We start from the raw sequence: 71,859 nt of genomic DNA on the forward strand, positions 1-71,859 counted from the left end.
AAAAAAGTGTGGGCACCCCTGCTCTAAACAGTTGTCCAAGGATTTCAGAATCAAGATAGTTCACTTCCACTATCAAGGAGAAGGCTACAAGAAACTCTCGTAACTTTTAAAACTACACATTTCCACTGTCAGAAACATAATCAGAAAATGGAGAATAAATGGAACAAGGCAAGATCTGGAAGACCAAGAAATATTTCAGATAGAATGGCCCGAGATCCGGTGAGAAATGCTCAGAAGAACCCACACATCACTGCAAAAGAGCCGCAAAAAAGAGTAGCAGACACCAGTCTAGTTGTTCACAGGACAGCAATACAGAATACCTTAAACAGCAAAGACCTACATGGCAGAGTTGCCAGAAAGAAGCCTTTCCTACAACCTCAACACAAGATTAAGCGTCTAAAGCAGGGGTCGGCAACAGGCGGCCCGTGGGCCATTGCTGGCCCATCACCAATAATATTTGGCCCAGCAGATTATTTTGAGAATCCACTTTTTTTTCTTTTTTCTTTTTTCTAATATCGGACCGACAGTCCCACATATAGCGCCTATAATGTCCGAATAGAGAATCGACTTCCACCTGAATAATGCTTATTGTACTTTTATCCATGTTGAGAGTGAATGACACAGGGACAGACAATCAGGCAGCGAAGCGCACTAAGTAGGTGGACAACGCGTGGTGCTGAAATAGCCGACATGCGGTGTGTGGTTTGAAAGAAATAACACGAGCTCAGTAAACCATTCAAACGTAATGTTTACGTATATGTGACTGCAACACACATATGAACAGTAACAAAGCAAATTCTGTTTAATTTTCTGAAAAACATTGACAACAAAATCGGCGCAAACAAAAAGCAGAATCTGCTTGATCTTCGATCTACGCTCCTGAAACGACAGAGCAAACACGCTATTAGGGATACTAATTACAATGAGCCATTCATTCAAAATATACAAAATACAATTAGGTTCTTAAATACAATAACGACAGGCTTGGTACTCACTTAATGTGAAAAGTGGCATCTCCCATCGGTCACTATTTGCTTGATATCTGGTGATATGGACGTCACTTTAATCCGCAGGCAGTTCTCAAGGTTTTTATGCATCAATCGATTCCTCTCGTGCGTCTTTATCGCATTCATTGACGAAAAGGACGACTCGCATGTATAGAAAGGGAACATTGTGAGCACGTAAAATGTGAGTCTCACAACGGCTTTGCATTGATGAAACCAGGTAGGATGAACATATAGCTCGCTGTCCATTCCTCTTTAAATGCCTTGTTTTCACCGTCAACTTTCCTCTTTAGACCTTTGGAGAGTGACATTATGTTTCTCTTGCTAGCTAGCAGGTTAAATGTTTAGCTAACTTCACCCGACACGCAAACAACCAATCCAATAATAATGTGACCTTGTCTGGGAGGAGGGGGGAATAATTATCAGAACAAAAGTATGTTAAATAATTATTAGAATAAGTTAGGCTGCGCTACATCGTCAGTCCACACATTTATTATTCAAAAATATGGAAAAGGGTGAAACTACGTTTCAACGTTGTTGAGAATCACAACACAAACTCGCTAGTCAAGCCAAAATACTGCAACGTAATGGATTGGACTGCTACCTAGTTAACTAGAACACTACTTTACATTGTTAGCAGGCTCACAAAACAAGCTGTGTTAGTTGACTTGCGATGTGTACATTTTTAGAAAGAAAAGTCAAAGCATTAGAACGTGTCACATTTTTTAACAATCAATTACTTAAATTAGCCTTTGATTATGTTCGGGCCCGCCATAGTGGCTCAATTTTCTTTTGGCCCGAGGCCAAACTTAGTTGCCGACCCCTGGTCTAAAGTATGCAAAAGAAAACCTTGAGAAACCTGAAGCCTATTGGAACAATGTGCTTTCGACTGATGAAACCAAAATGTAACCTTTTGGCCACAACCAAAGAAGGTATGTTTGGAGAAAAAAGGGTGAAGCATTTGTAGAGAAGAACACCTTGCCAACTGTTAAGCACGGAGGTGGAACCATTATGCTTTGGGGTTGTGTAGCAGCTGGGGGCACAGGCAATATTGTGCGGGTGGAAGGAAGAATGGATTCCACCAAATACCAAGACATTCTAGAGGCTAATTTTCCAGAAATTGAAGTTGAAGAGACAATGACAGCAATGACAATGACAATGACCCAAAGCATACTTCAAAATCAACCATGAAGTACGTCCAGGAAAGACGGATGAAGGTTTTGGAATGGCCATCACAGTCCCCAGACTTTAATATTATTGAAAATCTGGACAGATCTCAAATATGCTGTGCATGCAATAAGGCCGAAGAATATTTCTGAGCTAGAGGTGTTCTGCCAGGGAGAATTGGGAAAAATGTAAAGACTCTTAGCTGGCTACAGGAAGCGTTTGCAAGTTGTTATAGTTGCCCGAAGAGGAGTTACAAAGTACTAGCTGACAGGGTTCACAAACTTTTGCACAAGGCCCTTTTCCTTGTTTCATTATTTTAAAGGTGTAAAAAGTAAAAAATGATTTAAAAAATAAATAAATCTTGCTTTAAAATGGGATGAAATGAGTCATGTTTAACTTTGTACCATTTAAGTTAGGTTTGCTTCTTTTCACTTAGATATTAATTGTAAAAGGCATTTTGACTAGGGGTGCCCACATTTTTGCACCCCACTGTATCATGATTGAAGCCTATGTGTAAAACTGCAACTTGTAAGATAGCAACCTGCGCTCTGGTAGTCTAGATATCACACTGGTTAGACTACTCATAAAGCCTACAGTATATGCAATCACTTTTAGTGGTGCACGTTGGCATAGGTTGTTGCTAGATTGTAATGCAGGTTTGGATGAGTTGGGATTGATATACTGACAAATATATGCAACATTGTCATGATCAGAGCTGTTTATCGGGTCTGGATGGGTGCACTCGGGTGAATTAGCTGTAGACCTTCATTAATATTCTAAGATTCTGGGCCCTGCAACACATCACTGCGACCTGTATTCCCAATTCCGATTAAACTGGCCATCACTCCACATCAGGCGCCAGATCCACTGGTATCAGTTCATTTATAAATCCAATACAATATATATGAATGAATGAATGAATGAATGAATGAATGGTCTTTATTGTCATTAATACAGTACAGGTACCATACAACGACATTTAGGAGGGGGGGCTCCCCTGGTGCTTGGAAAAAAGACTAAAAGACAAGAGGTCCAAGGGTAAAATAAAAAAGGGAAAAGAGCTGGTTTACATAAATAAAGGCTATGTACACTATCCACTATACTATACAATAAAACACTGTGCTGTACTCTATGCTATGCTATAAATATACATATAAACATGTGAAATATACAGTATGCTCAACGGTAGTAATTTATAATTTTACACTGGTTGCATCAACTTTTATGATTCAGCTTCATTGTACATCATCATAACGTCAGTCCCCATTACTACTGCAAATAAACCCTTGCAAATGCAGGCAGGTATACCCCTGCCAGGTCATACCTTGTGTGTTAGATTCAAATTGTCTTTGAGAAAGATTAGGGTCTTGAAAAGAGAATTCTACCTGAGCCTTCTTGAATGAATGAATGAATGAATGAATGAATGAATGAATGAATGAATGAATGAATGAATGAATGGACTTTATTGTCATTGCTACAGTACAGGTACCAAACAACGAAATTTAGGAGGGGTGGCTCCCCTGGTGTTAGGAAAGGGGGAAAAAAAAAAACTTTAAAAAAAAATCACAAGAAGGGAAGGAGCTGGTTTACATAAATAAAGGCTATGGACACTATCCACTGTACTATACTGTACAGATAGACGACTAGGGTTGTCATATTGCACAATAGAATTATTTCACATTTGTTTAAAGTGTCACAGTTTGCAGGCTTGAAATGTACATGTTTGTGCCTCAGCACTACACCTGATTTTTTCAGGCCAGCAGCTGCCATCAATCCGTCCAGACTGTCCAGGGCCCAGAACTTAGGTCTTTGCTGTGTTCAGGGCCTGGACGGCCCTGTGGTAGAAGCTGTTCTTCAGTCTGTTTGTCCTTGCGGCCAGGGTCCTGAACCGCCTTTTCGAGGGCAGCCTGGTAAAGTGTACGTACCCAGGGTGGGTCGGGTCCCTGGAGATCTTGGAGGCCTTCCTGAGACAGCGTGTGTTGTACAGCTCTTCCAGAGAGGGGAGGGGGGCGCCGGTGATCTTCTGTGCTGTTCTCACGACTGTTCTTGACTTTCCATTTAGTTAATGTGAATGTTAGTTTCTCTCAACTTTAGCATAATAACCCTTCAAAAATGGTCATGCAAACAATGTTTGTTTGAGGCATATCTGTTATGTAACTTGGATTGCAGAGATGGGTGTTCGGCCTACCAGAACTCAGTCACGGTAAACAGTTTTCGAAGTAATTCTGCAGGTGTTAAGGTCAGGGCTGCCGCTACTTACACATGCATCATTCAGGGTATCCGCGGTGTCTTGAAAAGTATTAAAAGTTGATTAATCAATTTTGGGAAAATCAAGACCCTTAATAAGTATTAAAAAGTCTTATCACGATTTTATGAGGTCTTGAATTTTGTAGGTATTTTTCTGAATTAGACTCTGTCCAATGAGTTTGAGTCCTAAAAACTTTTTGTAAAAGTTCGTGAATGTATTAGTTTTATTAAAAAACAAAGATGAACCGGAAATTCTGTTGTATGATAGTGGTCTAGTCTATTGCAAACTAAACCTGTTAAGTTAAAGGTGTCACTGATGTCAACGGTTACAGCTCGAAGTGGCGGTGAGGTCTGGAAAAATATTGACAAGGTCTTTAAAAAGTCTTAGAAAGGTATTGAAATTAACCTCAAGATTCCTGTATATACCCTGTCATTGTTAGACCACCATTAGTGCTAGCGGTATCTATTTAACACCATTAGTGCTAGCGCTATCCCCCCACTAAGGTTAGCCGCAAAAAAAACATGTGTCACCTTTTTGGGCCATCACCAGTTTGCACCCCTGTTACCCCCTGGGGGGGGGGGGGGGGGGGTCCATGCCACGGTCCATGCCACCCCCCCAAGGCAGCAAACCTAGGAGAAACACTGGTGCCATTTGGACTTCATAACATGTGAAAAATAAATTGTTGACTTACCTATATTTTAATGTTTTATTATATAAAGGACATATCTAACTTGCTGAAAAACATAGTGGTCAAGCTCTGGCCTAAATTGACCTAAATTGTATTTTATTTAGAATACACTCTGTTAGTTGAATAGGGCTAACAGAGTGGACACTAACAGGGTGGACATTTTGAGTTAAAGTTAGCCTTTAGCCTGCCTGTGTTAGCATAATGCCTAGCATGACCATGAATACTTGATGAGGAATCTAATTTGCACTAAACACTTTTTTGAAATTATTCAATTTGATTGATCTCCTCAATATTTAGGCCTAACAGGGTGGACACGTTATGGTCAACCACATTCTTCTTCGGCGTATGGGTTGTTGTTTCCTCTCCACTCCACCAGGCTCGGGGCCGAGGGGCTACCCTTTTACCACCCCGAGACCTGGTTGAGGGGCTCACCCGGGCTATATTTCTGGACACCCCTCCAGAAGCCACGTCATCGTCTCGTCATCTAATACCGACAGACCATGCATCCTGTTGGGTGGGTGGTACACCGGGCAATCCAGGATAACATGGTCTGCGGTTTGGTCCTCTGCGCCACACTCGCACCACGCATTTGGGGCGTTTAATGTGTCAACCACATTAAACTCACTTGACAAAAACATCAAAATCAGATGGTAAAAGAGGTAGAAAATCACACAGCTTACCACATTTGATTTCCCTCCACTGATGTGATGTGATTGGGAAATATGTATTTTTAAAAAATGGGACATTAACACAGCTCAACAGGGTGGACACTGACCGCAGGGACAAACATACAACCTTAATGTGTTGTACAAAATAAAAGAAAAAATTATAGAAATGATATTTGATTCAATATATATTGCTCAGGAACATTTTATAATAATAACATTTTTGGAAATGTATATGTTTTTATTAGTTATTGTTTAGATTGAAGTTGAATGAACAACACTGGGGACATGGCAAAAACCCATTTACATCTTTAACCAAAGCTTTTAAAATGTAAAAAACAACAACTTAGAAGCCCATATCATTGTATTCATAATAAATAACAATTGACTATACATGAAAAAACTAATGGAATTAGTATTTGTCCAAATTTAGACAAAATACAATATGATTTGTACTGGGGGCGGAAAAGGCACCCTATAAAAATGTTTACCCAGAATGTACTTTGGATCAAATGTTATCTTACCCGTGTCGTAGCTATAAGCAGCACTCGAGCCCCCTGAAATAAAAACAGTCAAAATCATCCCCCTTCTAAAATTGTCATCCTCCCTTTCCATACCTTATGTCATTTTATCAATGAACGTGGTATTACTGCTATTTCAAGGTGCGAGGGGGCACGCACACATGCAATGACATTTTTACCAAGTCACTGACACTGAAGTCACTGACACTGAGGGGATGCTAAAATTGTCCTCATATGATAAAATCCACCACCTCTTCTGATTTTCTTTTACAACTTGAGTACTGAGTATAAGCATTTGCCTGGTTAGTTGCAACTTACCGAGAAGCCACCCTTCTCTGCCCTCTCCCGCTTCCAGACGAACGCCTTCCCTATATTATAGCACTTGGCTTAATTCAGCCGCTATAATTGAGCCGCTATCACAGGGCGTTAATACAAACCTCATTCACCTGCGTTCATTTTACCTGCGTTGGTATTTATAGAAGGAAGCACTTTAAACAAGCGCAGCCCGTTTTATAAATAATGCTTACGTCCGTTTAGAAAAATGTGCTTGTACGTGAAAGTCAAAGATGACGTTCAAGTACTTTTTTTTATAAATGAGGCCCCTGATAAGGTAAGCTGATGATAAGACCAGAACATCCTTCACAGCTCTCGTGACCACCTCGGCAGGGGCATAGAGGCATACCTCGCTGTGATGTCGGTGTGGGATTGTGGGTTAAACACCACATCACTGTCATCATGCAGACATGCATCATGTTGCCTAGCTACAGACAGGAGGAGATCACATAGTGTGTGATGAAGGCTGGGCTCAGGCTTTGGAGGCTGGGTGTGCGCTGGCTGCTATTCACATGGAACAGTGCATTGGTCATGCAAATAACTGTTATCGCCTTTCTATGTTTGTTTTGTTTTTATTTTTACAATTGACATGGGTAAGCCATTCAAAACTGTAAGGTCAATTTTGAATCACCATGATGAGGGTAAAGCTACAGCCAGGTTAGCAGACCTGTGTAATCGTGCCTCTGGATGTGACATTGGAGATGTTGGTATGGAAAGGTTTGGTAGTCATGAAAATGCTTCCAGATGTTTTTCTAGGTAATTCTGAAATTGTAACAAGGCTTTTATTTTAAATCCAAACATTTAGGAAAAGTGAGGGAAGGAGTGTGGTTGTTTTATTATTAAATCAAGTTTTATTTGATTATAGATTGTATTAAATGTTATTGTATTATAGATGTATTGAGGTATACAGCCAGGTTAGCAGACCTGTATTTTAGTGCCATCAGAAATTGAATTGTATTTGACAGATTGAATTGTATTCAATTCAGTTTTCATTATTTTCATTCAGTTTACAAATTCAGTTTCTCTAAATACAATTCTTTTTTTCTCAAAATACAATTCAGTTCTCTAAATACAATTCAGTTTTACTCAAAATACAATTCAGTTCTCTAAATACAATTCAGTTTTACGGTACTCAAAATACAATTCAGTTCTCTAAATACAATTCAGTTTTACTCAAAATACAATTCAGTTCTCTAAATACAATTCCGTTTTACTCAAAATACAATTCAGTTCTCAAAATACAATTCAGTTTTTCTCAAAATACGAGTTCAGTTTTAGAGGCACTCATCCGGGGACTCATTCTGGAAATGCAAAGAAGGCATGGCAGGGGTTAAACATCATGATGGGGAGAGCCCCCAAACCTGCAGCGATTGACTGCCCGGACCCCACCTCCTTTGCAGAGCAGCTCAACAGCTTTTTCAGCCGTTTTGACACCAGCAGCACATCAACCACCTGGACCCCCTCCACCTCCAACCCACCTCATGCTCTCACCATAGATGAGCAGCTGGTGACCTCCATCCTGAACAAAGTGAACCCACACAAAGCCTCGGGCCCAGACAGGCTCAGAGGCAGGGTGCTGAAAGAGTGCTCCACTCAGCTAAGTGGGGTTTGCACCAAGCTTTTTCAGTGCCTCCTAGACTCGGGATGTGTCCCAAGACAGTGGAAAGAATCCACAATAATCCCAATCCCCAAGAAAAACCAAGCCAAAGACCCAAAGGACTTCAGGCCAGTTGCACTGACGTCTGTGCTCTGCAAATGCATGGAGAGAGCAGTGTGCGACCTCCTCTCCACCATGTTGGCAGAGAAACTGGACCCTCTACAGTTTGCCTATAGGACAAAGCGGGGCGTGGAGGACGCCAGTCTGACTCTCCTGGACACTGTGGCCAGACAACTGGACTCGGCGCACCCCCACAGCAGGATTTTATTGATGGACTTTTCCTCTGCCTTCAACACTGTAAAAACTGACATTCTGCTACACCACCTAGCAGAGCTTGACGTCAGCCCCACACTGATTTCATGGTTTAAGAACTTTTTAACAGACAGACCACAGCAGGTGGAGGTAAACAGCTTCACATCCAGCAAGATGATTTTAAACACAGGCCTCCCCCAAGGCTGCGTCTCATCCCCCCAACTCTTCGCTGTCTACACCAACCACATCACCTGCAGCACAGAAGGGATGGTGCTGCTGAAATATGCAGACGACATGGCCTTGGTGGCCCACCTGACTGGGGCCGACGCCCTGGCCAAGTACCACCAGGCAGCAGAAGACCTAGCCCTGGTGTTCCAGCAAAGCTCCCTGGAGCTCAACACCAGCAAGACTAAGGAGCTGTGCTTTGGGAACAGGGAGAAGGCAGACTGTCACCACCTCTTCCAACCCCTCAGCATCAACGGCCAGCTGGTTGAACAGGTACAGTCCTTCAAGTACCTGGGGACAGAGATTGACATCTCTCTGTCCTTCTCCCAGCACACTGACTCAATCTACAAAAAGGCCCAGCAGCGCCTCCACCTGCTGAGGAAGCTCAGGGCTTTTAACGTCAGCAAGGACATTTTAACCCTAGTATACAAATCACTCATTGAATCCATTCTCACCTTCAATAACACATCCTGGTACAACTCCCTCACTGTCAAACACAAAACCAAACTCTCCCGTATAGTCAATCAGGCAAGTAAAATCATCGGCTCACCTCAAACTCCCCTGTCTGAAATCTACAACCGGTCACTAATCAGGAAAGCCACACAAATCACACAGGACCCCTCTCACCCCCTCCACCAATCACACAGGACCCCTCTCACCCCCTCCACCAATCACACAGGACCCCTCTCACCCCCTCCACCAATCACACAGGACCCCTCTCACCCCCTCCACCAATCAGCCACTTCCATCAGGCCGCCGTTACAGAACTCCACTGGCCCGGAAAAACACATATAAAAAATCATTCATTCCCACTGCAACCACCGCCCTGAACATTTTAAAATAGGAAGCACACTGTTTTTCTTTTAAACCACAACATTTTAGCATTTTAGCTTTTTAAATCATAATACTGTTTTTCTTACTATTATTTTTAAATGACTAGACTTTTTAAATAGGCACTACATTTTATAAACACTGTTATATCTGTCTGTTTTTATTGTATGTATGTGACCTATGTGTGTTTTTAATGTGGATAACGTATTCATGAACTGCACAAAGCCTGTCAAAGGAGAATTTCTGTCACTCTGTGACAGACAATAAAGCAATCTTGAATCTTGAATCTTGAATCAACTGATCTGTCTTCACAAAATGTAATCCACCATTTAGACCCAGCCACAAATGGAACTTCCCCCTGGAGTAATGCATCTTCTCTCAGCCCTTATTAGTAAGCCCAGTCCCAGAGGTAGTACAGCCAGTCAATTGCATTAATGAATTGAGTCATTATGAATGAAACCTCTGGTTGATGACATTTTAGAATCTTAAAGGCAATGAGGCAATTAGTCCCTACTCTACTGATGGGAATTGGGCCCTATGGAAGCCTGTGTAACAGTTGTCTATGCTCAACAACAGCCTTTTATTGTACCTCAAGGGCCACATTGTTCAGTAAGCAAGGGAGTAGTGGAGGTCACATTGATCAAATGCACAGGCATATTCAGGGGGCAGCCATTGAAAGGACCCATCAGCGTTATGAATTGGAATATCACACACAAAGAAATAAGTAACAAGTTAGTAACAAGAAACACATTGGCACTCTACATTTTCACAACTTAAAAAATATGGAAATATCACAGGAGTTGTGGTTGTTGTACAAGTTCTTTATTTTCATGTTTGGACATAAAATCATACTACAATATATATTTTAATTGAAATAATTTGCTAGAAGAGAATATAAAACAGGTAAAGTACTGTTCTGTAGTTGACTATTGAAAATGTATCAAATGCTACATTTCCTTAAACAAATCCAGGAACATATGTCAGCATGTCCATGTAAATCTGTTAAAATCAAGTTAGAGTTTGTGACCAATAAAAGTCCATCTTCACTGATGCTTCATACCCAAAACAACTTAAAGTAACTTAGAAGAGGATCATGGAGCTCTATCACTTGTTTTAAGTTACTTTGAGATGATGTAAGAGTAAGTAAAAAAAAGAAAAAAGCATCTATCCGTTTTTGTCACAAATGCTAGCAATTAGTGGTTTGTGACAGTGGCTAGATAAATGAATGAATGAATGAATGAATGAATGAATGAATGAATGAATGAATGAATGAATGAATGAATGAATGAATGAATGAATGAATGGTCTTTATTGTCATTGATATAGTACAGGTACCAAACAACGAAATTTGGGAGGGGGGTTCCCCTGGTGCTAGGAAAGAAAACTAAAAACAAGAAGGGAAAAGAGCTGGTTTACATAAATAAAGGCTATGTACACTGTCCAATATACTATACTATACAAATAAACACTGTGCTGTACTCTATGCTATGCTATACCTATTCTAAACTATACCTATTCTAAACTTTGACCATGGACTACTATCAGGGTACGGAACCAAATATGTAATTATGGTAAACAATCTCTTTAAGATAACGAATCATCGTACCCTCACTGTGCATGTGCTTCTGTTAGCTATTTTAAACCATGTTTGTTCTTTTCTCTGTCTTACATAGGTGACATTCAAATTACATTCACACAAATGTACGTCAAGTGCTTTGAGATTTGATTAAAGATATTATAAAAGTCACTACTTGGTACTAAGTGATTCAATATGTGACTCGAATATGACTCAAGTCATGGACAATATCTAAGGACATCATTTTAATATTATGATATTAGTTTTTGACAGTATCTGAATCAGTCTCTTCCTGATTTCTTTGGTCTTCAGGCAGTAGACTATGGGGTTGATCAGAGAGGGCAACTGTGTGGCAATAATCTGTAATGAATTACGCTCTGTCAGATTCAGTCTCAGGCCTACCCTTGTTAACAACACACCAACAACCTTGGGAGCGTAGTAAGACATTACCACAATGATGTGAGATATAACGGTGTCGAACACCCGTGCCCTGCTCTCATTGTTCGGCAGTCTCAGTACTGTGTAGATGATCTTCACATAGGACAGAAGTATCAAGGGAAACTGCCCTACAAGCAGCCACAGACCAAAAACAGTGGGGAGAAACCAATAGGGTTCAGAGTTGGTGCAGGCAGCCCTTATTAATGCAGCATAGTCACAGAATGTATATCTAATGATGGGCTGGCAGTACGGGAGGTTATCAGCTGCTTTTGCCATTGTACTTACGCACCCAATACCTAAGAGCCAGGAGGCTATGATCAATACCAAGATGCGTGGGTTTGTTAGAATGATGGTGTATCTCAGTGGACTGCTGATGGCTATGGTTCGGTCTAAAGCCATCAGAGACAGGGCAAGACACTCTGTGACGTCCCCTAGGTGGTAGATGAACATGCGTGACATGCAGGAGTAGTAGGAGATGGTTTTGTGCTCCACCAGCAGCACAGAGACCATAGTGGTGCTGGCACTAGTGGTGTACATGATATCCACCACTGCCAGGTTACAGATGAGCAGGTACATGGGTGTGTGCAGGCGTCTGTCCGTCACAATGATGCAGATGTTAGTGCCACTGCCCAGCAGAACCAGGAAGTAGGTAATGAGAATGAGGAAGCCCAGGAGCTTCTGGTGGGGAAGGTGGTCAAAGCCTGTGATGGTAAACTCTTCCACATTCTGCCCAGTGAAATTCACCCAAGACATTCTCAAGCTTTGACCCACATCAAGACAGCCTCAATATTTATGTAGATTCTAATATACTAGTAAAATAGCAAAAAGTACGAACATCAAAAGTACACATACAATATGTGCATATGTCATCTGATAAAACCATCATGGTTTACTACTCCCTCCATGTCAACGATGAAAATCCTCTACCACTTGCTAATGCTGTGGATCAACCCAATACCTTAGGAAGAGCTGAATGCAGTGGGAGCACAATCACCTGTACTTATAGAGGCTCAGCCTATCCTGAGTGTGCGTGAAGTCAGGGAAGGACACAAGGGAAATGCGCTACAGAGAGTCGTGAGAACAGCCCAGAAGATCACCGGTGCCCCCCTCCCCTCTCTGGAAGAGCTGTACAACACACGCTGTCTCAGGAAGGCCTCCAAGATCTCCAGAGACCCAACCCACCCTGGGTACGAACACTTTGCCCGGCTGCCCTCGAAAAGGCGGTACAGGACCATGGCCGCAAGGACAAACAGACTGAAGCTCAGCTTCTACCCCAGGGCCATCCAGGCCCTGAACACAGCAAAGACCTAGGTTCTGGGCCCTGGACAGTCTGGACGGATTGATGGCAGCTGCTGGATTGAAAAAATCTGGTGTAGTGCTGAGGCACAAATGTGTACATTTCAAGCCTGCAAACTGCGACACTTTAAATGAATGTGCAATAACACTATGTGCAATATGACAACCCTAGTCGTCTTATCTGTACAGTATAGTATAGTGGATAGTGTACATAGCCTTTATTTATGTAAACCAGCTCCTTTCCCTTCTTGTTTTTTTAGTTTTTTTTTTCTTTCCTAGCACCAGGGGAGCCACCCCTCCCAAATGTCGTTGTTTGGTACCTGTACTATAGCAATGACAATAAAGACCATTCATTCATTCATTCATTCATTCAAGGGGATGATTTGGGCGTACACGTAACTATTTGTTGATAATGTTGCATTTGAATTGAAAGCTTGTGGGGTCTTCATCGTTCCCAACTCTGCACCTCATGCTGCACTTACAGTGCAACAATATCTTGATAATGCTTTATTTTACAGTCTGATATTAACCATGGAATTACTTTGAAACTACTGTGAAATGGTAATTATTAGACAATTACATGGTAATAAAACCTCCTTGAGATTTGTTGACATAAGCACAGCTACCTTTGGTTCTGCAAAGTGTACACTTTGGAATACAGATATACAAATAAAAAATAAAAAGAAAGTGAACACTCTTTGAAATACCTACCAGAAAGTATCCATTGGTATGACACAATCTAAGTTTTAGCTGAAATTGGGACATAAAATAAAGCGATACCAAATGAATTTGCAAAGAGAGGGCCAGAATGGTTTGTTTCTAAACCCATCAGTACAATGTAACAAAACAAAAAAAAGCTATAATATGATTACGTTTTGAATCAATAACCATTTATTTGTTTATTTAACCTTTATCTAACCAGGTAGGTCAATTGAGAATCAATTCTCATTTACAACGACCTGGCCAAGAGGTAAAGCAGAAGGTAAGTCTGTATAACACAACACAACACAGTATATACAATATAAAACATAAGTCAATTTTAAAAACATCCTAACATATACAACATCACAATATATACAGAATATAAAACAGCAGAGATGTAAGTAGCCTACTATGGACCAGGGGGAAGTTATTTCAAAAGCAGGTGCAGTGATCAGAGACTACTGTATATCTTTGTTTTTAAAAGAGGGTAACAAAATGAAGGTGTTGCGTTTTACTGTAATTTGAAACTCATTACAGTCAGTAGGGGCAGCAAGCTGTAAAGAGTGACGGCCAAAGGATGTGCGGACTTTGGGGATGACCATAGTAATGAGCGTAGATTGCGTTTGCTGGTGGAAATGTTCAGTAGTGAGCGGATGTATGAGGGGTTTTGTCGATAATGGATTTATAAATGAACTGATACCAGCGGATCTGGCGCCTGGTGTGGAGTGATGGCCAGTTGAATGGGAATTGGGAATACAGGCCGCAGTGATGTGTTGCAGGGCCCAGAATCTTAGAATATCAATGAAGGCCTACAGCTAATTCAACCGAGTGCACCCGTCCAGACCCGATAAACAGCTCTGATCATGACAATGTTGCATACAATCCCAACTCATCCAAACCTGCATTACAATCTAGCAACAACCTATGCCAACGTGCACCACTAAAGTGATTGCATATACTGTAGGCTTTATGAGTAGTCTAACCAGTGTGATATCTAGACTACCAGAGCGCAAGTTGCTATCTTACAAGTTGCTATTTTACACATAGGCTTCAATCATGATACAGTGGGGTGCAAAAATATGGGCACCCCTAGTCAAAATGCCTTTTACAATTAATATCTAAGTGAAAAGAAGCAAACCTAACCTAAATGGTACAAAGTTAAACATGACACATTTCATTTTAAAGCAAGATTAAAAAAAAAAAAAAAAAAAATTGGGAACCCTGTCAGCTAGTACTTTGTAACTCCTCCTCGGGCAACTATAACAACTTGCAAACGCTTCCTGTAGCCAGCTAGGAGTCTTTAAAAATGTCCCCATTCTCCCTGGCAGAACACCTCTAGCTCAGAAATATTCTTCGGCCTTATTGCATGCACATGTTTGAGATCTCTCCACAGATTTTCAATAATATTCAAGTCTGGGGACTGTGATGGCCATTCCAAAACCTTCATCCGTCTTTCCTGGACGTACTTCATGGTTGATTTTGAAGTATGCTTTGGGTCATTGTCATTGTCATTGATGGAATACCCAGCCTCTCTTCAACTTCAATTTCTGGACTGACCTTCGAAAATTTGCCTCTAGAATGTCTTGGTATTTGGTGGAATCCATTCTTCCTTCCACCCGCACAATATTGCCTGTGCCCCCAGCTGCTACACAACCCCAAAGCATAATGGTTCCACCTCCATGCTTAACAGTTGGCAACGTGTTCTTCTCTACAAATGCTTCACCCTTTTTTCTCCAAACATTCCTTCTTTGGTTGTGACCAAAAGGTTACATTTTGGTTTCGTCAGTCGAAAGCACATTGTTCCAATAAGCTTCAGGTTTCTCAAGGTTTTCTTTTGCATACTTTAGACGCTTAATCTTGTGTTGAGGTTGTAGGAAAGGCTTCTTTCTGGTATGCTGTATTGTTGTCCTGTGAACAATTGCCCTATCGTACTAGGTCACCCCTGGCTAGCTTCTATCAACCCCCGTATAGACTGGTCTACAGGTCGGCTCTCTTTGAAAGCAAGCTCAGTCACCGTGCACGGTGATACCCCGCCCATTCTCTCCCATCCCCGTTGCTGTCCCTATCCCAACCTATCTCACACACTCCCATTCTCCCTAGTTCCTCTGGTCCTTCTCCCCTCCCCAGTTCTGACAGGCGTGCCCCGTATATATTGGGATCAGGGGGAGGTTTTTAATAAATCTAGGGCCAAGGAGTTACCCCCTCATAGACCCTATGACTGCACTATTGATCTTCTGCCAGATACGTTGCCGCGGACGCTTGTTTTCCCTTTCTCGCCCGGAGACCCTCTCCATGAATGACTATATCACTGAGGCACTGGCCGCGGGTCATATCCGTCCCTCCACCTCGCCCGCTGGCGCAGGCTTCTTCTTTGTGGCGAAGAAGGACGGGGGACAGAGTTCCTGCATTGATTACCGCGGGCTGAATGACATTACGATTAAGAATCGTTACCCCCTTCCTCTGATGGATACCGCCTTGGAGTCGCTGCAGGGGGCTCGAGTGTTTACCAAACTGGACCTACGCAATGCTTACAACCTGGTGAGGATGAGGGAGGGGGATGAATGGAATACTGCTTTTAACACGCCCAATGGACATTACGAGTACCTGGTGATGCCGTTTGGTCTCACCAATGCCCCCGCAGTTTTTCAAGTTCTGGTGAACGACGTACTGCGGGATTTAATCGGTCACTCGGTTTTTGTGTACCTGGATGACATGACATTTTTTATCTGAGGACATTGCTCAACACCAACAACATGTCCGTCAAGTCCTTCAGCGTCTCCTCCACCACCATTTATTTGAAAAGTGTGTCTTTCATGCCGACACAGTTTCGTTTTTAGGGTTTATTGTAACAAGGGGGGATTTGCGCATGGACCCTGCTAAAGTTAGCGCTGTATTGGACTGGCCCCGTCCCTCCTCCCTCAAACAGCTACAGCAGTTTTTAGGCTTTGCAAACTTTTATAGACGGTTTATCCGTAACTTTAGCGCCCTAGCTGCCCCTCTGACTGCTCTCACCAGGTCCACCCTGCAGGCCTTCGTCTGGTCCACGGAGGCGGAGAGCGCCTTTGTGGACCTCAAACACCTCTGCCCCTGTCCTAGTTCACCCAGACACTGACATACCATTTCTGGTGGAGGTGGACGCCTCCGATGTCACGGTGGGGGCAGTGCTCTCCCAGAGGTGTGTGAAAGGATGGAAAGGTGCATCCTTGCGCTTTTTTTTCACGTCGGCTGTCATCGGCGGAACGTAACTACGGTGTGGGGAATCGGGAGTTGTTGGCTATTAAATTGGCGCTGGAGGAGTGGAGACAGTGGCTGGAGGGGGCCGTGCAGATTTTTGTAGTATGGACCGACCACAAACACCTGGCCTACATTCAGGGGGCGAAGCGGCTCAATTCACGCCAAGCCAGATGGGCGTTGTTTTTTACTCGCTTCCGCTTCTCCATCTCCTTTCGGCCGGGGTCTAAGAACACTAAGCCAGACGCCCTCTCCCGACAGTTTGACCCGGTGGACCTAGTAGAGAGAAGCCATCCCATTGTTGCCCCCGTGTCATGGGGGATCGATAGGGTAGTGAAGACGGCGCTTAGACGGGAGCCCGATCCTGGGGGAGGTCCCCCGGGGAAGCTATATGTCCCCAAGGCTGCGCGCTCACGGCTGCTTCAATGGGCGCACGCGTTGTCCCTCACCGGTCATCCCGGGGCTGCCAGGACCCTGGACTTTATTCGTAGGAGGTTCCGGTGGCCCACAGCAGAGGGGGATACGTGCGCCTTTGTGGCAGCCTGTCCGGTGTGCGCGCGCAGCAAGACGTCCCGTCAGCCTTCAGCAGGGCTTTTCCGACCCCTCCCCATCCCCAAATGTCCTTGGTCCCACATCTCCTTGGACTTCATCTCGGGTCTCCCTCCCTCCGACGGGTTCACTACCATCTTGGTGGTGGTGGACCGGTTCTCCAAGGCGGCCCATTTCATTTCTCTCCCCAAGCTCCCCTCAGCCCGAGAGACGGCTGACCTGGTGGTGCAGCACGTCTTTCGAGTGCACGGTCTCCCGCAGGACATGGTCTGATCGGGGCCCTCAGTTCGCCTCCAGGTTGTGGAAGACGTTCGCTACCAGCCTCGGCACCTCCGTCAGCCTGTCCATTGGCTTTCATCCACAATCAAATGGGCAGACGGAGCGCGTCAACCAGGACCTGGAGGGCGTGCTGAGGTGCTACGTCTCCGGCAATCCGGCGACGTGTAGTCGGCGGCTGGCGTGGGCGGAATATGCCCACAACACCCTCCTCTGCTCATCCACTGGACTGTCCCCCTTTCAATGTCAGTATGTTTATCAACCCCCCCTATTCCCTGAGCAGGAGGAGGAGGCGGAGGTGCCCTCAGTCCAGGCCCACGTCGGTTGCTGTCGTCGGAGGCGGGTTAGGGCGGCGCTTCAGCGGGCTTCGGTCCGCGTCCTAACGATTCCCACCGTGGTTGGGCGCTCCGCCACGCCCCCAGCGGGCTCGACGCACGCGCAGCGGGCTCGACTCCGTCGCCACGCCCCCAGCGGGCTCGATTGCGAAATGGCATACATTTTGCCGGACTGCATACATTTTCGCGCACTGCGTGGCTATTTTAAACATTACCGTTAGCTGTAAAAAAATATTCCCTGACCTCTCTTAACGAGACGAGCGATAAGTTACATTAAATTACAATATCAGAGCATAAAAACATCACATCACAGGAGAGACATGGCAAATGTGCGTCCATGAGTGTGAGTCCATCCCACCAGCTAAGCAGTTTTTGAGTCGATTATATCGCGATGAGAGGAGCTCCAGCAGAGGAAGTGGTCATCCTGTCACACACACTCCACACTTGGTGTTGTACTCCACCACCTGTCGTTCCAGAGCTTCCAGCATAGAAGGGCCTTGCTGTGCACCATACTCTCCCCTGCACACCTTTTGGAAGAGTCTGAACAAAAAAATGTTAGCCAATAAAGTTATAATATGCATGCTGTATACCGTTTCAAACTATACATCCCACTCCACTGCTCATATGTGTTCAAATGTGTGACACATACACAACCATCATCAACATAGTATTATACAGTCTCAACCCCAATCATGTGAGGGGTCTTTTGACAATACATACATAATAACTACAATATGATCTTAAAAAAAAGGTGCACCTTTGGACAAACTGGAGGTCTGGGCAGATCTCTCTGTTCGCTGAGGCATGGACATATCTCACGCCATACTGCATTTGCAGGTCGTGCTTCAACACACAAAGTGCTGATGTGGGAGAGTGGCCGATTTCAAAAAGCCTCGTCAGGCTCTCAATTGATGCCTTCCCCACATCTCTGTGCCCAAGGGCCTCGGCCACAAACAGGTTGTGGTTGTGGGTGTTCTTTACCCTGACTTCCAATGGGAAGTCAGGCATGTGTCTGTCCTTGCAGCTGTTGACAGAATCATATCAACATTATGTTAAGTTTGAGCCAGTGAATGAGGAAATCAGTGGATTGGTGAGGTAACCAATGTTGAAATACTTGGCGTCAACAATCCAAAGTAATGGAGAGCGTAAAATAGAGGTGAAGAAGATAGTGCAAGCTGGGTGGAGTGGGTGGAGAAGTGTCTTAAGAATGATTTGTGACAGAATGCTACCAGAATTCTACCACCAATAGTGAAAAGGAAAGTTTACACGTGGTGGCATTGTCTGACAAATAACTAAACAAGAGGCAGAGCTTGGTTTTGGACATGGCAGATAGGAGACAAGCTGGTAGGGGTAATCGACTCAAAAACTGCTTAGCTGGTGGGATGGACTCACACTCATAGACCCACATTTGCCATGTCTCTCCTGTGATGTTTTTATGCTCTGATATTGTAATTTAATGTAACTTATCGCTCGTCTCGTTAAGAGAGGTCAGGGAATATTTTTTTACAGCTCACTTTTCGGCCCCCTCTGTTGTCCTCTACCTCTGTTTTACTAGTTCTGGTGAATAAATATCTGACAGTGACATATTACGTGGTTGATTGAAACGGTAATGTTTAAAATAGCCACGCAGTGCGCGAAAATGTATGCAGTCCGGCAGAATGTATGCCATTTCGCAATCGAGCCCGCTGGGGGCGTGGCGACGGCAAAATGTATGCCGTTTCGGAGTCGAGCCCGCTGGGGGCGTGGCGAGCCCGCTGGGGGCGTGGCGGAGCGCCCAACCACGGTGGGAATCGTTAGGACGCCTTCGGTCCGGTCCCAGCTTCAGGCCAACCGCAGGCGCCGCCGCCCGGCCCCGATCTTTCGTCCGGGGCAGAAGGTGTGGCTCTCAACCCGGGACCTTCCTCTCCAGGTTGAGTCGAGGAAACTGGCGCCTCGTTTTGTGGGACCCTTCAAGGTGGTGCGGCGGGTTAACCCGGTGGCTTATAGACTGCTGCTTCCAACGTCCATGCGGGTTCATCCCACCTTTCATGTTTCCCTCCTGAAACCCTTCATCACATGCCCCCTGGTCCCGCCACCCCCCCCTGTCCCCCAGGCGCGTATCATTGATGGACAGACGGTGTACACGGTGAGGAGGATTTTGGATTGCCGTCGGAGGGGTAGGGGGTTTCAGTTTTTGGTGGACTGGGAGGGGTATGGGCCGGAGGAACGGTCCTGGGTGCCTCGGAGGGATATACTGGAGCCTACTCTGATTGAGGACTATCGACGGTTACATCCTGAGGCACCCAGGTGAACGGCAGGTGCCGTTTGTCGGGGGGGGGGGATACTGTCAGGTTGGGGATCGCTCTACTGTTGAGCGACCCTTTGGCGCCCCCTTTGATGTGTATTTGTTTCTCTGTCTGTCCTAATGTCTGTGATTGTTAACAGCTGTGAGTGATTGTCTTGGTCTATTTATATCTTCCTGTGTTTTCCCTCTGTGTCGGTTGTTCACTTGATCTACGTGAGTACTATGTGTCAGAGCCTTAGCGTTCCTCGCCATATAGGAAGCTATGTATTGATTGACTGTTGCTGAGTTTATGTAAATGCCTTGCCTACATAGGCTATTAGGATTTTTCGGAGACTAAACCTACCTCCAGCTTTTGTTTGTTCCGTTTATTGTTCAGTTGAATTATTGCCCGACGACTCAATAAAGAGTACCTTTATTTTTTAATTTTACCTTCGCATTCCGTCTCCTGTGTTCTGCACAACATCTGGGTCCAACATTAGAATCACACGTTACAGGACCTAACTGTAAGTCAGAATATGAGCGGCTTTAGGTCAAGGCCTACAAACAATGGCCCACAATACATCTGTTATGTGGCATGATGTATCCAACAACAGTTCCAGCGTCACCTGGCTACCTGTGTAAAGTAACCAGGCGAGGTAATGACTCAGCCTCAGGTCTATCACTGTTCTAATTGGGTCTCTAATGAGACGTGTTTGTTTTCCTCTTGGCCCATGGAGAATTAACCCTGCCATGCTGCATCCCTTCCATGGAAACACTCAACACACAAAAGCTGTCTGGAAAAGTTTTAACTTTTTTTGACATTTTGAAAACTTTTTGATTTGAAATCCCTCAAAAGATCCATCCTGTGCCCCGCGGTGGTGTAGCGGTCTAAGCACTGGCCGCTAGTGCAAGCTGCCCACCGGGGACTGGGATCGAATCCCAGCTCGCCAGATCCGGATATGGCTGGGGCACACACGGGGAGCGGCATATTGGGCGGCCGCTCCCGAGGGCGGTATAGGAGTATTTCCGGACAAGGATCCGTCGCGCAACAGCGCCCCCGGGGTGCCGGAATAACGGTGCTGGGCTCGAGGAGCCAGTCAGCTAGCCTGCCTGGCGGCCTCCTCTGGGACTGCCGGCCACGGGGTCGTGCGGCGGATCCTTCGCAATAGGCAGGGGATAATTGGATGCTAGGTTGGGTTAAATTGGCTACCAAATTGGGTGAAAAAGGGATAAAATCTGAAAAACAAATAAAAGAAAAAAAAGAAAAAAGATCCATCCTGATCAAGGTTAAAGCTTGTATAGCCATACAGTAAATGCTAAATGAGCATCATCTCTACAACACGGACAACATAAAAATATATAGCCTAGACACAGCTGATTTAGTGTATAGGTACAATATGTGGCATAAGGCACTCAAGGCCCCGAATGGTTGAGGCTAAACAGTAGATAAATGCACTGCAAGACAACGCCACCTTTTTGTTACATAAGGTGAGGTCCTCGGGGCTAAAGCAAAGCACTCAGGTTCGTGTATGAGGGAAGGAGACATGAAACCAATTTATCAAAAAGAGAAAAACTTTATTAATTACCTAAGATAAATGCTGTAAATGAGAGAACCTAAAAGAGGGGTTATGATATAATAGGAAAAATTGTTTATTTAACAGTTATGGTTTTAAAAGGTTTACTTTATGAACATACAATAGACTACAAAGGACTATACTTGTGTAAGACTAAAAAACGAGGGTAGCAATCATAGCTTTAGCAATAAAAGGGCCAAAGGTGAGCTCTCCTGTGTTGAAGTGTATCTGAAGTATATCAGGGCTGGATTCGTCATGCCAGGCGATACTTTCCCATCTGCTTGGCCAGGGAGAACATTGCCTGTGATGTTGACGAGGTCTTGTGGCCTTTGTGTAGAGTATATGCAGAAGGCTTATTTTCTTTTTTTCTATTGTTTGTTTTGTATGAAGAACACTTTACAAATCCAACTGTCATTGCTGAGATGTGTACAGTATTTCAGAATAAAAAAAAACTTCTTGTGTGTTTTATATTTGAGTATGAAAACATAACAGTTTATACCGTTTTTATCTACCGCTTTAACACTAAACCCTTCCTCCAATTTGGATGTGAATACCCTCAAATTAGAGCTGAGAGTCTGCACTTTAAGCCCATATTCATTATTATTCATTGTTATATTATAATTATTATAACAAAAATTCTGTCAGTCCGAATATATATGGACCTAACTGTACCTGTGTCTATATTATGTGAAAATGGCGATTGTTTATGTTCTATAGGCACAATGACAAGACGAAAAGAAACATTTGTATTCTGTAGGCTGAATTTTGGCTGCGCCTTGATAATCAGATGTGGTGTTACTTCCTGAGGACCTTGAGGTAAAAAATCGGTGAAGTGCCCCATTAACCTTTTTGAATAACTTGATAACTCTTAATCCATGTTATTGGCCCATAAAGACAATAAACTCAACAAACTTTGTACAATTGTCAAAACCTGTGCTTGTGTCAACAAATATATTTAAAAAACTGTTATCATCAATATCATATACATGAAATTATATCAAAAGTGTTATCATCATGTAATTGCAAGTAATTAACAATTCACCATGCACTTAAATAACACCAAGTCAATACAAAGGTTAATGATAATCATTTCCATAACATTGAATAATCGAACACCGTATTATAGAATAAAATAAACAAAGGCATAACTAGCAGATCGGCTAATGCAATATACACAGTAAAGTGAGTGGATAGGCCCAAAAGAATGAATGAATGGTCTTTATTGTCATTGATATAGTACAGGTACCAAACAACGAAATTTGGGAGGGGGGGCTCCCCTGGTGCTAGGAAAAAAAACTAAAAACAAGAAGGGAAAAGAGCTGGTTTACATAAAATAAAGGCTATGTACACTATCCACTATACTATACTATACAAATAAAACACTGTGCTGTACTCTATGCTATGCTATACCTATTCTAACATTTCCTATTCTCTGAACCTTATGTACCCTAGGGTTGTCATATTGCACATAGTGTTATTGCACATTCATTTAAAGTGTCGCAGTTTGCAGGTTTGAAATGTACACAGTTGTGTTTCAGTATTACACTTGATTCCAATCTAGTAGCTGCCATCAATTTGTCTAGATTGTCCAGGGCCTAGAACCTAGGTCTTTGCTGTGTTCAGGGCCTGGATGGCCCTGGGGTAGAAGCTGAGCTTCAGTCTGTTTGTCCTTGCGAACATGGTCCTGAACCGCCTGTTCGAGGGCAGCCGAGCAAAGTGTTCGTACCCAAATTTTTATTCCGTTGTTTGGTACCTGTACTATATCAATGACAATAAAGACCATTCATTCATTCATTCATTCATTCATTCATTCATTCATTCGGATAGGTCCAAAAGGATCAATATGAATGACATTCAAAAATCATTTTTATCTTCTCGATTACAGAAGGTTGAACGTTGTTTTCACATATATGTAGACATTGGTATGGTGCTGAAGATAATGAATAATGAGGTAAAAATTGGTGAAGTGCACTTTTAACTTTTAACTTTTAAAATAATCTTAATCCATGAAATTGGCCCATAAAGACTGTAAGCTCTACCTTATGCTACTTCATTGATATTGTAAGATTCTGGGTCCTGCATGGTCATTGATTCAAAACCAGGACTTTATCATTCATGAAATCATATTATAGCTGTTCTTTCATGAACATAAGGTATTTCTTAACAACCATAGTTACATTGTACTGATTGGTTTAGAAACAAACCCTTATGTCCCTCTCTTTGCAAATTACATTTGGTATGGCTTTATTTTATGTCCCAATTTCAGCTAGAACTTATATTGTGTCATAACAATGGATACTTTCTGGTAGGTATTTCATTCATTGCGCTTAATTGTCAACAAATCTCAGAGGTTTTATTATCATGTAATTGTCTGGTAATTACCATTTCACCATGCACTCTAAAGTAAATCCATGGTTAATATCAGACTGTAAAATAAAGCATTATCAAGATATCTGTAAGTGCAGCATGAGGTGAAGAGTTGGGAACGATGAAGACCCCACAAGCTTTCAATCAAATGCAACATGATCCCCAAATTCAGAGAGTTTACGTATGAGTACGTACGTACAAGTTAACGTCCCAAATCATTCCCCTTGTGTCCTTCCCTGACTTCACGCCCACTCAGGATAGGCTGAGCCTCTATAAGTACAGGTGATTGTGCTCCCACTGCATTCAGCTCAGGTATTGGGTTGATCCACAGCATTAGCAGGTCGTAGAGGATTTTCATCGTTGACATGGAGGGAGTAGTAAACCATGATGGTTTTATCAGATGACATATGCACATTTTGTATGTGTACTATTGATGTTCGTACTTTTTGCTATTTTACTGGTCTATTAGAATCTACAGAAATATTGAGGCTGTCTTGATGTGGGTCAAAGCTTGAGAATGTCTTGGGTGAATTTCACTGGGCAGAATGTGGAAGAGTTTACCATCACAGGCTTCGACCACATTTCCCACCAGAAGCTCCTGGGCTTCCTCATTCTCATTACCTACTTCCTGGTTCTGCTGGGCAGTGGCACCAACATCTGCATCATTGTGACGGACAGACGCCTGCACACACCCATGTACCTGCTCATCTGTAACCTGGCAGTGGTGGATATCATGTTCACCACTAGTGCCAGCACCACTATGATCTCTGTGCTGCTGGTCGGGCACAAAACCATCTCCTACTACTCCTGCATGTCACGCATGTTCATCTACCACCTAGGGGACATCGCAGAGTGTCTTGCCCTGTCTCTGATGGCTTTAGACCGAACCATAGCCATCAGCAGTCCGCTGAGATACACCAGCATTCTGACAAACCCACGCATCTTTGTGTTCATCATAGCCTCCTGGATCATCGGTATTGGGTGCATGGGAAGACTGACAGCCATAGCTGATAACCTTCCCTTCTGCCAGCCCATCATTAGATATATATTCTGTGACTATCCTGCCATAATAAGGGCTGCCTGCACCAACTCTGAACCCTATTGGTTTCTCCCCACTGTTTACGGTCTGTGGCTGCTTGTAGGGCAGTTTCCCTTGATACTTCTGTCCTATGTGAAGATCATCTACACAGTACTGAGACTGCCGAACAATGAGAGCAGGGCAAAGGTGTTCAACACCGTTATATCTCACATCATTGTGGTAATGTCTTACTACGCTCCCAAGTGTGTTTCTGTGTTGTTAACCAGGGTAGGCCTGAGACTGAATCTGACAGAGCGTAATGCCATACTGATTGTTGCCACACTGGTGCCCTCTCTGATCAACCCCATAGTCTACTGCCTGAAGACCAAAGAGATCAGGAAGAGACTGATTCAGATACTGTCAAAAAACAGCATCGTAATAATAACATGATGTCCTTAGATATTGTCATTTTACATTTACATTTTTGGCATTGAGCAGATGTCCATGACTTGATTGTATTGAATCACTTCATACCAAATAGTGATATAACTTTTATAATACATTTAATCAAATCTCAAAGTACTTGACATACATATGCTTGAATGTAATGTGAATGTCACCTAAGACAGAGAAGAGAACAAATATAAACATGGTTTAAAATAGCTAAGATGAACACATGCACAGTAAGGGTACGATGATTAATTATCTTAAAGATATAGTTTACCGTAATTACAAAATCACATATCTGGTTCTGTACCCTGATGGTAGTCCATGGTCAAACTTTATCTAGCCACTGTCACAAATCACTAATTGCTAGCATTTGTGACAAAAACAGATAAAATCAATTTTCAATGTTATTCTTACATCATCTCAAAGTAATTTAATAATAATAATAATAAATGTATTTTATAAGGCGCCTTTCATGGCACTCAAGGTCGCCGTACAACAACAAATCTAAAACAAGTGAGAGAGCTCCACGATCCTCTTCTAAGTTACTTTATGATGTTTTGGGTGTTAATTAAGCATCAGTGAAGATGGACTTTTACTGGACACAAACTCTAACTTGATTTTAACAGATGTACATGGACACGCTAAAATATATGTTCCTGGATTTGTTTAAGGAAATGTAGCATTTGATTCATTTTCAATAGTCAACTACAGAACAGTACTTTACCTGTTTTATATTCTCCCACTATTTTCTAGCAAATGATTACAATTAAAATATATATTGTAGTATGATTTTATGTCCAAACATGAAAATAAAGTACAACAACCACAACTGTGATATTTCCATATTTTTTAAGTTGTGAAAATGTACACTGCCAATGTGTATCTTGTTACTTATTACTTTGTGTGTGATATTCCATAACACTGATTAGTTAGGCTGATAGGCATAACAATTGTGCATTTTATGACTAAAGCATGACATTTTGTCCAGTGTTTCTATAAACTGTAAACTTAATTTTTAGACGTGAGGTGACAGAGGCATTCGAAGACCTAATAAAAATGCGTCAAAATATAAGTCAATTATCCATGTCACAATTAGAACGTTTTGTTGTCCTAATGTATGATAGGACAAGTGACACTAAGGAAGTGAATGAGGCCAGAAAGCAGCTCTTTACTCATAAATCTAGACCACTGGAGAATATCCCACCTACAAAGGCTGCATTAGAACAACATGTAAAAACGGGCCATGTATCAAGCGAATGTCTGGATCAAAACTTTAGTTCCTGATCCTCAACTCAAAGCCTTCTGAATGGGGTTGGGTGCAAGAAGGAATGGAATGGCAGCCACTTTAGACCACACTACCAGAGGCCTCAGAGCTGTTATGAACTGATCCGTTGTGGATGCAAGAAAGGATGCAATATGCGCTGCAAGTGCAGAAAGGCTGCCCCTTAAGTGCACTGACCTTTGCTCTTGTTCAGGAGACTGCTAGGTGGACAATGACACATTGTTAAAAAGTTGCTCTTCCAAATATTTGTATTCTATTTTGTGTCGGAAGTACGAGACATAATGCAAGAAACAGATCAGTATCCTTGCTAAAATTGACTTAGAAATGTACTATGTTATAAGAATGTTGCGTACATTCTAAATATTCCATTTGATGTCATAATGCACTCAAGCAGACATTATACATTGCAGTTAATGGAAGTTCTAGATTGCACAGTAAAATTCTAGAATGATTTGCAGAAATATTTTACTCCTGAAAATTAGTGACATTTGTTTAGAGACTACCTGACACCAGAGGTCAAATCTGAAGTGGCTCCACGTCTAAAAGTTTACAGTCTATAGAAACACTGGACAAAATGTCATGCTTTAGTCATAAAATGCACAATTCTTATATATATATCAGAGCTTATCTGCTCCACTAGATGGGTCATATATTATCATGTATTATCATGTAATTGTCTGGTAATTACCATTTCACCATGCACTCTAAAGTAAATCCATGGTTAATATCAGACTGTAAAATAAAGCATTATCAAGATATCTGTAAGTGCAGCATGAGGTGAAGAGTTGGGAAGGATGAAGACCCCACAAGCTTTCAATCAAATGCAACATGATCACCAAATACAGAGAGTTTACGTATGAGTACGTACGTACAAGTTAACGTCCCAAATCATCCCCTTGTGTCCTTCCCTGACTTCACGCCCACTCAGGATAGGCTTAGCCTCTATAAGTACAGGTGATTGTGCTCCCACTGCATTCAGCTCAGGTATTGGGTTGATCCACAGCATTAGCAAGTCGTAGAGGATTTTCATCGTTGACATGGAGGGAGTAGTAAACCATGATGGTTTTATCAGATGACATATGCACATTTTCTATGTGTACTTTTGATGTTGATACTTTTTGCTATTTTACTGGTATATTAGAATCTACAGAAATATTGAGGCTGTCTTGATGTGGGTCAAAGCTTGAGAATGTCTTGGGTGAATTTCACTGGGCAGAATGTGGAAGAGTTTACCATCACAGGCTTCGACCACCTTCCCCACCAGAAGCTCCTGGGCTTCCTCATTCTCATTACCTACTTCCTGGTTCTGCTGGGCAGTAGCACCAACATCTGCATCATTGTGACGGACAGACGCCTGCACACACCCATGTACCTGCTCATCTGTAACCTGGCAGTGGTGGATATCATGTACACCACTAGTGCCAGCACCACTATGATCTCTGTGCTGCTGGTGGAGCACAAAACCATCTCCTACTACTCCTGCATCTCACGCATGTTCATCTACCACCTAGGGGACATCACAGAGTGTCTTGCCCTGTCTCTGATGGCTTTAGACCGAATCATAGCCATCAGCAGTCCGCTGAGATACACCACCATTCTGACAAACCCACGCATCTTTGTGTTGATCATAGCCTCCTGGCTCTTAGGTATTGGGTGCATGGGAAGACTGACGGCCATAGCTGATAACCTCCCGTACTGCCAGCCCATCATTAGATATACATTCTGTGACTATGCTGCATTAATAAGGGCTGCCTGCACCGACCCTGAACCCTATTGGTTTCTCCCCACTGTTTACGGTCTGTGGCTGCTTGTAGGGCAGTTTCCCTTGATACTTCTGTCCTATGTGAAGATCATCTACACAGTACTGAGACTGCCGAACAATGAGAGCAGGGCAAAGGTGTTCAACACCGTTATATCTCACATCATTGTGGTAATGTCTTACTACCTTCCCAAGGTTGTTAGTGTGTTGTTAACCAGGGTAGGCCTGAGACTGAATCTGACAGAGCGCAATGCCGTACTGATTGTTGCCTCACTGTTGCCCTCTCTGATCAACCCCATAGTCTACTGCCTGAAGACCAAAGAGATCAGGAAGAGACTGATTCAGATACTGTCAAAAAACAGCATCGTAATAATAAGATGATGTCCTTAGATATTGTCATTTTACATTTACATTTTTGGCATTTAGCAGATGTCCATGACTTGATTGTATTGAATCACTTCATACCAAATAGTGATATAACTTATATGATATATTTCAAATCCCACAGCCCCTCCACTCGCACTCTCCGCTCATCAAATGCAAACCTCCTCAAACCCACCAAAACCCACCTCCGCTCCATGGGAGACCGGGCCTTCTGCTCCATCGCCCCCGAACTGTGGAACGCCCTCCCTGCCCACCTGAGAGCACCACAGTCGGTCGACTCTTTTAAGAGCGGACTTAAGACTCATCTTTTTAACAAAGCGTTCCAGTAGCCAGATTTGTATTTATTTTTTTCTTTAGTTTTATGCCACAGTGTCTTTTTAACCTTTCTGCTTTTGATGTTTTTAGTGATCTTTATTGTGTTGTGCTGTTTTTGTTTCTTTTATTGACTGTAGCACTTTGAGATTCTTGAAATGTAAAGTGCTTTATAAATAAAATCCATTATTATTATTATTATTATTATTATTATATTTAATCAAATCTCAAAGCACTTGACATACATATGCTTGAATGTAATGTGAATGTCACCTATGTAAGACAGAGAAGAGAACAAATATAAACATGGTTTAAAATAGCTAAGATGAACACATACACTGTAAGGGTACGATGATTAATTATCTTAAAGATATAGTTTACCGTAATTACAAAATCACATATCTGGTTCTGCACCCTGATAGTAGTCCATGTTCAAAGTTTATCTAGCCACTGTCACAAATCACTAATTGCTAGCATTTGTGACAAAAACAGAAAAAATAATTTTTCAATTTTATTCTTACATCATCTCAAAGTAATTTAAAACAAGTGATAGAGCTCCACGATCCTCTTCTAAGTTACTTTAAGATGTTTTGGGTATTAATTAAGCTTCAGTGAAGATGGACTTTTACTGGACACAAACTCTAACTTGATTTTACAGTTTTTTATGGTCACTAAGTCGCAGTGTTCAATACTGAAGTCACAGAGTCACAACTCTTCATACAGTCTGCATTACTAACATGCATCTTGGCCAAACACTTCATTCATGTCTCAAAAGAAGCTCGTTCAACCACACACTGTCAACAATGTTCACTCAGAAAGCGTAGGCTACACAGTCATTCATAACACTCTGACCTACAAAACACTAACAACAGGGAGCATTACATAGTTTGAATGATTTTTACACGAATGAATATTTCATTATAGAAATGGTTTGATTTATAGTAATCATAGACAGAATAGTTGACTGTACAACTGTAAAGTATTAGGCAACAAGAATGAATCAGAAATGCTTTATTTGTTTTTTTCAGTATCTTTGCAGAAAGTAAGTTACGGTACATTTACTTCAAAGTACACTACATTTACTTGTGTAAAATGAAATGTGAAAAATAAAGTGAAAAATTAAAAGTTCAAACAAAAAACAAAAACAGAAATTCCAGGGCCACAATACAATCAGCAATCACACAAAGAATGTCTCACTCCTGAGGGTTCTGGTCCACCCTCTGGTCTGCATCTGGTCACATCTAGTAATGTCTTCCCTGGCAATGCATCTAGTAGTCTATTTAATTTCATTGTATATATTCTGCTAATATTTTCTAGACATTTCAATTACTGCTTACTGCAAATAGTGAAAATACCATCCGTTATCAGACTTTGCTGAGGTGCTGGAACTGAAGACGATTAATAGAGTGCAAAATAACAGCATCTGCACACTCAAACACTGTGCAGAAAACTTAGTTTATTGCGAGCTTTCGGTCATTATATGATAGAAATATGATTAACACAGTGTGTTAACATTGGAAAAATGTGTTGCGAATACATAGTGTTTTGCAGGTGGGGGAGTTTGAGTGAGAGAAGTGTTCATGGATTATGGAGAACGTGGTCATTGAATGCATTCTGTATGAAAGCAGCAATGTAAAAATGAGTCACAGTTTGGTCTACATGGACTTCTGCTTCACTGACTCTATTGTGACTCTGTGACTTCAGCATTGAACACTGCGACTTAGCAACCGTAAAAAACTGTAATTTACATGGACACGCTGAAATATATGTTCCTGGATTTGTTTAAGGAAATGTAGCATTTGATTCATTTTCAATAGTCAACTACAGAACAGTACTTTACCTGTTTTATATTCTCCCACTATTTTCTAGCAAATGATTACAATTAAAATATATATTGTTGAATGATTTTATGTCCAAACATGAAAATAAAGCACAACAACCACAACTGTGATATTTCCATATTTCTTGAGTTGTGAAAATGTACACTGCCAATGTGTTTCTTGTTACTTATTACTTTTTGTGTGATATTCCAATCCATAACGCTGATGAGTCATTTCAATGGCTGCCCCTGAATATGCCTGTGCATTTGATCAATGTGACCTCCACTACTCCCTTGCTTACTGAACAATGTGGCCCTTGAGGTACAATAAAAGGCTGTTGAGCATAGACAACTGTTACACAGGCTTCTCTAGGGAGTAATTGCCTCTTATAATTGCCTTTAAGATTCTAAAATGTCATCAACCAGAGGTTTCATTCATAATGACTCAATTCATTAATGCAATTGACTGGCTGTACTACCTCTGGGACTGGGCTTACTAATAAGGGCTGAGAGAAGATGCATTACTCCAGGGGGAAGTTCCATTTGTGGCTGGGTCTAAATGGTGGCAAGTATTGTGGATTACATTTTGTGAAGACAGATCAGTAGATTCAAATACATACTGACACGTTTTAGAATGGGTGGAATTGGCATGGAGTTAGTCACAACTAAGTCAGCAACCTGATATTCAAGTAATTCTATTCGTAAGCTTTCAAATGATACACCTCAAACCAAATTGCAGAGAAACGCACTCTGAATCAAAACATCCGAAAAACGGCTGCTCGTGGGCTAGCACTAAAAAGGAAACATCTAATTGTACGTTTATCACATCACAACATGCTGAACATCAGCATGCAAAAAAAAACGACACATAATTAGATGATCACACAGTCCTTGCTTTTGAACACGTCCTACAATGTACATTTGTTTACCAGCCATGTATCACTTACCTAGTAGCCTACGGCAGACAATACAGTGAATCTAATTCACAAATTCACAACAAGTATTTAGTGATCCTAAAACTGTTGTTTGTTATATCGAGTGGGCACTTCAACACTTGAACTTTCGCAATATGCAAGCTTTTTGGTCAGTTGCGCCACTTGACAATTGCCGACAATTACCCTTTTCACTACTTAAACATATTCAACCACAATGATAATCTCAAACAAAATGGGTTCTTATAATGTGTGTGCAGAAAATGTAAACTCAATTCATATCCGCTCGGCATACAAACTGTCTATCGCTTTCTATTATTTTATTCTTACTACTGTAGGCCTGGCTACTCGGGCCCGACTCAGCTGGGCCTGGAGCTGGCGTGTCGGCAGGGGACTCAGGCCCCGCCCCCTCACTCTCCCTCTGGCTGGAGTTGAGCCTGGAGCGCAGCGCGGAGATGGAGTCCTGGGGGAGAAGGGCAATGATGTACATTATACATTGATGAAGGAGGAGACAACCAGATCCACTGAGGGAGAGCAGCACATGTACTACTCATGTACACACACAGACAGAGACACTCAGTAGAGCAGGGGTGGCCAACCAGTTGGAGACTAAGAGCCCGCCAAAATGATTGGGGTACCACAAAGAGCCTCATCATACATGCAGGCTCACAAAAGCACTGCCTCTCACTCATTCACACACACGCAATCAATCCATTTCCAATAGGCTATGAGAGTGGCGTCGTTTCAGCAAAAGCCAAGGTACCGAGTGAGGGGGTTGTGCAATTGGTGAGTTGTTTCTATACAATTGACTTATATAATATTAAGGTCATGAATAAAGGAGACAACTACAGTATGTAGGTAGTAATCTACATCTTTACTAGCAGGTGGACCTGGTTCAATCTCCTTAGAAACAAAACAAAACATTACAGATTTAGCTATTCTCAACTCTAAAGTAACTGCACTGTTAAAACACTAGTATTGTAAGACCTCACCTGTGTCCCTGTACTTGTCTCTGCTGCCCTTGGACCAAAAAAGGTTCTTATGTCCATTTTCCCTGGCATTTTGTGTTATCAGCTCAGTAAAAGTGAGACGATTGACAATATAATAATACTAATAATTCATTAAATTGATATAGCGCTTTTCCGAGGCTCAAAGACACTGACAATATGGGAGAAACGGAAAACACAGAGACAACAAGCAACAGATAACATGGGCACATAGAACACAGAGTTAACGAACGGGGCGGGGGGACAGGGGAGATGGTTAGGGGGTAGGGGAGGGGAGGGAATATCAATAACATGCTTGCACACACATATAACTTACTCACACACATGTTAGTGTTACTGGCCCCAATTTAGTACAATTATTACTGAAGTTATTGAGACAATTATTAATACACATGTTCACGGGTTGGCCTCCCCCGCAGTAGAGGGTAGAACAAAGCTCAAGAGATTATGTATAATATTAGGAGACATCCATTTTCACGTGACATTTTTTTGGACACAAAATGTACTCAACTACATACCATACATTAGCAGAACAGACAGCATACTCATTCATTCGTTTCGGGGTACAGGAAAAGGTGTAGTTTTTACCTGTGAGTTTTACAAAATGAGTTTGTATGTCATCTCCTAGCAACATCGTATGAATAATTGTTAAAGCACTACGCGACTAGGGGTAAACGTGATATTTATTTAGCAATGTCCTCATTCTTTGTATAATTTACTTTATAGAAAATGATCAGCTGGAATGTGTTCGTGCTCATGAGATTATACACACTAGCTAGTCTAAATTAGCTAGATGTATGCTGCTATCTTAAAGCACTGACTGCACCATTCAGTTACATGATGTTGCGCAGGAGGTAGAGCCGGTGTCCAATGATCACAAGGTTGGCAGATCGGCGGTTCGAGTCACGGCTGGCCACATGTCGAGGTGTTGGGCAAGACACTGACCCCCAAATTTCTCCCAATGAGCAGGCCGGCGCCTTGCATGGTAGCTTGCTGCCGTTGATGTGTGAATGAATGGGTGAATGAGAGGCCGTTGTAAAGTGCTTTGCAATTAGAGCTTTGGAATATTATGTCATACTGGCAAAGGCAGTAGTTAACAAATCTGTTTCATGACCTGAATTGCACTGCAAACATTTTAAATGATCATGTTTCACCCCTATATAATGCATCAATTGAAATGAAATGACTGACTTGCATGGCCCAAAGCCCACAGCTATTTAAGAGATACAATGCACACACCGCTTCCTCATCCTCACACGCTTCGAAGGTAAACGTACTAATGTATTCTACAGAAGGATTGTTTGTAATCAGTGCATTATTGTTGGGATGTCCTATTCCCACATCCACACACACTGTGAATGTACAATACTATCAGCATCCATTAATCCCATCTCCAACCTTTACAAATAATGTGTTGTAGTTTTGCAATACAAAACTTTTTTCTTTTTACACAGGTTGTTGCACTTTGTCAACCACATGGTCCCGTCCGACATCGGTTCACACGATGTGTTCTTGGTGACCATATTATTGAAACTGCCCGGAAACTCAGGACGGCATTGACAATCATCACTTTTGCATCCTATCATTAGTTGTCAGCAACTTCCACAAGTTGAGGCAGGTACACAAGTAACCAGGCCGCTTTATATTACTATAATAGATAATGAAATCAACATTTTTGGAGAAACACACAAAAGCTGAAATTCTAAATAATTACTTGATGCTGCCTGTTCCTAGATCAGAGAACTGCATGTTCCAAAGGAAGTTGTGGCGATTGAGAAGGTTCATGTTTTATTTATTTATTTTTTATTTTATCCCTTTTTCACCCAATTTGGTATCCAATTGAACCCAACCTAGCATCCAATTATCCCCTGCCTATTGCGTAGGATCCGCCGCACGACCCCGTGGCCGGCAGCCCCAGAGGAGATCGCCAGGCAGACTAGCTGACTGGCTCCTCGAGCCCGACACCGTTATTCCGGCACCCCGGGGGCGCTGTTGCGCGACGGATCCTTGTCCGGAAATAGTCCTATACCGCCCTCGGGAGCGGCCGCTCAATATGCCGCTCCCTGTGTGCCTCGGCCATATCGAGAAGGTTCATGTTTTGGCATAGAGCTGATTAGATCTGCCTCCAGTAACTGAATTTAATTAATTAGTGATATGTTCAATTTCTCACGTTAATAAAAAAGAAAATTCTCTCATGAAAACCGGTTCAGAATTAAGTGAGTTACAATCGATTTTGTAGAGAAGTCTGCATCTCTCAATACACATTGTATTTGTTTACTAGTGGATTTCAACTCCTACTATCTATTAAACTATCATACTATTTATTTATAATACTATTTTTAAATGCCAAAAATGTAAATGTAAAATGCATGATTTGGAGGTATGGCTATGTGAGACTAGTTTACATTCAATACATCTCTCCTGTTTGTGTGTGATTGTTAAGAGTAGCAGTAATTGCGAGTGAACAGTGGTATTAGAATCCTCCCCTGGATGATCACTTCTCTGCGTTTGCATGAAGGAAACTAAACATCTCCTCTCTAACTCATTGACAATACTGCCATCTGGTGGTTAATGCTTATAACAGCACTAGGAACTCAGCACTCAACCACAAAAGATCAGTATTTCAATACTAAAACATAATTCCTGAAAATGTATACCGTATATATTAATTTGCAGTAATGTAAAAATGATATCATTATAACAAGGTGTGTTGACAGAAGGTGAAAACATATCACACTAGGCCTACAGCGAGGCAGGACGCACCCTGTCTTGATTCGGATTAGACAGATTCAGATTGAAGACTGAAATAATGCTGTGTTATTTGATAGACAAAATCATCAAACTGAATGCTTTTTTCTGGGGCTGGTTCACACCTCCTCAATATGTGCCAGACATGTAAGATTGTACATCATATTCATTATATATTGTATATATATGAATGAATGAATGGTCTTTATTGTCATTAATATAGTACAGGTACCATACAACGAAATTTGGGAGGGGGGGCTCCCCTGGTGCTAGGAAAGAAATACTAAAAACAAGAAGGGAAAAAGAGCTGGTTTGCATATATTAAGGCTATATACACTATCCACTATACTATACTATACAAATAAAACACTGTGCTGTACTCTATGCTATGCTATATATAATATATAATATATATATATCGTATTCATGTACCGACCTCGTCCCCCTCCACACCCCCTCCCGTTGCCTCATGTCTGACAACTAAACCACCCTATAGGGACCTGGGGTGATAGGGACCTGGGGTGATAGGGACCTGGGGTGATAGGGACCTGGGGTGATGGGGACCTGGGGTGATAGGGACCTGGGGTGATGGGGACCTGGGGTGATAGGGACCTGGGGTGATAGGGACCTGGGGTGATAGTGACCTGGGGTGATAGGGACCTGGGGTGATAGGGACCTGGGGTGATAGGGACCTGGGGTGATAGGGACCTGGGGTGATAGGGACCTGGGGTGATGGGGACCTGGGGTGATGGGGACCTGGGGTGATAGGGACCTGGGGTGACAGGGACCTGGGGTGATAGGGACCTGGGGTGATAGGGACCTGGGGTGATAGGGACCTGGGGTGATAGGGACCTGGGGTGATAGGACCTGGGGTGATAGGGACCTGGGGTGATAGGGACCTGGGGTGATAGGGACCTGGGGTGATAGGGACCTGGGGTGATAGGGACCTGGGGTGATAGGGACCTGGGGTGATAGGGACCTGGGGTGATAGGACCTGGGGTGATAGGGACCTGGGGTGATAGGGACCTGGGGTGATAGGGACCTGGGGTGATAGGACCTGGGGTGATAGGGACCTGGGGTGATAGGGACCTGGGGTGATAGGGACCTGGGGTGATAGGGACCTGGGGTGATAGGGACCTGGGGTGATAGGGACCTGGGGTGATAGGGCCCTGGGGTGATGGGGCCTTTTCAACCGCAGCCCCGTCCCTCTGGAACGCCCTCCCCAACCACATCAGACAGGCCAACACCCTGCCAACATTTAAACAGGCCCTCAAACCCCACCTCTTCAAGCTTGTCTTCACCAGTTAACCCTCTCCCCCTCCCCTTCCCATGTGTCCCCAGCACTACCTTAATTAGGCCCCTATACTTTCTTTTATTTATTTTTTGTGTCTTTTTTATTATTACTACTCGATCTTTTCAGTTTGTAAAGTGTCTTTGAGTGTCTAGAAAAGCGCTATATACAGTACAGGCCAAAAGTTTGGACACACCTTCTCATTCAATGTGTTTCCTTTATTTTCATGACTATTTACATTGTAGATTCTCACTGAAGGCATCAAAACTATGAATGAACACATGTGGAATGATGTACTTAACAAAAAAGTGTGAAATAACTCTAAATATGTCTTATATTTTAGATTCCTCAAAGTAGCCACCCTTTGCTTTTTTGTTGTTAATAAAATATGTTTTGGTTGTTGTTAATAAAAGATATAATAATAATATTAAATATATATATAATAACATATTATTATTAACACATATTATATTTAATATTATTATTATATATTTTATTAACAACAACAAAAAGCAAAGGGTGGCTACTTTGAGGAATCTAAAATATAAGACATATTTAGAGTTATTTCACACTTTATTGTTAAATACATAATTCCTATGTGTTCATTCATAGTTTTGATGCCTTCAGTGAGAATCTACAATGTACCAAATAGTCATGAAAATAAAGGAAACACATTGAATGAGAAGGTGTGTCCAAACTTTTGGCCTGTACTGTAAGTCTAATGTATTATTATTATTATTATTATTATTATTATTATTATTATTATTATTATTATACTAATGCTAGACTAGCAATGACATTTCCTGGCGCAAGTGATGCAGGTAACCTGTGGACAATCACCTGCTGACTTGGTCCACATGTTTTAGACCTGTCCCCGCTAATCTGATTTCTGGACTGACATTTCTAAATCCTTTAGGGATGTATCTGGTGTGGACGTTGCACCCCATCCTCTTACGGCCCTGTTTGGTGCTCCCTCTTGGACCAATACTCCCCATTATCTTAATAATGGAATGATGTCTTTTACGTCTCTTTTCGCTAGATGCCTCATACTTCTCAAATGGAAACACGCATCACCCCCCACCGATGGATCACGGGTGTATTACATCAACCTAGAGAAGATTCGATTTTCCCTGAAAGGTTCACAGAGAAACTGTGAAAAAACATGGATACCCTTTCTGGACTATGGAAAGACCTTGACAGTGGTTAAAAGGATGGTGATAACTAAAGCCATACAACGTCAGACAGAATGTTCTGCATGTAGAGACACGTAAACATACTGTACGTACACACACCTGTTTTCTATCACTCTAGCTATGTGGGAGGGAGGGAGGGGGTGCATACTTAGGATTGTTTGTTATGCTGAATAATCGCAAAACCTAATAGATAATTAAAAAATAATTAATAGATTAAAAAAAAGAAGAACTGAATGCTTTATATGATAGATTGTATCGACCATGATTATTCAGACAAAAAGAATAACAATCCAGACAAGCTCAGAGAGTACTGTGAGTATACTGCCATGTCAGAGAGTACAGTGGATATACTGCCATGTCAGAGAGTACAGTGGATATACTGCCATGTCAGAGAGTACTGTGGACATACTGCCATGTCTTTTTAGACCAAGTCCCTGTGTCCCTCTCTAAGACTCTGTAGCCGCTTGTCTCTGCTTCGTCAGCTGTTCTTTCCGTGCATTCTGGAACGTCATCATGCAGTCTTTGAAGGTCTGGACTTGCATCTGACACTTGCGCCAGTCCTGCTTGTCTGCCATGCACTCCTGCACGGCGTAGTGGAGCTCGGCACAGCCCGTCCGCGTTATCATCTGGTCCAGAGGGTCATCCTCCTCCTCGCTCCGGCTGCGGTCATGAGGTGAAGAGGACGCCATTCAGCATCTGTGTCTTGAAAGAGATAAGACTCAGGTTATGTTATATATCAGAGACCAGGAAGTTGGGTAATAGTATATTAATATAGTATAGGTATACTAATACTTATACTAATACACACACACACACACACACACACACACACACACACACCTCTCAGATCCTCACAATAACCTATATATACATATATATGTATAGTAATGATGGGAGTCAAGTCCTCTGTACATTCATTTTAATGAGGTCACATCCACAGAGGGACAAGATTGCATCCAAGGGAATCTTAAGCAACTCCATGCATGGCATGTGGCATGTCCTTACAGACCAATAGACAACACGTTGTCCCTGTTAATAATAATAGCAATAACTTGTCAGGAAAGAAAATTAGCTAACATTGAGTCTGTCACACACAGACACCAGTTTATATCCTACTATCTACAACTATGTAGTCAGTGTACAGAAAGCTGCTATATAGGAGACAATGAGATATAGGCCAATCAATGTCGTCTCGATTCTGGACATGAAGACATCAGTTCTCAAATCATGGGTCATTCAATTCTCAGGCAAAATGTGATGGTTGTACAAATAAATGTGATATAATGCATTGATTGATTATGAAGCCTAGGAATCTAATTCATGATTCACAATTATATATATTTTTGTCTTTAAATACAGCTTGGCTGTAATAGTGTTATAATAAATAACAATAGCAAGCAACTTATTATCTTACCTTGAACGTTAACTGGGCTTATTAACCAACCATAACTTCATCAACGGGGGATAATGATAATGTTGCGCAACGGACTGGGGTTGTCACATCTAAATGTACCCGGTATACCCGGGACCCGCTACACGTTGGTTCCGCGGGTGGATTTGCTCTCTTCTGGATCGCTACTACATGTTTTTTTGTTATAACCCCCCCCCCCCCCCAACTAACTTAGAAGAGCTATATGACATATGATCCTATTTTTCAGGCTATAGCTCAGTTAAAAACTACATGAAATAGCGATGGTCTGAGCTTCAGTACAGCTGAGCTCTAGTGGCTTACACTTGTGAATACCCCCAACACACACTTGGGGGCAGTATTGCACAATCTATAACTACTTCAGCAAGGCAAAATATACATAATGATAACACTATTACAGCCACTGTATTTAAAGACCAAAACATATAATTGTGAATCATGAATTAGATTCCTAGGCTTCATAATCAATCAATGCATTATAGCACATTTGTTTGTACAACCATCACATTTTGCCTGAGAATTGAATGACCCATGATTTGAGAACTGATGTCTTCATGTCACCATAATAATCGAATCATTCTGGTTGTGCATGAACAGCATCCTGTGGTGAAGAATTCCTCATTCCATTCCGTGCATTACAATGAGCCTGTCCTCCGATGTCTACCTCCAACAGCCTCCACTTGATTCTGCAAGCCCTGAGGGACAAAACATTCCTATTGGCCCTTGCAATTTCATTAGTGGCTTATTTAGAGAATAAACAACAGATACGAAGAATGAAAATGAATAAGCCATGGGGACTGCTGCTGTTGTATAGTTTGTCCCTATCTACCCTTATTCTTCAAAAGAAAGGATAATGGCTCTCTCCAACTACAGTGGGGTGCAAAAATGTGGCCATCAAAATGCCTTTTACAATTAATATCTAAGTGCCACCCGTCTCCCGATTGCCTCCTCCTCCAGCTGTGCGTCCCGGGTGTCTCCCAATACTTATGAATGCTGAATAGTCATTCCCTATAAAACTAATAGTCCTCAGTTCATTGCTTGAGTCATTACATACAAAAAAGTTGAACAAGTTGTCAAAATCTGTCAAGCAAATTGTATACATTTCTTTATCATTTTTTCCTGAAAAAACTATTTCTCTCAGGTGAACCTCAGCTTTCACTGATGAGGAGGAGTGTGTGAAGCATTAACTTCTCCACAGTCACTCAGAGCTGAATCCCATGAACCCTCAATTGGCAAGCATATATGAACCGAGCAGGACATAGTGTGTACCATTTCGACAATACTGTGACACAGAAATGGAAGGTCAGCATCGTGGAAGAGGGGCGAGGATGCGGGGAGGGGACAAAACAGGGGAAGAGGAAGAAGAGGCCAAGTACATAGACAGATTCCTGATGACATTAGGGCTACAATTGTGGACCATGTTGTCAATCACGGCCTCACAATGGCTGAGGCTGGTCGAAGGGTGCAGCCAAATGTTGGGAGAACCACTGTGAATTCAATTATTCAAACATTTCGTCGGGAGAACAGGTGTGTATATTGGACAGTAATTCAGCACTAAACAATCTGCAATGTACTACTGTCATTGTGTCATACATGAAGCTTACAGTGGGACAAGAACTTGTCACTTTTTACATTTTACATTTAGACTTACAGCTTTACCGCAGCACAGGTTTACTGTATTGTAGTGTAAAGTAGTGTTACAGTAAAGATTTGCCATATTTACAGTATGGTACTGTACTGCAGCATTTTACAAGTGGGAAGCACTGTTATTGTACACTACAGTAATATGGGTTGAAGCAGTATATCTCATGTTTACTGTACATTACTGTAATTTTACTCTGCACCACATAGGATTGCAAGACAACCTCGCAGAGGTGGAAGAGGGCCCCTTTTTACTCCGCAACAAGAGGAAGCCATTTGTGCAATGGTGATTGCAAACAATGCCATAAGGTTGAGAGAGATACAAAGCGCTGTTATAGAGGATGACAATATCTTTGGGAATATTGAATCCGTTTCAATCGCTACAATTGACAGAGTGCTCAGGAGAAATGAAATGCGCATGAAACAATTGTACAATGTGCCATTTGAACGGAACAGCGACAGAGTGAAGGAGATCCGTCACCAGTATGTACAGGTAAAACATTTATGTGTTCTATGCATACTCTAATGTTCAGTGCTGTAAACTGGTTACTTTGTGTAGTGCCATGCAGTACACTTACATGACCGTTCATACTGTACAATATGTTGTCCAAAATGCATTATGTTACACAGGAAAAGTTTTTATAGTTTTTTTCTCTCTCTCTATTCTGGGATAAAGCGTGTACTGGAGCTGGAGGCCAGGGAACCGCTGCACACATTCATATACGTTGATGAGGCGGGTTTCCATCTGGTAAAAGGTAGAAGGCGTGGAAGAAATCACATTGGACAGAGAGCAACCATTGATGTCCCAGGCCAACGAGGAGGGAATATTACAATGTGTGCAGCCATCTCAGAAAACGGCGTCCACTCCTCACCCATATACCTTGTCTTCGTCCATACAACACACAACATCTGCTGACTTTTTTTAGACACTCTTTACAGGAATATAATCCCTGAGAATGAGAGGGGTCTAAATGGAGACCATCTGAACAAGTATGTTGCTGTATGGGATAATGTGCGTTTTCACCACTCAGATCTGGTCAGACAGTGGTTTGCAGCACATGAAAGGATGCTGGTGGAATATCTCCCTCCCTACTCCCCATTCCTGAATCCAATAGAGGAGTTTTTCTCTGCCTGGAGGTGGAAGGTATGTTACGAAACCCAGAGCTTCTGGCTCTACGTCTAGGGGGGTGTAGGGGGAGCCGTAACATAAAGGGTGTAAGTTGCCACTTGTAATGTGGGAGGGAAAAACTAAATAAATGCCACAACACGAACGAACTACAGTGCAATGATTGAATTAACAAATGGTGGTGAGGTAAAAACACAAGCCATAGGACAACAGGCCGACTATGAGCGGTGTCAACCCAAAGAAACAAATTAATAAAAGGTGACCCTACCAGTGATTACAATTCTACATAATGACAGCCGCTCCTTTGCCTACTGTATTTAACATAGATGAGTCTACGTGATGGAATGTATACCCAAGGGTATCTCACCTACGCCTGTTTCCTATGGCTAGTGTGTGACAATACAAATAGAAAATAAACTGTACTCAATACTAAATCAAATAAACAAACAACCAAACTTAATCTTTCTCTAAACAAACTACTAAATGGAAAGGTAAGTACGAAATAACACAAATAACCTAAAGCTAAGGAGAATAACAAAGAAACTAAGAGTTGACAAACTAACGCAACCAAACAGTCAACTCACAATGAGACACAATGAGGAACATTTAAACAGACGGGCCACCCTCTGATTGGAGGATGGGCAGCCATCTGATTGGACAGGAGTAGAATGATGAATGAGGGAATAGATTGGCCAATAGGCTTGGTGCACGATCTCACTACTTCCTGAAAGGCACCTGGCATGAACATATCCTGTCTCACTCTATTGGTTTAATTGATTAATCAGCTGTGCGGTAAACCGTTGGAACACACAGTGCACAGCTGATTAATCAATTAAACCAATAGAGTGAGACAGGATATGTTCATGCCAGGTGCCTTTCAGGAAGTAGTGAGATCGTGCACCTAGCCTATTGACGACACCTGGATGTAGAATGACAGGAGAACACAGAAGGGAAGGAAACACAAGCATCACCATCTTACATGACTGTATTGCTGGAATAAATAATTGGATGGCACAAAACTTCCAACAGTTAAATGCAGATAAAACTGAGATACTAGTTATAGGCCCCGAGAGTACCTCGAATGAAATTCGGCGGTCCCTCGGTTCATTGGCATCCAATGTAAGTAACACCGCCAAAAATCTGGGAGTCTTTTTTGATAGCCACTTGAATTTTTAATACCATGTAAAAAAGGTCACACAGTCATGTTTCTACCATCTTCGCAATATCGCAAAAAAAAAAAAAAAAAAAAAAAACTTAATAAACAACACAGGTATCCACTATTAGTAGTCCAGGCCACTCCAGCCACTCCTCACCCATATACCCTGTCTTCGTCCATACAACACACAACATCTGCTGACTTTTTTAGACACTCTTTACAGGGACATAATCCCTGAGAATGAGAGGGGTCTAAATGGAGACCATCTGAACAAGCATGTTGCTGTATGGGATAATGTGCGTTTTCACCACTCAGATCTGGTCAGACAGTGGTTTGCAGCACATGAAAGGATGCTGGTGGAATATCTCCCTCCCTACTCCCCATTCCTGAATCCAATAGAGGAGTTTTTCACTGCCTGGAGGTGGAAGGTATGTTACGAACCCCAGATCTTCTGGCTCTACGTCTAGGGGGGTGTAGGGGGGAGCCGTAACATAAAGGGTGTAAGTTGCCACTTGTAATGTGGGAGGGAAAAACTAAATAAATGCCACAACACGAACGAACTACAGTGCAATGATTGAATTAACAAATGGTGGTGATTATTTCTGATTATTTAATTCTATGTTCAAGGCCTTTTTTTAAATGGCCATGACTCCCACAAATATTGGTAACTTTTTAGTTTTTTGGCAGGCACATAGAGGACCAAAGAGCACATAGAGGACCAACACCCTCAGAACAATAATTGTCAGGCGGAAGATTGTTTTGACTGCAAAATTCCAGAAGGGGGCGCTATAGCAACACTTTCAACTTTGAGAGGCCATCACCTTTTAACTGTTTGTCTGGACACAATAATATCTTCTTCTGAACCGCAAGTCCGATGGACACGAAAAGTGCTATGTAGCAGTGGCTAAGGAGCTGATCAATGCTCTCTCATGACCGATTCACTTTAATCAGTAGACAACGTGGTGAGTTATCCCCTTATCAAATATACAGTAGACAGTATGTGCAACAATACTATGTGCAATATGACAACCCTTGTGTACATAAGGTTCAGATATAGGAAATGTTAGGATATTTATAGCATAGCATAGAGTACAGCACAGTGTATTATTGTATAGTATAGTAGTATAGTATAGTGGATAGTGTACATAGCCTTTATTTATGTAAACCAGCTCTTTTCCCTTCTTGTTTTTAGTCTTTTTTCCAAGCACCAGGGGAGCCCCCCCTCCTAAATTTCGTTGTATGGTACCTGTACTGTATTAATGACAATAAAGACCATTCATTCATTCATTCATTCATTCACTTTAATCAGTAGACAACGTGGTGAGTTATCCCCTTATCAAATGTACAGTAGACAGTATATGTGGGCAGCCTGGAAAAAAAACTGAACAAAATAGACAGAATCTTATCTTATTTATTAAAACAGAATAAACTTTTTCCAACACCAAAACATGAACATCTCACACCTCCCTGTGCATGTAGACTTAGGCATAGCCAACTTTCACTTTGCGGAACAGCGTGAGCGCTCTGCCCTTGATCTCCTTGGTCTTCAGGGAGTAGACGATGGGGTTGAGGCAGGGGGGCACGCACGAGGACAGCGACAGGCTCAGCACTCTCAAATCGGAGTTAATCTTGAACAGGTAGAACCCGATCAGGAAGATGGTCAGGATGGGAATGTAGAATATGGCCACCAGGATCAGGTGCTCCGTGCAGGTGGCCAACGCTTTCACCCGGCTACCCACCGTCTTCATCCGGAACACGGCGCACAGGATGCTTGCATATGAGAGAATGATAAAACATAACGGTCCGAAAAGGAACACCATGCTTTGGGTGGAGGCGGTGGCCCATTGCAGGGAGTTATCATTGCACGCCAACCTAAACACGGGCGCGTAGTCACAGAAGTAGCTGGAAACGGTGACTGAACCACAGAAGGAGAGTCTGGTCATTATGGTGGTGGAGTATATCTCCATGCAGAGGCAGATGCACCAAATGGCTCCGAGGATGCAACACATGCTCCACATGGTGTTGATGGAGTGCTGACGCAGCGGGAAGCATATCGCAATGAGTCGGTCATAGGCGAGCACCGCCAGCGACAAGGACTCAAGCGTCAGGAAATTGTAATACACGAACATCTGCAGCAAGCATAAATTAAACGGCACGAAATTATCCTTGGCGAGGAATGTCTTTAACATGCCGGGAATAATGCACGTGTTCAGGAACAGGTCAACGACCGCCAGGTTGCCCACTGCCAGAAACTTTGGGCTGTGCAAGCGGTGGTCCAGCATGATTATGTAGATCACGAATGTGTTGAACAAGACAGACACCACGTAAACTAGCGCTAGGAAAATAATGTAGAGGTTGACGAAGGGTAAGGAGGTGAAAGCGATGATGTAGAAGCCCGGGGGATGGATCAGGACGGAGTCGTTCGTCACCAACACCCGTCTGTGAGATGGCATGGCTGAAGCCTTAAAGCTCCCGTCTGAAAAGATACCAACCAAAAGGGAAATAGATGTGTTAGGGTCAATAAATAGTTTTTGCAACAATATCCATATTGTACATATCGTGAGCTTAGAATTATAAGGTTCTATCTCCGTTTAGGGCAGTTCAGAGATATTGAGCGTCAAAGTTTTTACATTCTATTATGTTTTGTGAGATGGAACCTTTGTATTTTATGAATTACTAGCTCAAAAATGTCAACATTTAAAAAATAACACCACACAGGCATTAATAAACACCTAATGGATCAGATTATGTAAAAAACTCAATTTTGACAAAAATGGAGATAGAACCTTATAATTCTAAGCTCACGACTTGGTATAACATGGTGATTAAATCACTGAATAACTTGTATTGATTTGAAGCTGTTAGGCTAATAAATGTGTCCTGCTTTGCTCAAATTAATGCACGACCTGCGCCTTATGAACAAGTTTAACTCGTCACTCAACACCAACAATTTTAAGTATAACTGCTCTATTAGGCTCCTGCGTATGGCGGTGTGGATGTGTACTCACCTCTGAGCTAACCTTATCTGAGTCCAGGGTGGCTCAGTGTGTTGGCTCTGTCAACGCCGCGTCTCCCTCAGTGAGCCCACCACGAACACCTGTGGAACTCTGTTTCTCTCTCTGTCCATTGGCAAATGTACTCTCAACCTTGATCTCCAGAGACGTCATTAAGGAAATAGGCTAAACTACATTTTCTGGAAGTTAGCCTATTATCTCGACTTTAACCGACCCGTAGAGAACACTTCGCAGAGTATAGGCCTAATTAGCGCGATGTTATCCTAAACACAATGAACACAGCCTCATTAAGAGGTTAAAGGTTAACCTATTTTATTTTTTATTTTTTGGGATAATATGTTACCCATATATCAAACAGTCCTATATATTTCGCACACAATTTTCACACAGAGATGATGTAGGCCTAAACATGCAACAGATGCCTTTGCGCCTGCTGAGCGCGACTCATAGCAGATAGTGGAAAGCTTTCAGGACCATGGAGAGCACTGGCGGACTCCTGGTGCCCACATGGTTGAAAAACGTCTGTCTTAAGTGCCCTTTTGAGTGGCAAAAATGCCCTTTTGAGTGGCGAACATTAGAAGACGTGCCCTATTGGTGCCCCTCCAATGGTCTAAACTTGACCATGTGCCCCCACAGTTGAAAAACGTTGCACTAAAGTGCCCTTTTGAGTGGCAAAATTAGAGGATGTGCCCTATTGGCTGCCCTTCCAATGGTCTAAACTTGACCATGTGCACTGATGGGGTCCCATGTTGTGCAGTAGGTGCCCTTTTTTCTTTTCGCCCCTGCCCTTCAAACAGCCTGAGTCCGCCACTGATGGAGAGCGATTTATAACAGAAGTAGAAATGTAGGACTACAGAAGAACAGAAACACATAAAGTGATCATTTAGAGGTAGAGGTGTAAATGGACAGATACACAGACGAACAGACAGACAGACAGGCTTAAATGTTAGTGCAGTATGCTATGTGAGTTTGTATATGGGTTTTCTGAGGGTTGTCTGTCTGCCTCTCTCAGTTGTTGTGAGATATGAAGGACACTCAAGGTTCTTGTCACTTGAATTATGTCAGTTACAAATGGACACCTGTAGGCTACTCCTACGTAACGGGAGTTAAAGTAGAGATTCTCCGCTTTAATTAAATGTTTTCTTTTTTTCAGATTGATTTAATCATTTACTAATTTCCTCACTTTAATACATTGACCCCCTATTTCAGGGCACCAACAGTATTGGAAACTTGGCTTGTCAGGTGTGTTCCGTCTCCTCATTTGTGCTCCCCTAAAAGAGATGAGAACCAAAATCAACAGTTTTGGACATCATTAAAAAAGAAAGAAAGCACTGGTGTAACAGGTGGTTTAAAGTGGATCCAAGTGCAGAGCGGAGACAGGACCCAGAGTTGCAAACATCAACGGTAAGCTTCACTATACATTTGCAGGGAAACAGGTATATCCATACAATGATAGTTCAAGACTGAACAACAGGAATAGCAAAAGCTACGTAAATAACAAGGTGAGGTCAATTAACTAAAAGAGAACTTGTGAGCTCAGCAATCGCAAACAGGCTGGTAGGCCAAGGTAAATTTCTGCAGTGGATGACCAAAGAACGCTCATCATAATTAAAAAAACAACAACAACAACAACAACTGTCCCACATGAGGAACAATCTCCAGGAGGTAGGCATGAATCTGTGAGAGACTACCATCCACAGAGTACACCAAAATGGTCTTGGACCAAAATACATATCATATTTCCTCCCACCCTATATTCCCGCAAGGTCCCTGTCAGCTGAGACTAATCAGCTAATAATAAAATAATAAAAACAAAACACGGTGCAGCAGCTTTCAGTCACGCTGCTGCATGCTCCTGGAACAAACTCCCTGAAGAAATCAAACAGGCCCAAACCCTTAAAATATTTAAATCTAAGCTAAAAACCTTCATGTTTTGCACCAGTTATGATTAAACACAAACACTTCTATCAATGTCTTTTTTCCATTAACTATTGTCTTTTTAAATGTTTGATCTATTTACTTCTTATATTAGCTTTTATTCATTGTCATTTTTATTTTCTTATGCTCCTCTTGCTGTCATTTTAAATAATGTATGTAAAGCACTTTGAAATTGCCCCTGTTGTATGAAATGTGCTATACAAATAAACTTGCCCTGCCTTGCCTTGTATTACACCACCATCACAATTCCAGAGGCTTCACTGCATAGGTGCAAAACACTAGTTATCCTAAAAAAGGAGGGTCAGCTTACAGTTTGCTAAAAAAGAAGTGCCTAAAAAGCCTGCAGAGGTTTGTAAAACGGTCTTGTGGACAGGCTAACTTGTGTGGATTGATGATGTGACACCAGCAGCAGAATGTATTCTGATGTGTACAGAAATATATTGTCTGCTTGATTCAAGCAAATGCCTCCAAAATCATTGGATGGTGCTTCATCATACAGTATAAGACAATGACACCAAACATACTGTAATAGCAACTAAGGAGTTTTTCAGGGCCAAAAAGTGGATAGTTCTTGACTGGCCAAGTCAATATTCAGATCTAAATTCAATCGAATTTGCCTTTAATTTCCTGATAAGATTTTAGGCAAAAATACCTCAAAATAGACAATGACTTAGATGGCTGCATTACAAGCCTCATCACAAGAGCATCACTAGAGGAGATACCCATCGTCTAGTGGGGTTGATGGGTTGCAGACTTCAGGCAGTTATTGCATGCAAAGGATTGTCAACCAAATACTAAACATGAGTTTATTTTGATATTATATTATGTTTTCCAATACTTTTGGAACCCTGAAATAGGTGGAGGATGTATGGCTGCGTTCAGAAATCCGCTCAGAGTGCCGGAGCGCACACTGGGTTCAACGTCATAAAGGGACCAAGTCATGCTAATTTCATCTAGGCTCAACTACTGCAACTCACTCTATGCTGGACTTCCTGATAAGACCATCTACCGCCTGCAGCTAGTCCAAAATGCCGCTGCCAGGCTGGTGTCAGGCACTAAAATGAGGGACCACATCTCCCCTGTCCTCATCTCCCTTCACTGGCTCCCAGTAAAGAAGAGAGTGAAGTTCAAGATCTGCACCTTTGTCTACAAAGCTCTCAACAGTCTCGCCCCACCCTACATCAAGGACCTCCTGGACCTGTCTTCCACCTCAAGGCCCAGGCTCAGGTCCGACGCCCAACTCAGCCTGAGGGTCCCCCGCACCAACCTCAAGAGGAAGGGTGACCGTGCCTTTGCGGTGATAGCACCGACCCTGTGGAACGCGCTCCCTTCCGCCATCAAGTCTGCCCCCACTCTGGACTCCTTTAGAGCCAAGTTAAAATCCCACCTCTTCGTCAATGATGTTCCCTAAGTCTACTCCCTATTTGTTGTGAATTGTATCCCTTGAGATGTACGTTTAAGTCGTCTGTGTCTGTTTGCTTTCTGTGTTCCTTGTCCTTGTCCTTGTCTTTATCTGTTCCTTTACCCGGGCTGCGCCCCGGGCCGATGTAAAAGTTGGATGGGGGGCGCATTATAAATAAAATTAACATAACATAACATAACAAGTCATTTGATTGGACAAGAGGCATTCCATGAGTGCTGATCAGATTCCACAGCGAATTTTACGAACGCAGCCTCTGTTAGACCTCAGACTCCTGGACCTTGTAAACATTGAGAGGCTGTTCCTCCAGCTGTTCTGTCCAGAGTATGGAGACAATCAAAGCCCAGTAAAGCCCTTATAAGTCAGTCAAAACATTACGATCAGCCTGGTGGAGCTCTCCAACCTGATGGCCTGTGAGTTACACACTAGCAAATGAGTACTGCCATAATCCCAAGGATGAGACCACACAAGCATTGATTAGGAGGGGAAACGTAGATTTTTCTTAACCACACAAAAGCTGGGAAGCACACATGTACCAGTATGCATGCACACAAACACACACACACACACCAATATATTGATGTATGTCCAATTGCATATTGATGCATACTGTATACTGAAGCTATTGTATGTAGCGAGTCCATCTAATGAGCTCGTTTGTGATGTCATCCCCTAGGAGCTCTGGGTGACCTTGCTTGTAAACAAACAAAGTCTTTAGTGTTCCGAGTTTGAGCTAATTAATCTCATCTGCTTCTATTAAAGACCCCTGCTCCTTTGCAATTAAAACGTGAGGGCGGAGAGTTGGGGGCTCATATCTGAGGTCACAGGAAATGTTGTTTATAAGCTCACATCACATTTACTGCGTTTCCCCTCATTTGGCAAATTGGCTGACCTTTTAATGAGAGTAGATTTATGATAATAGTAAAAAGAGTAGTTCACTTGATGTATGAAATACAGGCTGCGTGGACTAACTTTATTCATTAATCATTAACACAAATGTGTGTGTGTGTGTGCGTGTGCGTGTGCGTGTGCGTGCGTGCGTGCATGCGTGTGTGTGTGTGTGTGTGTGTGTGTGTGTGATGGTAGAGAGACTCCCCCACCTCATTCCCCTAGCCCACACCCCTGGGTATGAAGCTGGAATAGACCAAAGCTCATTAGGTTAATGAGCAGTAATTATAAAGAGAAACAGATAAACAGGTAACATAAAGAACCAGTGGTGGTGTAACAGTGAGCCAATGCTGTCGGCAGGCCAGTCCCCCTGGGTCTCATCCCCTGGCTCTAATCAATAATAACAAGACCCCACAAGTACTTCCCACTCATCCATTTTTTTCACCCCAGTGCCATGATACGTTATGATGCCTATATGCACAAATACATAATTTAGTATACATGATAATTACAATGATGCAGATATGCACACAAGAAATAAGAAGCTGCAAAGAGGTACGGCAGTACACAATTGGAGTTGTACAACATAACTTTAAGAGCATCTATCGGAGAATGACAAAGTGACCCTGTTGGTACAGTAAGTAAGGATGACATACAGTACATACACTGTAGTGACAGGGTGGGGAAACGATGAGTCACAGGTTTCAAAAAGGCGAGGATGGCCTCTGCCGGTCTAAAGGACACTAATGGATATTTTCTATGTGTCCCTCTTTTCTTAATCTTTCCTCTTTCTTTCTCTCTTTTTTCGCTGACCTCAGCGTGAATCCTGTCCCCACGTCCTTAGAAAGTCACTCACGCTGCCTGAAGTCATTTACCTGGACGGAGGAGAGAATGAGAGGATGGAAGAAGGAGGAGAGGTAAGAGGAAATATTTGGAAGGGAGACAAGACAGTAAAGAGAGAGGGGGAAGAAAAGAAAGAGGGAAATAGAGTATAGAGACAACTAAGGGAGGAAATAGCTGAAAGGGAAAGACAGAAAAAGAGGGCAGAGATTAGGGAGTGTTGATGAAGAGTGAGAGAAGATAGAGAGAGGACGGGGAAAGATGAGGTGAGGAAGGATAGAAAGAAAGACAGAAAGAAAGAAAGACAAGAATCTTGTTATCTGAAGGAGAGTGTGGGGGTAATGCCTGCATTCATGGGGTGACATGCCCTTGACAGAAGGTCTTATGGGTGTTTTGGACAAGTTATGGATGTTTGTGTTGAGCTGAATTCAGTTGTTCCCCTGAGGCGTATCCAAGCAATCCAGCACACACACACACACACACACACACACACACACACACACACACACACACACACACACACAAACACACGTGACAGGGTCTGATGAAAAAGTCCCCAAGTAGGGCAAGGTCATTTTTCAGATGATGTGTCATACATTGAAATCTGAAACAAGCTGAAGAAGTTATGTAAATGGTAAATGGACTGACTTATATAGCGCCTTTATCCAAAGTGCTTTACAACGGCCTCTCATTCACCCATTCGCACACACATTCACACACCAATGGCGGCAAGCTGCCATGCAAGGCACCGGCCCGCTCACTGGGAGCAATTTGGGGTTCAGTGTCTTGCCCAAGGAGGCCAGCCGGGGCTCGAACCGCTGATCTGCCAACCTTGCAATCATTAGACGGCGGCTCTACCTCCTGCGCCACAATTATGTGTGTTTATGTGTTATGTGTATATCAACAAACAGAGAAATTCATCCTCAAAGTTTTCACAGACACTTTTCACAGGCAGGTAATGCCACTCCCCCATTACACTACCTGTCATTATCTACCTGTCATCTGTCAGTGGGGTTGTCAGCTAACCCTCAGGAAGCAAAATTGCAGGGCTGACATGTTTGAATTGCTAAATAATAATAATAATTCAAGATTCATGATTTCTTATTGCCATGTGTTCCAAAAGTTTATTACATCCCATTATGTACAAGAGAGTAAAATTCTTATGGCTTCAGTTTCAATCGACATTGCAGCAGCAAAATAAAATGGCAATGGAAAAAATGGAAAAAGTAAAAGATACATAAGGCAAGATACAATTGAGCAATACAATAATAGAATAGTAAAAAATAATAATGTTGTGTCCGTGTGAATGCATTTCTCATTATAGTCCATAATGATCTAGTGGGACTTTGGTTAAGTCCCATCCCATCTCATCTGGGCATCAAAGATGTAATAAAAATAGAAGACCGGACATTTAAAATGATTGCCCACTGTTACCAACACACAATTTTTATGAAATACTACTATGTTCATACAATATAATTGCTAATTAGATTAGATTCAACTTTATTGTCAGCGCAGAGTACAACTAGCCTACTATACAACAAAATGCAGTTTAGCATCCAACCAAAAGTGTAAATAGTGATATAAGAACATGATATAAATAAAACAAGAATGGTAGTGATAGATACCTATGCAATATACAGTATATGCAGAACCTCTGAACCTCTCACCTCGTCTTTCTGTAAGACAAATCTCAGGTCAGAGGTGTGGACACTTCAATAGTGTGGGCTTGCATGCTTTCCACTCATAGACTCTCATGAATAGTGTACTGTACTTCAGTACTTCAGAAGTCATCCTGTATACATACTGTATACATTCATACACAACATACAAAACCATCGTCAGCTCTCTAACGAAGCCAGCTAGCTAGCTAACAAGCTAACACCTGCTTGGCTAGCCTAGAAGGCATACACACAGCTTAGGCATACACATATAGCTCACGCTTACCAAAAACAGAAGGTATGTCGACAGACCACAGTCCCGTGAATAGTATGTTGATCAACAATCCTTGTGGATAAAGTCGTTGATGGCAGCGTCTGTCTTGTCAACAAACAGACACACACGCACATGGCTATTCATGAGGATGTGGGTTGGGTGAAATGAAGGGGACACGCCCCCAAACAAATAAGAATACTACCCCCCACCCATGTTTGCTAACAAAGTGAAGGTATTTAGTGAATGTAAAACTGCTGGTTATAATATTAAGTGGGTTCTTCATTATTTCCGTCATATGCAAAAAAAGCGAACAAGACTTGTTTGGCTCGAGTGCGAGGTTTCACAATTCTCGACATGCGGACCTTTTCACCAAGCCGTGACACATGTGGGTGGATGTTTAATGACACACACTAAAGGTAATCTTCTGCTCTTTTCTGGTCCATTTGTCAGCTTGAAAACACATCCTTTTCTCCTTTTCACTATCTCTCTCTCTCTCTTACAAACAAACACACACACACACACACACACACACGCACGCACACACAATTTTGAGCGTGACACAATCAAAAGCAGTCATTCATCAAACCAGCCCAGAAAGATGGCAGAGGTTTTCCACCACCTCTATCAATCTCTCATCTCTCGCCTCTCTTGTTTGAGGTTGTTTGTTTGTGTGTCATGGCCTTCCTTTGTTTACACCACATTTCCCTAACAACGTGTTTATTCAAAATGTATTATTAATAAAAACGTACTTATTCATCTGTAGAACCGGCTGCTGAATCCTCATGAATGTAACACCATGAATAATGACTAATACTCTCCAAACAACAGATTTCAGAGATGTAATTAAAAGGCATGTGAATTTCAAGTGTTTGAAATATATTACTTGGCGATTCACTGATTCACTGATCTCACAAACCCATAAATACAATATGACAGTGTTATATCACCTGACATAAACTGACATTGTCTCATATCTTCATGTCATGGTTATGTAAAGCTGGTTCCTAAACTGATGATGCAAGGAAAGTGCTAGCCTATAGAATAAGCACACACAGCTGTCATTAGCAATCACACAGCTTCAGATACTGTACAGTATATGACATAAATTCTTATGGGGCGATTTCTATAGTACAGTATGTCAGAACATCAGATATGTTGATCGTTTATCTCTCCCTCATTTGAAACACTGATGTCCGATTTTTTTATAGGAACTTCAAAAGAAACAGTCTAGAGATGAACGTTTGTATTTCAACCAATGATCACAGTATACTGTAGCCTACATTGCAACGGTTAACATATTAACCTTTCCTATGACATATTCCATAGGCTACATGTTGTCTCTGTAAAAACATATGAATGTGCACGTTTACAAAAATATGAACCTTTATAAAGAAACAGAGATGTCCATCGACTCAATTTGCCTGTGTCTTCGTATAGTCCGACTGAATGTATCCCCGTTGCTACTGTAAACGACTGCAGATCAACCGCAGATGTTACACTCAGATCTCTCTCTCCCTGATCGTCTCGGTTTCCTAATAGACGGAATTACCTGATTAATTGATTACTGGTGTGAAGTCACACAGGAGACAGAGAGGGGGAGAGAGGGAGCCAGAGAGAGCCCGAGAGAGCCAGAGAGAGAGAGACAGAGACAGAGAGAGACAGAGAGAGAGAGAGAGAGAGAGAGAGAGAGAGAGAGAGAGAGAGAGAGAGAGAGAGAGAGAGAGAGAGACAGAGAGAGACAGAGAGAAGTAGAGAAAAAAAGTTTGTCCCATTTGCCACCTTTTCAAGCTACATTTCTGCGCGTGTGCGCAGGGAGTAGTAGTAGGCCTACAGGACTGTTTATGGATTAGCTTTCTCACCCAGGGAAGGGGAATGTGGATCAGGACCAGATTGATGGTGTTGGGTCGGTTCGGTTCAATACAGATTGTAGAAAGTAGACTACAGCAAATGGAATCGGCCCTTTTAACACGAGAAGCCCCCCTTCCCAGGGATGATGGGACACGAGGTGTGACCTTGGTTCTGGAATCCCGAACACCCCCGGTCGTCTGGGGATTGTTAATTAAGACTGGCGCTCGGTGGTTCGACGCGTCCGGGAGCTGCATGATTTTATAGGTCCATCAGGATTCTCTCGGTCTTATTAGTCACGGTGCAGACGAGATTACCTCTGTTTCGTTTTGCCGTTATTATACCCCTGCTACCCTTTACCCGCCGAACCATCGGCTCCATTTTATTAGCAGTTGTCTTCATAGTAATGTGGAGAGACGACCTTTCCGTGCCCCCCTCGTTGCAGGCCCGAAGTGATTCAGAAAGAGAGCGGAGTTCTGTTCAAACAATGTCCGAATTTGGACATTGTGACAGAATAGCCTACCCTGAATGTCATTCAGAATGTGATAAAGACTGTTGGATGGAATATGTATGGGGTTACTTTCTGTGGGAATGTCACACCACATATTACAGATAATAGAGTCATGGTGCCACTTCTGTCAGATAATGGACCACTTCTCCCAGAAAAGTGTTGCAATTACAAATGCTTTGGTATTCACATGTTTATTTCTTTTGTTTGCATTGGAACAAGACAAAAAAGGAGAGAATCTGATATCATTGCACACAGAACGGATTGGACTGGACAAAATTATTATTATTCAAAATTGTAACAAATAATTGTATTTCAAGCATGTAATGCTCCCTTAATTTGTATTTAAACTCACCTGTGGCAAGTCACAGGTGTGGCAATATAAAAATCACACTTGCAACCAGTTAAAATGGAGAAAAGTTGACTCAACCTTTGTGTCTGTGTGTACCACACTGAGCATAGAGAAAAGAAAGAAGAGCAAAGAATTATCTGAGGATTTGAGAGCCAAAATTTTGGAAAAGCATGGAAAATCTCAAGGCTACAAGTCCATCTCCAGAGATCTTAATGTTCCTGTGTTCACTGTGCGCAATGTCATCAAGAGGTTCACAGCCCATGGCACTGTCGCTAACCTCGTGGACGGAAGAGAAACATTTATGAAAGAATGCAACGAAGGATTGTTCGATTGGTGGATAAAAAACCTAGATCAACTTCCAAACAAATTCAAGCTGACCTGCAGACACAGGGTACAACAGTGTTAGCTCGCACTCTCCGTCACCATCTGAATGAAATGGGGCGCTATGGTAGGAGACCCAGGAGGACCCCACTGCTGACACAGAGACATTAAAAAAGTCAGACTGGAGTTTGCCAAAACTTACCTGGGGAAGCCAAAATCATTCTGGGAGAACGTCCTGTGGACAGATGAGACCAAAATAGATATTTTTGGTAAAACACTCAACTCATCATTCTACTGTTTACAAAAATGAAATGAGGCCTTCAAAGAAAAGAACTCGGTCCCTACAGTCAAACATGGTGGAGGTTCACAGATGTTTTGGGGTTGCTTTGCTGCTTCTGGGACCAGATGCCTTGACTGTGTGCATGGCATCATGAAATCTGAAGACTACCAAAGAATTTTGAGGTGCAATGTAGGCCCAGGGTCAGAAAGCTGGGTCTCCATCAGAGATCATGGGTCTTCCAGCAGGACAATGACCCAAAGCACACTTCAAAAAGCACCCAGAAATGGTTAAAGTCAAAGCACTGCAGAGTTCTGAAGTGGCCAGCAATGAGTCCAGATCTAAATCCCATAGAACACCTGTGGCGCGATCTCAAAACAGCAGTTGAGAGAAGGCCCCCTTCAAATGTGAGAGAACAGGTGTAGAGGTGTGAGAAGCTCATTAATTAAAGCACTTTGAGCTGCAATGTTTGCAGGAAAAGTGCTATACACCCAAAGGGTGTGCTACCAAATATTAAGTTGATTCAATACAAGTTGTCTGTAATTGTTTTTGTTCTATGACAGATTTGGCCTTTTTGTGTTGTTCCAATGCAAACAAAAGAAATACATGTGAATACCAAAGCATTTGTAATTGCAACACTTTTCTGGGAGAAGTGGTTCATTATCTGACAGAACTACAGGGGTGCCAATATTTTTGTCAATGACTGTATGTATAGCTATGGTTAAATAGCCTACCTCATCATGAATAATCAAGCCTGCAAACTGCGACACTTTAAATGAATGTGCAATAATACTATGTGCAATATGACAACCCTAGTCATCTATCTGTACAGTATAGTATAGTGGATAGTGTACATAGCCTTTATTTATGTAAACCAGCTCCTTCCCACTTTTTTTAAAAGTTTTTTTCTTTCCTAACACCAGGGGAGCCACCCCTCCTAAATGTCGTTGTTTGGTACCTGTACTATAGCAATGACAATAAAGACCATTCATTCATTCATTCATTCATTCATTCATTCATTCATTCATTCATTCATTCATTCAAATACCCATGTGTTGAGCTATGATTTTTGGGTGTATTTAACCAATGATGTTTTTAGTAAACCAATTGCCTTATAGGCACTATTTATTTTCCACATGAACGATTCTTTGTTTCTTTCTTCATTTAGATTGATTGAAAAAGGCATGGTATACCTTTAGTTCCGAAGTGGCCTAGTAACTATCATACCATGTGTTTTGTAGGCCTAAAAACTAAAATAACATTATAACAAATAAAAAGCATGGCACATTAGTCAGCTAGTATCTTTGGGTTTTACTCTCATGGGTCATCACAAAGAACACAATAACTCACATGTTTTCTCTACCTATTTTTAATACTTCTTAATACTTCTATCATTCATACTCGGACCTTTCCATAAATAATGGATAATAATAATAATAATAAACTAACCCTAACCTGATGGATATGCCCCAGATCAAGTTTATTTTACATGACATTCAACAGACTTGGAAGATATGAAAAGTGTATATATGTTGGAGATTGTATACCCATGTGGTTTCACACCTGCATGGGTTGATAGATTGATAGATTGATAGATTGATAGATTGATAGATTGATAGATTGATAGATTGATAGGCATCATGATACAAATTTGACTGAGGGAACTGAGACTCCCAGGCATGGCACTTTATTACAATGATGCACGCTCTCTCTCTCGCTCTCCCCCCCCCTCCTCCCTCTCTCTATCACTCACTCACTCGCTCGCTCGCTCTCTCTCTCTCTCTCTCTCTCTCTCTCTCTCTCTCTCTCTCTCTCTCTCTCTCTCTCTGTATATATAATGAATTTACTGTGTGCTTGAAAATGTCTTATTCACAAAAAATTCAGGACCATGCAAACACAAATACAGCAACAGTCATACTCATCTTATGCCTTTCATTCATTTTAACCCCCATATTCAAAAGAAAGAATATTTTACATTATTGTAATACAGTATAGGTAAAACGTATTTACAATGTTACTGTTTTGGATACAGTAGGCTATATCATAATATGGACTGCGCATTTAATTTCAGATTATAGTTGTTGTTGTTTTTTATCATCATACTGATACAGTATTTCAGATGTATTTGTTGGAGGGACTGAACAATTTATCATGGACAACTATTGCATTCACATGTCTAACTAGTCCAATTAAACGCAGTCCTGTCCTGCATTCCGATTTTAAGTCGAGTCCACAAGTTACCACAATGCAAATTAGCCTAAGCCTATGTCCTCTTTTTTTGTCGAAATATTAACAGACGATATGCGCATTATTGCCGTCTCCTCTTCTTGTAAGCGCATTTAGCACTCGACTATAAAGTCATGTCGCTTTCTGAAGTGAATGACAGTTCGTGACGTTAGAATGATAAGGTTCTATCTCCGTTTAGGGCAGTTCAGAGTTATTGAGCGTCAACGTTTTTACATTCCATTATGTTTTGTGAGATGGAACCTTTGTATTTTATTAATTACTAACTCAAAAATGTCAACATTTTAAAAATAACACCACACAGGCATTAATGAACACCTAATGGATCAGATTATGCAAAAAACTTGAGATAGAACCTTCTAATTCTAACGTCACGAGTTATAGCCATAAGAGAGATTAGTAGTTGATCGACGTTAAACGGTCACGTTCGCCAGCCGGGGGTCGGAGTCCTGTTCGTAACGGTAATGATAGACCTCCATCTGGTCCCGGCAGGCCTCTCGGATGTTGTTGATCCACCGTTTGATGCCCTCCCGGTTCAAATACAGCACCATGAGGAACACCAGCCCGATCAGAGCCATCACCAGACCCAGGAAGACGTAAGAAACCGCCTCCAGGTTCTCATCCAAGCACTCCACGTCCTCTGCGCGCAGCCTCTCCAAAGAGACCCCCCTCTGGGCCTCGGGCTGGGCGCACAGGACGCCCCCCGCGTCTGGACACCCAGAGGAGTTCCGCAACCAATACCAGAACGACTCCAGGTCACAGTCGCACCGAAACGGGTTCAGCGACAAATACACGCGTACTCGCTTGTTTCGGTACAAACTGGAGACGTTTTCGCTCCCAATGTTTTCAATGGAGTTGTTCGTCAGCACTAAAGAATGCAGGTGGTTGAACTCGTCCAAGCTGGCTAGGGGTATCGTTTTTAACCGGTTACCCGATAACTCCAGTCTGTGAAGGTTGCGCTGCAAACTCCCGGTGCCGAGCGCGTCGGAGAGCTGCGCCACGGCCGGTGGCAGAAGCGAGTGGTTCAGGTAGAGGGAGCGCAGTTCTCGCAAACCGTGAAAAGCCCGGGCGGAGATGTGCACCAACTCGTTGTGGCTCAGATCCAGCAGACGCAACCGGGGCAGTCCGAGGAATGCGTAATCCTCGATCCCCCGTATCCCGTTATGTGACAGCGAGAGAGTCATGATCAACTCCAGCCCCCCTGTCCCGTTGGTGGTGAACGTTCCCGTCGGTAAAGTTGAGATGTTGTTCCCCCTGAGTATTAAAGTGACTGTCCATTCCGGTATGTCGTCCGGTATCCCGGTGTCGTATCCCCCGTCCAGGCAGGTAACGGTCCCCGGGTCTCTGGCACAGATGCAGGATGACGGACAGTCCAAACCATCCGCTTGGACGGACGAAAACAACAGACACACCATTGTCACTGCTAAACAGAAATACTGATGGTTCAAAATAGGAAAAACATATCTGAGACTGAAAGCATCACTCCAATAACACATGCGTATCGTTCCCACCCACATTCTCGCATGCAAAGTGGACGTAGGCGACATCGTTCCGATGAGAGGGACAGGTGACCGGTCACAGTGCGTCTTTGTGGTCGTGGGTCGGATCGATCGGTCGGTCAGTTGGATGCAAGAAGAAAAATATGAAAACCGGTGCCGTTTTCTCTCTTCTCAGAGAGAGTTGCGCCATCTCCCACACTATGGAGAGGTGAGTTAGCCCACCGTATGTACAGTAGAGTGTGAGGGGCTGCAGTTTTCAGCAAGCGGAGAACTCTCTCTCTCTCTCTCTCTCTCTCTCTCTCTCTCTCTCTCTCTCTCTCTCTCTCTCTCTCTCTCTTTCTCAGAGGTGTTTTTGACGCCTATCCAGTGGAGAGAGAGAGAGAGGAGAGAGGAGTGGAGATCCCTCATTTAGCGCGCGCGTAGTACGCAATCAGAACCCTGACAGACAGACAGACCGACAGACAGGACAGACAGGACAGACAGGGAGGCAGGCCGACAGATAGGCTATTCGTGACGTTAGAATTATAAGGTTCTATCTCCATTTTTGTCAAAATTGAGTTTTTTTACATAATCCGATCCATTAGGTGTTTATTAATGCCTGTGTGGTGTTATTTTTTTAAATGTTGACATTTTTGAGTTAGTAATTAATAAAATACAAAGGTTCCATCTCACAGAACATAATGGAATGTAAAAACTTTGACGCTCAATATCTCTGAACTACCCTAAATGGAGACCCATCAGGACAGAATCTACAGAGGCGGGAAAAAAAAACGCCTCTTCTCTCGCCATTCTCCGCTGCCCCTGGTGATGGAAAGAAAGTACTTAAGTTTCACAGACAATTGTGAGGTTTGTCCGGTTTTCAGGTTGGCGGAACTGACGAGGGAGACTCGACATTTTCAGTGAGCTGGATCATTCGGCTATGTTCACCTCCAAGAGACATTCACTGGGCCCCCAAAAGGCTCCTCGTTAAAATCAGACAATTTAGCGTCATGTTGACTTCTGATTGGTCCTTGTGCACATGGGTCACTTAAATGTGTTCAGTGGAATCCAAGAACCTTCTTCTTAATATGAAAATAACAAATAAATGATTAATGTAGTAATAGCCCTACATGTATTATAAAAAAACTATTAGATTAGACTACACTTCTTTTAATTGGACCTGGCTGAAGTCCTACAAAAAATACACTATTACATGCATGCATTGAAAGTAATGACCTTGGATGCGGGTTTCATGAATTTAGGCTATGCAGATTAGAATAATTACAGTCTTGTGTTAATTTTTCCATCACACCAAAAAACCTCTTCACATTTGCGACTCCATTGCCAACGTTCACCAAAGAAGCCAGTTCAAAGATCCAGTTCAAAGACTCAACACTGGACATGACTAGAAGACACATCTGCGCTAATTCAATGTTATTCCTGAAGTGCCTCCACATACAGTTTATTCCCCTTCACTGATCTGCTGCTGTTTCTGTGGTAGGCCTCCTGCCACTACCAGTAGATTATCATATACTATGATTGCAACAGCTATTTTTAAGCGGTGCAGCCGCTTCCAGTACTCAAGTTGTAAAAGAAAATCAGGGGGGATGGTGGATTTTATCATATGGGGACAATTTTAGCATCCCCACAGCGTCAGTGACTTCAGTGTCAGTGACTTGGTAAAAATGTCATTGCATGTGTGTGTGCCCCCTCGCCCACAGTATTTTTACTCAATATGCGCAAAACTAAATGTTAAATAGCAGTAATACCACGTTCATTGATAAAATGACATAAGGGATGGAAAGGGGGGGATGGCAGTTTTAGAAGGGGGATGATTTTTACCATTTTTATTTCAGGGGGGATGCCATCCCCCCTCAACTCGAGTACTGGCCGCTTCTATAAATGACGTGTGTGTTCATAGCATGAGATTTAAACCAATCAGGAGTCATATGCGTCACATGCCCGGCAATACAATAGTAGCTTGAGAAAAGCATGACCAGCTTCAGACAGCTCTAACTCAAAAAGTATAGATGTCACAGCTTAGACATTCACACTGTAGGAATCCTATTTTGTATCATTGTTTGACATGGGATTGGCTGCGGGAACTACTAAAGTTTGCGCGGCTGCCATCTCAGCTTGCCATGAAGGGTTTGCGACAACGACTTTGTTGAGTCATTCGCTAGTTAAGCGTTGCTTGACTGGAGTGTGTAGGCTTAGACGCCCTCCCAGGACGGTAATGCCCAAGAAGGACATCGATTGTGCTAGAGGCTCTGTGCGAGCCCCCATTCCAACCCATTGATAGGCCTACTGTGTTGTTATGCTTGCTGTCTCTTAAAGGGAACCCTGGCTATTAAGACATGTAGGCCAAGCGCAGCCCATTTTATAAATAATGCTTACGTACATTTAGAAAAATGTGCTTACGTGCAAGTTAAAGATGACGTTCAAGTACTTTTATTATAAATTATTAAATGTTTTAATAAAAGAGGCAGCTGGCCTTTGTTCCTAAAGTGGTTCATCACAGGTTTAAGGAGTGTGAGTTGGCACCTTTTTTCCTCCTCCTCAAGTTGCTGTCAAGAGTAGAGGCGGAAAATGCCTGGGGAGGACGTTCTCCTCCAGGTTGTGGTTGTTTTTTTCCTGCAATAATGACACAACAGCCCTTTACACTTAGGGACTAGATCAGAGGGACAGACCCGGTGTAGATTGGATCAACATTCCGGTGATGGTTTGAGTCAACATCGGTGGTCAGTTCCGGGTGCCGCCGAGATTTTATGTTCTGACTAAGGATTAAAGTCTCAGTGGGGGTATATTTGGCCTCGCTCGCTTCGCCTAAACCAATCGGAGCAGAGCTCCCCTATGGGACAAAATAGAATGATAGTTCAGACTCCAGACTCCTGGCAGACTCCAGTTCTATGAGTGGAGCGGAGCCCCATAGAGCTTCTGGCCCACCTGGACTTGTTCAACCCGGCTGTGCTATGTACTTTTGGGAAAAGGAATGACAGAGGCCACCCCATTATATAGCATCCACAGGGGCCGAGGACATTTGTACATTTCAGTCATTGGCTACCTACCTAGGTAGCAGGGCTCCCCTATAGGGCTCCGCTCCACTCATAGAACTGGAGCCTACCTCCAGTAACTATCGTTACCACGCATATTGAAGAATAGCTAGGCCTACGCCTACGTGGGTTTATGTTGTTGAGTGATTCAAGCCTTGTGTATCACTTGACTACAGATGAACTTGAATGATAGTGCATGTCATACCTTAGTAAATAGTGTTGACTGTTCTGTGAAATTTAATTAACAAACCAGGGTCAGGTGCCTCCCTGAACGATACCTCATGCTTTTGCCAGTAAGATGTCGGGATCACAGTAAAAGAGTGCCCTCCATCAGGACATTTGAGCCAGTGACAATTTACCGCCTGGGGAAAGCAGTCATCATTTCCATTTCCCATCATGCTTTGATTATTGCAGCATAAATTTACCGTCACCCTCGTTTGTTGCAAATCAGCCGTGGTAATTACACCGGCCAGCGGAGCCTGTTTAATGGGCTGTAAACGCTTTCAAATGTATCATGCCACTAGAGTGGAGAAAACAAACAAACTTCTACGGCGTTGCCGGCATCTCCAAGTCTTCAACGTACTATAGAGGGAGCAGCAAGCACAATAAGGCATTCATAATCTGGAAACAATGTCATGATCAACAGTAATTGCTCACAAACTTTATCGTTCCTGTCAGATTAAATGTTGCAGGCATGCAAGACCAGTCATGAGCCAACATCCTTTCTTCAAAACAAGAGTCAGAGGGTTTAATGAGAGTCAGGTTGTTGCAAAGAGGTTGCCATTTCAGCACGATTCGACTACTATTTCCATGAATCAGAACCATGGACAGCACCAGTGAATTTACAGCTTGTTTTACAAAGGAAGACAATGTACAACATTGTTCACAATGTGTTTGTCACATTCAGGTTTTGTGGCTATGAGTCTTAAAAGTGATTTCCCTTTCTTCCTAACTGCCTTCCGTTGTTCATTCCCCCTCCGTGTGTGTGGATGTGTGTGATTTGCGCTGTGATTTGTACTGCACTTCTATTATATTTATGTATTAGCATATTTTGGGGTGAAAGCGGGAACAAGTCGGCAACCAATGAAAATGTTCTGACTTTTATTCTGGAAAATGTAAATAAATTTCAACATTGTTGAAAATCAATGACACACTCGCCAGTCAAGCCAAAACATTGCAATGCAATGAATTCGGTGAGTAATCCCCACTACCCTACACTAACTAGGTAGTTAGGTAGTTGGGATTACTCACCGGATCCATTGTGTTGCAATACTTTGGCATGACTAGCGAGTGTGTCATTGATTTTTCTGAATAAAAGTCTGAACATTTGGTTGGTAGGAGTAGGAGTGGAGAGACAGAGTGACAAATGGTCTGTGCAGCTGTGGAGATAACAACTCATGCAATGGCACTGAGCATCACACACACACACACACACACACACACACACACACACACACAGGCTGCAGCACCTGAGGGCGTCACAATATATAGTGCAGTTAGCATGGGCAGTTGATAGGTTAGAACTCCCCCAACACTCAACACAACTGGCGGGTAAGATCCATTAACAACAGCTGTACAACCTCACAGACATGGGTGCCGGGGGGGGGGGGGCATTGCCACAGCCTTCTCAAAACCAAGGACGTTTTACAATTCTAAAGGGGAATGGTCAGACAGACAAACAGAAAACAAACAAAGCAAAACAGAAACAGTGACTAGGGGCCAAAGGCCTTGGTGAACAGATGGGTTTTAAGGGCTGATTTGAAGGAGTCCAGGGTGGGGGCGTTGCGGATCACTATGGGGAGAGAGTTCCAGAGGGTAGGTGCAGCCACGCTGAAGGCTCTGTCCCCAAAGGTCCGTAGGTAGGTGCGGGGGGTGGATAGCAGGCCCATGTCTGCGGACCGCAGGTTCCGGGAAGGGGTATGTTGGGAGAGGAGGTCAGTTAGGTACTGGGGGGCGCAGGCATGGAGGGATTTGTAGGTGAGGAGGATTTTGTATGTGATGCGGGACTTGACCAGGAGCCAGTGGAGGTGAATGAGGGTGGGGGTGATGTGCTGCCAGGGCTTGGTGTGGGAGAGGACCCTGGCAGCTGAGTTCTGCAGATGATTATAGTCAGTACCGATGAGTGACAGAGGACAGTGGTAGGCCTTGGAGGTGTTTGTACTGCCTCTGAATGGATCTAATGGGGTAGTTGTGCTCTTAGGGTGCCAGCCAATCAGTGGTGAAGGCCTAGTTGATTGTGAATGAATTCTCTGGCTGAGAGCACGGTGTTACTTGGTGGGATATTTCTAACGCCCCTCCCCCCTCTCTGCTGATTCCTGTGCGCTGGATACTGTCTAGACTGTCTGAGTTGTTCTCCTCCTGGGAAATATCTGAATTGTTAGTTATGGGGGATCTAAACATGGATTGGTTGACACACTTTTCTTGATCAAATTAAAAATGTATGCAGGGAATCTACATTTTACACAGTTTAATATCCAAAGCCACACAGCCAAATCTGAAAAGCCCAGTGAAATCTACTCTGATTGACGTTATATTGACAAATAAACTCCAGGAATACATATCCAATGGTGTTTTTGCAAGTGATCATTGTGTCAGATATACTAAAAGTCCTAAATGGAATCCCTGATACATCTCTAAAAGGATTTTTAGAAAGATCAATTACCAAGATATTTTGCATGATCTATGTGATTTAGAAAATGTGTCCCACATACCTGACCCTGGATCAGCCCGTGCATATTTTTCCGCTGCCTTTAACTCCTCTGCATCAAACATGCTCCCGTAAAAAAAAAAACGACAATAAAGGATAGACATTATCCATGGTTTACCAATAAACTGTCAGAGAATATATAAGGAATATTGCCTGGGCCAAACCTAGACATGTTGACTCTGCTGCAGAATGCATTATCATGACCAGGAAAGCAACATCTGCTTTCTCTGTATAGTAGCGATGGAAAACAAGCAACATTTTGGAAAACGCTTAAATCGCCTGAAACGTAGTTCCGTCCCCACAGAGACCCAATTAATGATGTCAGATTCTGGCCCCTTAAATGACAAAAGGGAAATTAGTAATGCTTTTAATCAAAACTTTGTGTCCGCTTGCTGCGGGACCTAGCTTATATATTTGTTTGTCTCTTGCTTAGCTCTGGGACTTCCCCAAGATATGCAAAGCAGACTATGTTCTGGTGGGGGACTGCAGTGACTTAAATAATGATCCTCCAATTTCCAAGCTTTCATGTGTAGCTAACACATTTGAATCTTCTCAACTCTCAGCTTTGTTCATTCTTTATCCCAAAAATGTATCTTGAACACATTTCAAACATGCATTAGGCCAGGACACAGTTCTATTTCAGCTACGTCCCTTGATAAAAAAAAAAGTAGCATTGTGCTTCCCTGTTTATTGACCTATCAAAAGCTTTTGATACAGTGGATCATTCACTGTTAGTAGGTAGACTGTTTTCAAAAGGTTTTTTATCAGAATGCTTGTCAGTAGTTCCTTAACTACCTCACGAATAGAACTCAGTGTGTATAGTTGCTGACATTCTGTCACAATCTCTAGAGAGCCCAAGGGATTGCCTCAGGGTTCAATGTTAGGTCTGTTAATGATGTTTCACACTCATCACTGTCTTTTATATCAGGCAGTGGGGTGGCCGTCCCTAACCACTAGAAGGACCCAACACTGGCTCTTGTATGTATGAAAAGGAATTCTTGATAAACCCCCATGCTATCTTACATGCCTTCTCACCCGGAGACCTAGCACTTATCAGACGCACTTCTCAAGATTGGTTAGTCTTGGAGGTCCCAGGTGTCTCCTCTGGGCTGGTTAAAACTGCCTTTAGTCATTGTTGTCCTTGGGTATGAAATGACCTGCAGGATACTATAAGACTGGCTGCTTTAGCATCACTGAGCTGTTTTAGGAGCCTGATTCAGGACTCCTCAGTGGAGGAGTTCTGTTGTTCTAATTAACCAAATTAAAAAGGAAATTGTATTGCGTGTCAATTGTGACCTTCTAAAATCTTGATGTAAATAACAGTGATGTATTTATATATATGTTATATATATAATGTATATGTATATGTAAATATATGTATATAGTTTGTAATCAGGGCACCCTTGAAAAAGAGACCTTGGTCTCAAAGGCACTCCCATGAATAAAAAAATAAAAAAATAAAAAAATAAAAAATTAAATAAAAATACTGAGGGTTTCAATGTTCTGTTCAAGTACAGAGGGCTAGGTTCTCAGGTCCTCCCTGTAGTTGGAGATGAGTGAGCGGCTGGTTGAAGGAGGATGGTTCAGGTCTCAGAGCCATGATTGGTGTAGGTAAACTTTATACCGCTGCACTACTGCCACCTTGAAGAAACTGATTTCATAGGATTTGGTTTGGAGTGGTTTGTGGAGACTGCAGATGACTGGTGAGTGTTGGCCTGTGCAGGAAGGGCATTATGCAGGTATATGCAGGTCGCACTTGGAAGTCTGATGTTTCCTAGCACAGTGGCAGCATCTCCTGCCCAATGAGAGACTTGAGTCATCAAGTGACCATCTCTAGATCGGGTTAGTGGGAGGTCTATGATGTTCCTCAGCTCTTTGATGGGCCAGCTGACTAGGTTGCCCCATAACTCTCATCTAGTCCCTGATAGGCTTGGGAAAAAGGGTCGTGGCCAAAGGAGAAGGACTACTCCGACTCTTCAGGGAAGATAAGGTTGTTGGAGGCCGTCCTAAGCATTACGTATTGTAGTTAGTCTTCTCTGGTGAAGGGTGGAGAGGTTGGGGCCTTCAACTGTCACTAGGTAGGTCATGGTCTGCTGGGGGAGCCTGGGATGGCTGGAAAGGATGCGTGTAGGGAGCCAGGGGAGTGGATAAGCCAGGGGAGCCAGGGGAGCCAGGGGAGGATGTGCCTCAGGACCCTGGGTTGGCTGGAAAGGATGCACCGGGGGTGCCAGGGGAGGATAGGCCAGGGGAGGATGTGCCTCGGGAGCCTGGGGAGGATAAGCCAGGGCCTGGGCTGGCTGGAAAGGATGCACCGGAGGAGCCTGGAGGGGCTGTACGGTCTGGAGACCCTGGAGAGGCTGCAGATGGGGGGCCTGGGCAGCCTGGAGGGCTTGTGTGGGCTGGAGAGCCTGCGATAGCTCTGAATAGAGCTTAGGAGCTACAGGAGGCATGGGAAGGGGACACCAACGATAGCAGATACTGGGTGGCAGGTCTGGGTGGTTGGTCTATGCCAGGGGTTCCTAAACGTTTCCATGTCAAGGACCCCCAAATAGCCATAGCCTCTGGCTATTGCGAAACTGCTTTAAAAAAAAACATATACATTACACTGGCAAATACAGACATCAAACATACAGCTTCTTAATATTTCCTTATTTTTATTCATTCAAACATTCATTTGTCATTTGTATTTTACAATATTCATATAATAATATTATTATTATTATATAACAGTTATTTCTTTTAGTAATATTTTTCTTCATTATTATTCATTTAATTTCACCGAATTACTAATCAATACTTTAATATTTATTTAATTTTCATTGTAAACATTGTGTGCGTGTGCGTGCGTGCGTGCGTGTGTGTGTGTGTGTGTACCTCACTAATGGGAAGAGTGGGCTTGGTGGCTCCTACACAGTTTATCAATCCTGGGTTTTAGGTTTGTGAGTGCCAGACGCATGTCATTGTCCACTTGCAAACGTGCTCTGTGCTTTGTTTTCAGTACTTTCAATGTTGAAAATCCTGACTCGCAAAGGTATGTAAGAAGGGATATGAGAGCCCTCTTAGTTCTCACATACAGCCAGTACTCAGGGAGTGAAAGAGCATCACATTTCATTTTCAATTCCCCTGAATTTGACATATCAATGAGTTACTCTTGGGACTTCATATCCAGACTGGCACCTACCAGGTTCAAAGGGGCCTCTGATCCAGTCTTGGTGGGAATTGTCAAGGTCAGGAAAATATGACAGCAGCTCTTGGTGAAGGTGTGAGAACATCTCTGTCACGCCCTCCTGGAGTTCGCTCGACCACAACGTTATTTTCTTTGAAACACACTTCATCCTGGACATGTCACTCATATGTACAGTATGTATCTCGCCCCTGCATGCTCTGATTCAGTACATTTAGATGCTGGAAAATGTCTGACATGACGTATATGCGAGTTTGTGAATCCATGATGCATCTGAAAAACAGTCTGACAGCATCTGATGGTTTTCAGACTAGAGGAATTCAGCAATCTCTCCCTCGCAGGAGTCCCTTCGCAGGAGTCCCAGGAGTCCCTGTTCTCATACACGTGACTGAGAACAGCCGCCGTTAAAGCCAGCGGAGTGGAGCAGCAAACCCTCTGAACTAGCGCCCATGTCGTTATACAAAAGAGCGAACAGTCGGTGTTTCGGGGGGCACACTTTGTTTTGTTTTGTTTATTAGGATCCCCGTTACCTAATGCCATGACCTCAGCTAGTCTTCCTGGGGTCCGACACCAAAACCACATTTGAACAATTCTAAACATTATATACATACAGACAATTCTAAACATTATATACGTACAGACATCACATTGCTCTTTTATAGTTTTCTTAAAAGTGCCTCTAGAATTAGTTTTAATAACGTGCTTAAGTAAAGAGTTCCATCCTGTAATGGCTCTGTAAATTACAGTATATTTGAGAAGGAACTATAGAAAAGAAATATTCAGCACTGCATTTGTTCTTACTAACCCACTCAGCCACTGTTCTGAGCTCAGTGCTCAGTACATCAGTTAGCTGTTGATATGTTAATGCTGCACTGTACATAGTTGAATCATTAGCATACATAATATACACACGTGACATTCACTAAGACCATATTGTGCATGCCTGTTTACAGCTGTCAACAAACCTTTCGAGTTTAACATTCTAGCTACACCCTAATTCTCGTCGACCTATGACTGACATTGGATTATTGGACTATTTTGTCCTACTCTTTTTTCATTCAACTTTTTACACCTGAGGATCTAACAACCGGTGAACTAAACCAAACCTGAAGCAATGCTACCAAAAGGGAGAAGCGGAGACAAGGACTATGTGACTAGAACACAGGTGCATGAGCTGATGGAATGGACTTTATTTGTCATTGCTACAGTACAGGTACCAAACAACGAAATTTAGGAGGGGTGGCTCCCCTGGTGTTAGGAAAGGAAAAAAAAAAAAAAAAAAAAGAGCGAATGGAACAGCAGATCATGTTCTGCACCCAAAAGCAGAATGTGGATGAGCTAAACGCTAAGGAAAGGCAAGCTTTCTGAAATTGACACTGAAGTTTCGATTATTTCCGCTAACATCCTGACGAAAGAACATTGTGATTGACGGGATCCAGGAGTCTAACAACGAGAGCTGGGCTGAGTCGAAGGATAAAGTGTGAAAAATCCTTTCTGACAAGCTCAGAATCACGGGGATTGGACTAGAGAGGGTGCATTGGACTGGACGGCCAACTGGAGAGAGAGCCAGGGCGATCGTCACAAAATTCCTCAAATTGAAAGACAAAGTCAGGGTCATGGAGAAAGAAAAGGATTTAAAAGGATCAACAAGGACTATTATTATTATTATTAATAATAATAATAATAATAATAATAATACTAATACATTAGACTTATATAGCGCTTTTCTAGACACTCAAAGACGCTTTACAAACTGAAAAGATTGAGTAGTAATAATAAAAAGAAACAAAAGGTAAATAGAAGAAAGTATAGGGGCCTAATTAAGGTAGTGCTGGGGACACATGGGAAGGGGAGGGGGAGAGGGGTAACTGGTGAAGGCGAGCTTGAAGAGGTGGGTTTTGAGGGCCTGTTTAAATGTTGGCAGGGTGTTGGCCTGTCTGATGTGGTTGGGGAGGGCATTCCAGATGGACGGGGGGCTGCGGCTGAAAAGGCCCTATCACCCCAGGTCCGGAGTTTGGTCCTGGTGGCCTTGAGGGTGGTGGGATGCTATTGGGATGCTGTGGCCCTGGGGGAGGTTGCACTGGATGCTGGGCCTGAGATACGGTCAAAC

General features: G+C 42.6%; 6 protein-coding genes across 7 annotated transcripts; 2 read left to right on the top strand and 4 right to left on the bottom strand.

Moving 5' to 3' along the window:
* Nucleotides 1–11,407: 11,407 nt before the first annotated feature.
* On the bottom strand, nucleotides 11,408–12,358 carry LOC308174438 (olfactory receptor 11H6-like; the record flags this gene model as incomplete). The annotated part of the gene is made up of 1 exon (XM_080549517.1): nucleotides 11,408–12,358. One exon carries the CDS (start codon nucleotides 12,356–12,358, stop codon nucleotides 11,408–11,410), a length of 951 nt encoding a protein of 316 aa, XP_080405643.1.
* A 12,357-nt stretch (nucleotides 12,359–24,715) lies between these two features.
* On the top strand, nucleotides 24,716–25,666 carry LOC308174439 (olfactory receptor 10G4-like; the record flags this gene model as incomplete). Its single annotated transcript, XM_080549518.1, has 1 exon — nucleotides 24,716–25,666. The coding sequence occupies one exon, from the start codon at nucleotides 24,716–24,718 to the stop codon at nucleotides 25,664–25,666; it is 951 nt and encodes a 316-aa protein (XP_080405644.1).
* A 2,471-nt stretch (nucleotides 25,667–28,137) lies between these two features.
* On the top strand, nucleotides 28,138–29,088 carry LOC308174440 (olfactory receptor 10G4-like; the record flags this gene model as incomplete). Its single annotated transcript, XM_080549519.1, has 1 exon — nucleotides 28,138–29,088. One exon carries the CDS (start codon nucleotides 28,138–28,140, stop codon nucleotides 29,086–29,088), a length of 951 nt encoding a protein of 316 aa, XP_080405645.1.
* Nucleotides 29,089–38,612: 9,524 nt separating this feature from the next.
* coa4 (cytochrome c oxidase assembly factor 4 homolog) lies at nucleotides 38,613–39,872 on the bottom strand. Of its 2 annotated transcripts, XM_080550095.1 has the most exons (3): nucleotides 39,808–39,872; nucleotides 38,821–39,095; nucleotides 38,613–38,790 (listed from the first exon to the last, which is right to left on the bottom strand). In XM_080550095.1, the coding sequence occupies exon 2, from the start codon at nucleotides 39,080–39,082 to the stop codon at nucleotides 38,840–38,842; it is 243 nt and encodes an 80-aa protein (XP_080406221.1). In that variant the 5' UTR covers nucleotides 39,083–39,095; nucleotides 39,808–39,872; the 3' UTR covers nucleotides 38,613–38,790; nucleotides 38,821–38,839. The 2 variants fall into 2 exon arrangements, with proteins under 2 accessions (XP_080406221.1, XP_080406220.1); XM_080550094.1 differs by having other exon boundaries at nucleotides 38,613–39,095.
* A 5,354-nt stretch (nucleotides 39,873–45,226) lies between these two features.
* LOC308174441 (olfactory receptor 2A12-like) lies at nucleotides 45,227–46,198 on the bottom strand (the record flags this gene model as incomplete). Its single annotated transcript, XM_080549520.1, has 1 exon — nucleotides 45,227–46,198. The coding sequence occupies one exon, from the start codon at nucleotides 46,196–46,198 to the stop codon at nucleotides 45,227–45,229; it is 972 nt and encodes a 323-aa protein (XP_080405646.1).
* Nucleotides 46,199–59,740: 13,542 nt separating this feature from the next.
* On the bottom strand, nucleotides 59,741–60,742 carry tpbgl (trophoblast glycoprotein like; the record flags this gene model as incomplete). The annotated part of the gene is made up of 1 exon (XM_080549521.1): nucleotides 59,741–60,742. One exon carries the CDS (start codon nucleotides 60,740–60,742, stop codon nucleotides 59,741–59,743), a length of 1,002 nt encoding a protein of 333 aa, XP_080405647.1.
* Nucleotides 60,743–71,859: the final 11,117 nt, after the last annotated feature.

Source organism: Nansenia antarctica (genome assembly GCF_963989245.1).
Source record: "Nansenia antarctica genome assembly, chromosome: 20".
NCBI lineage: Eukaryota > Metazoa > Chordata > Actinopteri > Argentiniformes > Microstomatidae > Nansenia > Nansenia antarctica.

Excerpts from the sequence above, each read along its gene's own strand:
- coa4 (XM_080550095.1), bottom strand. The coding sequence starts at position 39,082 with ATGGCGTCCTCTTCACCTCATGACCGCAGCCGGAGCGAGGAGGAGGAT.